Source organism: Quercus lobata, chromosome 3 (assembly GCF_001633185.2).
Source record: "Quercus lobata isolate SW786 chromosome 3, ValleyOak3.0 Primary Assembly, whole genome shotgun sequence".
Lineage (NCBI taxonomy): Eukaryota > Viridiplantae > Streptophyta > Magnoliopsida > Fagales > Fagaceae > Quercus > Quercus lobata.
In genome coordinates this window covers 61,048,040-61,120,128 of record NC_044906.1, presented here as the reverse complement: position 1 = coordinate 61,120,128, position 72,089 = coordinate 61,048,040, and the positions used below count along the sequence as shown (strand labels likewise).

The 72,089-nt window shown below is 34.2% G+C and overlaps 3 protein-coding genes and 2 long non-coding RNA genes across 13 annotated transcripts; 4 read left to right on the top strand and 1 right to left on the bottom strand.

Moving 5' to 3' along the window:
- Window positions 1-1,981: 1,981 nt before the first annotated feature.
- Window positions 1,982-3,411, bottom strand: LOC115979218. 2 transcript variants are annotated; one of them, XR_004088986.1, is made up of 4 exons: window positions 3,344-3,411; window positions 2,410-2,450; window positions 2,196-2,284; window positions 1,982-2,108 (listed from the first exon to the last, which is right to left on the bottom strand). It is a non-coding gene; the product is annotated as an uncharacterized LOC115979218 (long non-coding RNA). The 2 variants fall into 2 exon arrangements; XR_004088985.1 differs by having other exon boundaries at window positions 2,196-2,270.
- An 18,103-nt stretch (window positions 3,412-21,514) lies between these two features.
- LOC115981205 lies at window positions 21,515-22,174 on the top strand. The gene has a single exon (XM_031103371.1). It carries the CDS (start codon window positions 21,515-21,517, stop codon window positions 22,172-22,174), a length of 660 nt encoding a protein of 219 aa, XP_030959231.1.
- Window positions 22,175-33,903: 11,729 nt separating this feature from the next.
- Window positions 33,904-40,652, top strand: LOC115979580 (disease resistance protein TAO1-like). 2 transcript variants are annotated; one of them, XM_031101633.1, is made up of 6 exons: window positions 33,904-34,031; window positions 34,154-34,675; window positions 35,303-36,395; window positions 36,986-37,273; window positions 37,468-37,963; window positions 40,211-40,652. In XM_031101633.1, exons 2-6 carry the CDS (start codon window positions 34,173-34,175, stop codon window positions 40,231-40,233), a joined length of 2,403 nt encoding a protein of 800 aa, XP_030957493.1. In that variant the 5' UTR covers window positions 33,904-34,031; window positions 34,154-34,172; the 3' UTR covers window positions 40,234-40,652. The 2 variants fall into 2 exon arrangements, with proteins under 2 accessions (XP_030957493.1, XP_030957492.1); XM_031101632.1 differs by having other exon boundaries at window positions 40,193-40,652.
- Window positions 40,653-44,043: 3,391 nt separating this feature from the next.
- On the top strand, window positions 44,044-54,580 carry LOC115979745. Of its 7 annotated transcripts, XR_004089183.1 has the most exons (8): window positions 44,044-44,220; window positions 44,793-45,143; window positions 45,806-45,836; window positions 45,914-46,010; window positions 52,716-52,779; window positions 53,441-53,592; window positions 53,720-53,762; window positions 54,261-54,580. It is a non-coding gene; the product is annotated as an uncharacterized LOC115979745 (long non-coding RNA). The 7 variants fall into 7 exon arrangements; XR_004089188.1 differs by lacking the exons at window positions 53,441-53,592; window positions 53,720-53,762 and having other exon boundaries at window positions 44,793-44,870; window positions 44,990-45,143; XR_004089186.1 differs by lacking the exon at window positions 53,720-53,762.
- Window positions 54,581-58,166: 3,586 nt separating this feature from the next.
- Window positions 58,167-64,327, top strand: LOC115979589 (TMV resistance protein N-like). Its single transcript, XM_031101643.1, has 6 exons — window positions 58,167-58,409; window positions 58,533-59,069; window positions 60,076-61,168; window positions 61,745-62,032; window positions 62,204-62,935; window positions 63,018-64,327. The coding sequence occupies exons 2-6, from the start codon at window positions 58,549-58,551 to the stop codon at window positions 63,567-63,569; spliced, it is 3,186 nt and encodes a 1,061-aa protein (XP_030957503.1). The 5' UTR covers window positions 58,167-58,409; window positions 58,533-58,548; the 3' UTR covers window positions 63,570-64,327.
- The last annotated feature ends 7,762 nt before the right edge of the window (window positions 64,328-72,089 follow it).

The window sequence follows — 72,089 nt, the reverse complement described above, 5'->3', positions numbered from 1 at the left end:
CTGCAAAACCCAGAAGACATTATATTCTCATTTATTGGTCCAATATTCACTAAGAAGACCAAATAAAAATAAATAAATAACAACACTGAGAAAGATGAAAGAAAGGGAGGAGGGAGGGAAGGGGAGGGCTGCTCTAATGAAATTGAATGTGTTTACTTCAACCTCACCTCTACGAGCAGCAAGTAATGCAGCTTCATTGACGATGTTGGCAAGATCAGCACCTACAAAACCTGGAGTCAGGGAAGCAACTAGATCACAGATAAGATGTACGTCTTCCTCTCAAAAAACATTATTGCTCATCAGGAAAACCATTCAAGTCCTATGCCTATATCCTTTGAAGATTGAAAAGAAAAAATAATCTTGAATCTAGAGCTTTAAAATTCATTTTAAGCCAAAGGTGTACTATGGATTTAACTAAACCCCATTTACCATTTTTCAAGTAAAATTTTGAAGTTGACCATTTATGACCTTAACATATCCTTTTCCTATTTCGTTGTATTATTTTGTAGATGGGTTCAAATAAAAAATAAAAGAATCAGGAGCATTGTACACATTACACAAAAGGATCTATGTTAGCCTGGGCAATGTCGTTTGAAACAGTGAACTTGAAATTTTAGAGCATACTGAATTACTGCATTAAACAATTTGCTATGCGTTAGCACACACACACAGACAATGTAGCAATAAAATTAATACCAAAAACAAAAAAACAAAATGCAAGTTATAATACTTACCACTAACGAATATGACAGCATTTTGCTGGTTTAGATTACGTGGTTTCAGGCTGTCCAAAGTCAGCATGAAGTTTGACTAAGAATCTAGAATTTGATAAGGTGGTTGGTTAGGGCATGTATGGATATTAAAAGAGATCATCCCCATTGAAGATGATGATCTCTAGTTTAAAAAAAAAAACAAAAAAAGATGACAATCTCTACAAATTGTTTCATACTTAATTTAAGGAAAAAAAAATTACTTTGTAGTGAGCATCATCATTACTGGGGCATTGTGAAATTGGCAGCACAAAATTCAGAGTAAAGTTTTAAATGTCAGCGTTCCATAAACTGCTTATAAAACCAGTTTCAATGGTGTCTAAATGCCGAAAAAGATAATCAACTGAGCAACTATATGGGAGGGCAATTAAACCACACCTTTTGAAAGTAAAGCTTTTTTAAAGACTTAATTTTTCCAGGCATTGAGTCCACATCTACTAATCAGTGTTTTCCTTTGCAAAGACCATGATTATATGAGGAACCAATCCTATAAATACCCAGGTTCTTATTACAATTTTATGATCTGTTTTGCAATTTACAATTAAGAACTACCAGCCTAGTTCCTAGGAGACCAATTGCAGTAAAATAGTGTGACTATTGCAAAGAAGGGGGGGGGGGGGTGGAATTTCTGGAGTTTCCGATTGGTCCTTAAACTGGCTCTACTACCTTAACAAGCTAACTCTGCCTCCCTGATTCATTTTAATAACAGCCAGAGACATATTCAAATGCTAGAAGTTAATACATTAAATTTAAGAATAAAGTAAAAATAATGTACCAATATGGAACTGCATCTTTTCAGTTTGGACATGCATGAAAAACTGAATCTGAAGGATTGAAGTATTACATAATCAAAGTTTCTTATCTAAACTTCACAGTCAAAGAATATTCAGATATTTCATTCTGGTATCTACAATTTAATTATTTATATGAACAATGTCAAATAGAGTAAACTATCAGTACAGCAGTACTTTGGTAGAGCCTCACGTTAACTCTTTATACTTGTGAGCTTCTTTATTTATTTATTTTTTTCATTTTGGTATTAACTAATCTCAAAAGATACACGCACTTTTAAATACATATCAAATAATCTCTAAGATTCTAGAGGCCAAAAAGTGAATCATGAGTGGGAGCTTATATATTGGGGTTTTTTTTTTCTAGCTTTTTGGGAGCATATATTAGTTTCAACCACTAGCCCAAAGAGTGTAGAAAAGTTCAGAAAGTAACCTGCCAGCAACCCAGAAGCACACCAGTTGAGGTTAAAACCACCCTGTCTAAAACAATTTTTAAAGGACAGAGATCATCTGCAACAGCATGAACAGCACTTGCTTCCACTTCTATCTGAAAAACCAAACAAGGTCCAAGAATCAAATGATACTCAAACAAGAATTAAATAGAAACATAAGATCCCTCTAAAAGGAAGTTTACCTCATCTTCAGTAGCAGGAACAGGTGTAATATGATGTGAAGCATGAAACATGCTAAAATGGTACATGCTGGAGTTCTGAAACCAGCTTGCTAAACAAAATACAAATAAAAATGCCAAAAAAAAAATGCATAAAATATAATTTTATTTAAAAATGTAACCACAACTCAAATTCAAATAACACATATGTGAAGAGGTAAGCAATTTAAAAGCTTACCTTTATCAAAGTACGGATTAAAAATATGTTTCACAGCCTCCCTGTGGCAATCAAAGCATGTGTGAAATTAAAAAATAAACTACTATATAATTGCTCCCTGCTCAAATTTATATTTTTTCAGGACTGCAAACATTAATCTCATCAAACAATTTGAACCCATATTTCCACTATTCATTTTGTATTCTGAAGACATAGGTTCATTCTCTGATGAGTTTGGGATCAGTATGTAAAACGTTATCATGATTAATGGGTTTTAATGATCTAATTTGCATGTGTTTTATATAATCTTATAGATGAGAAAAAAAAATGTAAATCAAAAGCACAAAAATCTTAAAATAATGCTAGTTGTTTGCATAATTAATCCCATCAATGGCATCCATCATTATCAGGCCATAATGTATGCAATTACATAATAAATCCATTCAGTTATGTTTATTTTTCCAAGCAAAGATTGGAAGCTGGATGGAACCCTTTCTCTAAGTAACCCACAAAGGATGACAAGTGACTGCCCATTGCAATCACAAGGCTGCTGACAAAAAGAAAGCTGTTGATAAACAGCATTCCTACACCCAAGAAGCATGTGAATTCAATTAATCACAGGATAGAAAGCCATATAACAGTGGCCACCTTCTAATAAAAATTAACATGTTTGAATTAGTTTGGCCACCTCAACTTCTAAGAATATGAGACAAGTCCTAAGAATAGGGACTTGAACTTTATATGACTGCATCATTTCCCATTGTTTTCACTCTCACTAAATCACCTAAGTTTCAATCATTTCTAAAACTAAAAACTTCCTAAATTTTCTTAGCGATAAATCACAATAAAAACAATACACAAATTCATTAAAAATAAATGGCAATACATGGATCAAACATATAACAACATACAAAAAACTGTAACAGCATGAATTATGAGAAAAGGAAATGCTTACGAGATGCGCACTGAGTATTCGGTGCTCAGATACAAAACATTAGCCCGTACAGGAGGGTTTGCTGCCTACACACGCACACAAAAGAGGCAATCCATCATTTGCTCACTCAATTGAAACAAGAATTAACAATGTAGTACCATGTAATCCAAATTCTGCTCCAACACAACACAACCCAAGCTCTCTACTCTCTAGTGATAAATTCATAATAAACAATTCTGAGAAAAAAAATTAAGAAACTATGACAAGAATAATAGAAGAAGAAGAAATGCCAATGCTAAAATATTATGACTTTAGCACTTACTCAAGGTTCGCCAATTTTGCGTTTTTTAACCCTTGTGTAATGTTTGGGCGGGGGAGGAGGCTGCGGGGCATCATCCTTAGGCTCATCGTCATGCTGCAAATTCCATTAGAAGTTAAGCAATCAAGATTCTAATCAATGTTATCATTAGAAGAAAGTGAACTACAAAATATGTGCATTTCAATTGTAACTAGTGTTATCATACCATAGAGCTACCTCGGTGTCCTATTTTGTGTCCACCTGTCCCACAAGTGGGTGCTCTTCTAGTGCGCTGTGGTCTACCTCGGGGAGGTGAGGGCTGATGAGGGGGATGCTCGTTTGGTACATCAGTATGTGGCTGTACAGTGTCAATCCCAACCGGAGGTCCTAGAGGGTCAGATGAGGATGCGGTAGGTGGGTAATGATGCTCTAAGTACAGGCCAGGAGTGGGTGCAGTAGAGCTGGTAGGTGGGTAAGAGGGTGTCTCGGGGAGTATAGGAGGGGTCACAGTGTCATCAATACTGAGATCAAAATCCGGCTGCGAAGGTGGGCTGGGTGAACGGACCTCGGGCTGAATAGATGTAGTTGGGATGTGTGGAGGGACCTCAGGCTGAGGAGATGAGTGCGGGATGGGTGCAGGCATCTCAGGACTAGTTACAACCCGAGGGGTTGTTGCACGCCGACCACGGCCCCTACTTGCACTTGTGCTTGGGCTTGCTGTAGCAGGCATAGCACGGCCCCTGGTTGCACTTGTGCTTGGGCTTGCTGTAGCAGGCCGACCACGGCCCCTACCTGCGCTTGTGCTTGAGCTTGCAATAGCACGCTGAGCACGGGTCCGTGTACTTACGGGTGCTGCGCTTGTGCTTGGGATTTCAGTAGCTGTTGGTTCACTCTCATGGCCATTTTCTACCTCCTCATTAGCTACAGGATCACGACCAAGGCCAACCACACTATCTAGGACACGCCGAACATGGTTGTGAGCTTCACTACCTTCAGGAAGCATCGCCAACAGTGCTAAATGGCTTTGAATCTGAAACGGAGGAAGAACCAGTACAATCATATTTGAGACAGTTATGTATAAATTAATGAATGGATAATATAGTACTTACGAATCTACTCAAATACTCAACTAGAAACTAACAGTTTTATTAGAGTACTATATGTAACAGAAACTCTATAATCAAATATGTTTTTATAATTCATAGAAACGGATTCTACGTTCATACATGTACTCAAGTAAAATGAAATAGGTAATAAAGTATAATTAGAACACATTACCATTATATGTAATTTAGCGCTGTTGCGGTCGACATACTTTCGAGTGACCGGACGATACCAAACGTAATAGGCATGATCGCGGGGCATCTCACCAATCTGAGGAGGTGCGTGACAAAGTTGTTGTCGTCTCATTTCCCATGAAATGATATACGGTCCATGCTCCTCCCTCCAATTCTTTTCCACCTCCCCACGTAAGTCAATTTTATGTAGTCTATCTTCGTAGAAAACATCGTCAGGCTGTTGCTGCGCCAACCCAAACTGTCGAAGGACACGGTCCGGGTAGTGTCTCTCTACTTTGCAAAAACATAGAAGCGGCACCTTGGCTGTCCACGTATCCCTCCCTGCAACGCAGAACTCAGGAAGGTGGCCAAAGTCTGCCTCGTATGGCTGCCACACAATCTACAATAGAAACAAAAAACAATTATCATAACATCTTCAAAGGTGAAACAAGGGAGAATACATACATAAAAGGAAAAAACCAAAATTTTAACAAAACATATGTTAAAGGATGAATGTTATTACCTGGTCTGGCTGCATTGTCACTAATTGCTCGCGATAGCGGATCAAGGCCATGCCACCTGGCCTACTCTTCGGGCTTCGCACCCGCACCCATCTACAATTACGAGCAAATAACATAAGAACGATAATACAATTTAGTTATTAAGAAGAGTACATTGTATAACAAACTAAATATTAGGAAAACACTTACTTAGATGCAAGTGGAGCATATGGCCATGGGCCATAATCACATCCAGGTGGGGGCTCTATCCTCGGGCACAAGAATGGCAACCTTGCCCATGCCCAATACTGGATCAAGGTGCACGCCCCACCAATCTGCGATGTGCCTTTCTCACTTGCCCAACACAAGTCCCTGTACAACCAGGCCAAGCAACCACTACCCCAACTATACTGCCGCGGATCACGAAGGTTGCGCATAAACTCCAAGAACATAAGATGCACCCTATCTCCTGACTTGTCCATGAAAAGTTTATCCCCTACTAGCGCTAAGATATAGCAACGGGCATACCGGTGTATCTGAATCTCTGTTGCGTCCTCAGGCAGTGGTGCTGCAATGGCCTCAACAAGTCGGCTAATGAGAATTCTTTGGCCCACCAAAGTTTTATTGTCATTCGGCGGAGTAAATCCAAGCAACTCCTCACACACTCGCCTCCAAGTCCCATTCTCCACAAAGGTCGGTCCAACCAAGACCTCACCGTCTATAGGAAGTCCGAAAATCACCTCCACATCTTGTAGGGTGATTGTCATCTCACCATGTGGAAGATGAAACGTATGAGTCTCCGGCCGCCATCGCTCAACTAGGACCGTTATTAGGCAATTATCGATCTCTTTGGAAGGGGCTCTAAACAATCCTTCCAACCTTAGCAATTTGATAATGTCAATCACCCGATTATCTTCCATCTGAACGTTTGCCATCTCCTTAGTGCGACCACGGCACACAAGTGGGCCCGGGTCCTACAAATTCAATACAAATTTTAGCGGTTGTTAGAACTAGAAATATAACTTTCAAAGAACTTGCTAACTAAAAGTCAAAATCAACGTCAAAATTAAAGCAGTTGTTAGAACTAGAAATTTTACCTCGCCATTCCAAATGGCCTCTGATCGATGATATGGTTGTCGCGTCAACACTGAAGGCTGAAGCGGACCGGGGTGCAAGATCTCTAACTCCTGATCGATCTGAGGCTCCATACTGCAAAGAGTATAGACAATTAAAAAGGTTATGAAAACCCCAATTTCTCTGTGCCAATGTTTGATAAGAATTCATATATTTTCATTCCATCACCTTCAAAATTATATATATATATATATATATTTCTGATTCAAAGGGTTGACAGTTAAACATTACAAGTGCATACAAACTAGATAAGAACAGAATTTTTTTTTTCTAAATAACAATAAATATTATAAAATTTAGGTAGTTGTCACGTTTCAAAACAATGTTGAAAACTAGCATCTCGAGTGTTCGTCCACTCGAGTTCGAAGATAAAAGTCGAGTTTGTAAGTCTCAATTTATAAGAGGATGGGTTTAAAGTGAGCAAAAATTGACGTAAAAATCAAGTTGTAAAGACTCGATATCCATAAATTGCAGAAAACGCTGCTATAGGGCTTAAAAACGCCACTGTAGGGCTCCCTAAACCTGATACTTATAAAAAAAATTTGTAGAAAAACGCCGCTATAGGACTTTTAAATGTCACTGTAAGGCTTCAACAGAGGGTAAGTGAAGCACTTACAATTCGCCCAAACAGAGGATAACCTCATGTAATTTTCGAAGAATTTCAGTTTGTGAACTTACTTTTACTTCTATATACCTCTAATTATTCTTTACAGTACTTTTTAAGGCTAATTCAGTGGATCTCTCATCTCTTTTTTTTGAAATAGCATCAATTGATTCGTCAGCAGTACTAAACAGGTACAATTCTCTCTCTCACAGTGTGGTTTTTTACCTTAGGGTTCTAAACAAAAAGAGCTTCCATGTTTACCAAACCAATTCCTCCATCCAAAAAGTAAATCCCCAACTCTCTTTATTAATCAAAGTATTTCTACCGTATCATATCCCAAGTTTTAAAAATTTAATGTATTGCCACAGGTGGTCCTCATTTTTATCACTGAAATTTGATTAAAAGAACATGCCATTCAAGCTAGTCGAGTATGAATCATGATCTTGAAATATCTACAACTTGATTAGTTTCTATGTGAAATATCAGGGGACTTTCTTGCAATTACATTGTTGTTCCTATTGCACATAGGTATTGATTTCCAATTATATTTTGTAGGACTCAGTGTTTGCTTGGTGAGAGAAGTGAGGTTAGGAAATTTAGGAGAAAAAGTATTGTTAAATGAGTATTAAATGTGGCAGCACTCCAAAGCTAACCTGGTACTCCATCTATAATTGCACTTCCTACTTGATTTTTTTTTCCTAGATTTAATTAAATAGTCAAGGCCAGGTAGGAGTTTCACAAACTCTAGACTACATGTTGAAACTTTAGAGCAGGATTGCTGTGATCCACTTCTTGAATTATTATTATTTTTTTGGGGGGGGGGGGGGGTTGGGGGTGTTATGATGGAAAGGATGGGAATTGTTATGAATATAGGGATTGTGCATTTATAATATCTTTGGTAAATCTTGATAAAAGCTCTCTCAGAAACTTTGAGGCTTTTGACTATGATCTTCATAATGATCATAATTCATTGCTAATTATAATTGATCACAATAATGTGAAAATTGAGAAACTTCTCAGAATGTTGCTTATGTAGGGCTTGTCTCCATGATCTGTTTAATACAGTTTGAGTTTAGTAACTGACATGGTGATTCAAAGGAGTGTAGTTGGAAGAATTAATTAGCTGATTCTCTAAATGTAATAGAGATATATATTTATCCGGGTGCCCCATGACCAAAATATACATATTTTTTCACTTTGTATTGAATATTTCATAGATCTAATCATTTGTATTCTCATTATTTTTGCCTATGGCCATTGACCTCAACGTTTATTGTTGATATACTGCAGAACTGTGGCCAAATTCTGATCCAAGTTTCCTCAACAAATTAGGGCTTTGGACAATGATCTTATTGTTAGTTACTCCAACTCACTTCTTTATTATTGTTTTTTTAAACAATGAGAATCATGAACCCCATCTCCAATGAGGGAATTTTAGCAAAAGTAGCTTAAAAACTCAGCCTCTATATTGAAAAGCAAATATATTACTTATTGATTCACAGCATACAAAACATTAATATAAACTTCTATGGAAGAAATTGGCTCTGGTTGCTAAGTTATTAATGTCAGTCTCTTATAATCTTAAAACATTCAAATTTGATCTCAGCAGGACTGCTGTCCATCCAATTTTTCCATTCAATTTATCATGGGTTGACCATTGTGAATGCCGATTGACATTATTATTTTCAAATTAACACTGCGCCTATAATTTCAAAAGAATATACTAACTTAACAAGCTTTTAACAGGGCAGTTTTTTTATTAAAAAAATGTATAAGTAAGATATTCTATACGGCCAAACAAAAAATAAGAAGAGTTTTGCCACTAATTTTCTAAGCCCACATAATTGAATACATTGATATTAAGGCTGCCGATAAAATGCAACTGACAACAATAATTTTTCCTGTTGAGGAACCAGCACCCAGATTTCATCCTCAAATCAATCAACAACACTTTCCTTATTAACAGAAACTTCAGATTTTAACCTAGGTGAGAAATAATAGGAAGAAAAATAATGCATAATGAAATTGAGAAACGAAAAACCCTAGGTAACATTATGAAATTCCAAACTCTAAAATTGGAGAAACAGACACAGAGGGTACCAGCAACCCAAATCATGCAACAAGTAACAAAACAATAAAAACTAAAGCACTAACAAGGGAAATTATCAACCACAAACACTTGGGCTAAACACAGATGGAATAATTCTTTAAAAAGCTCAAATTTTTATAAGAAAAACATACCTTCAAACTTGAAAAAATTTGAACTTCCGTTAGAAGGGACAAGAGGGATTTTCACGGTATGGGTGAGGGGATCGTCTGAAGCCGATTGTGAGGAAAGAGGAGAGCATTTAAGGGTGAGGATGACGGTGATTTTTGTTGCACGCCGACGGGTTGAGGATGACAGATTTCGCCGTTTGAGTGAGAGTGTTTGAACTGAGAAAGAGTGTTTGAGAGACAGAGAAAGAGTGTTTGAACTGAAGCCGATTGTGAGGAAAGAGGAGAGCGTTTGAGGGTGAGGGTGAGGGTGATTGTTGTTGCACGCCGACGGGTTGAGGATGACTGCTGTCGCCGTTTGAGTGAGAGTGTTTTGAACTGAGACAGTGTTTGAGAGACAGAGAAAGAGTGTTTGAACTTAGAGAGAGACCGTATGAGTAGGCGTTTTGAAAGTTAATGTATTTTTCTCATAACTCGAGTCTTATACACTCGATTTCTACTTTATCCACCTGGCAAATTTGTCCATGTCAGTGTATTGAGAAACCGGGCAAAACGAGTTTTAAAAGATCGAGTTTTAATAGGATCTCGAGTTTTAAAAACTCGAGATGCTATTATCACAAATTCTTTCAAAACCGGCCAACTAACTATATTGTTAGATATCCTTTGCTATTTCGCAACGAAAATCCAGCAAACTGTCTTCACTCTTTACTTGGGCTAGTACATAGAAACAGAAATAAAGCGGGACTATCTATTCGCTAGTGGGGGAAAATGGGCATTTGCCCATAATTTACAAACTATGCAGCAAAATGTCATTATTTTGAAACTATTTGACAAAATACTTTTGTTTTTGAAATTCGATTTTAACAAAATCGAGTTTTATATAAAACTCAATATTCTCAAAATCAAGTCCAATGTATAGTTTTAAGTGGAACTCAATATTAGTAATGTCGGGTTCCATTTAAATTTTCAAAAAAATGTAAATGGCAAAATACACATAGAACTCGACATTGTTAATATTGAGTTCCACCTGTAACTCGATTTTATTAAAACCGAGTTTTAAAAACAGCAACATTTTGCTAAATAGTTTCAAAACATGAGCATTTTATTGCATAGTTTGTAAATTATGGACAAATGTCCATTTTTCCCTAGCTAGGCAGTCGCTAACTTTTCAAGGACGACTTGTTAGCATATTAAAAGTTTTACAATTGGAATACAACACCACAACCATTTAGCTAGCTTTAGAGTACTAGCATTTGGTTTGCTAAATACTAAATATTTGACATTTGACATTTGATATTTAACACAACAAACACCAAAAAACCTCTTACATCAGATGTTTTAAATATTAATAAATTTAGCATGAAAGAACAATATCATTCCAATTGGAATAGTACGGACACCTATGCTAAAAATAAAATAGTTTTTTTATTCTTTTTCTCTCTCCTCTCATTATTTATTCTAATTTTTCTCACTCCTCTCACTCACGTCTCTCTCTCTCTCTCTCTCTCTCTCTCTCTCATAAGTTGCCGATCTCCACCATAGTGATCTTCACCCTCAATTGATCTCGCCAAGCGCTAACCTCACCATAGTCTCTGCTTCGCCTAAAGCCACTCATCACGATGGTGGCTTTGTTCTCAAGGATTGTCTTCATTCCCATTTCTCTCTGATGGTAGTGATAGGTGGGTCAATGTTGGTTTTTGGTTGCTAGGGTCTATATATTGGCTTTATTGGTGGCGGGCCTAGAGGTGATAGGTTTTGTGGGTCATTTGATGGGTTGTGGGTTGCTGGGTTTTGTGGGTCATTAGAATTTCCAGTGGGTTAACATTTATTTTGGTAGTTTTGGGTTGATTTTTTATTTATCTCTTCTTCTTCTTTTTTTGGGAGTTTTGTGTTGATTTCAAGGTTTTTATTTTTTTATTTTCAAAGTAGTATTGGGTGGTGGTGGGTTGTAAGTGGTAGTGACGGGTTGTATCTTTGGGTAGGGGTGGCAATTTGTGTTTTCGGTCGGATTCATGTCGTGTCAAGCCATGAGTATTCGACTATATGGGTTGACTCGAACCTAACCTGTTTAGTAAATGTGTCAAGAATCCTCAACCCTAATACTAAGTTATGCTTTTTCACATAATATTTATGTTGGCTTATTTCATAACAAAAAGTGTTGTAATTACATTAATTTATTTCCTTGTATTTTATGGGATTTTATTGTATTGAGTTTAGAATAAAATCGGTGAAGATTGCTCAAAAAGTTGATCTCGTGACTTGTCTTGCGAGCGGTGCAACCCACGAAAGTCACATGAGAAACATATGCTGGAAACTAAAGAGTCAAGTGGCAGATTGTATTTTGCGAGTCACTTCACGACTCAAGCTAAGTCGTGAGTGACCCACGAAACTCCTCATTAACCACAATATTGAAAGGAGGTTGTTGAGGACTCTTTTTTCACCCCACATGGCCCTACTTCATTAGCAACTCACACCACATCAACATATTATTGATTATTTGGATAAATCTCTTTAAAACCCAAAATAAGCTCATATCTCATTCTACTACATAGATTGGGCTCACATGACCCACAAGATCCTTACTTGAAGAGGCAGATTCATGGTTTACATTTCCTCTTCATCAATTGGGATCATAACCCCACAACATCATCAACATCAACATATGGATCGATCTGAAGCAATGAATCAAAGCTCACGGCCCATATTACCTCTCTCACACTCATGAAAAATGGCTTCTCCAGCAAGAGCTCATATTTACACAAAAATGACAACAAAACCCAAAGTATGTCATCTCATCTTCGGCTTATGATCCAAGCTCGTGAGTCTCTTTAGGGAAACTTTAGGAGTCGTGGTTTGGAAGACTAAGAGGTATGTTCAGTAATGCTCCAGCGGTTTAAAGTTGATAAAAAAATACATGTTTCTTGGCATGTTTTTTCCAACTCTTTGAACTCTGACGAGTCTGTGTGTAGCGGGTAAACCTTTCTTATCACATAGCAGTTAACATGATAAAACTCTCCATTTCTTCTTTTCCTAAAACTTAATATTCATCATATGACAAATACTTAATAACTCTAGCCATCTAAATGTTGACAAAATAACTATTCATTCAACCTCTAGTTGTTCCTATGCAAATTTAGAAACTTAATTATATTATTCTTCATAAACTACATTACTACTTTCAGCTAAAATTCGACTCAAACACATGGCCTAATTTGATTAGCTATCTTTAATCTCCAAATACATAAAATATTCATGATATCTCTAATATCCTGCTGTTGTCTGCCACAATTAGACCAAATATTCCTCCGCCAGCTGCTAGTGCAGAGCATTAAATGCTCTTCTTGCTCACCAAGATTAAGTCACAACACAATGAGACCTTAACTAAATCTCTAAAACTCCATTAACTTTCAACCAATCCTTCTATTACTTACTAAAAATGAGTTGTAATAGAATCTTGGGCCAAAAACAAAAACACCCAAAAAAGGAAACATTTCCAACAGAACACCAACAGTGTGTTCAGCACTTGATACCTGGTTGAAAGTGATATCATCAGTCATTTAATACTCAAATCCCAGCAGCTTGACATCCGACCTCATTTGCTTTTGTCCCAAGCAATAACTGTCTTATGACAGCTGTAACAGCTGACCCAACAGTCTTAACATTACTGATTTTCCATATTTGGCTAAAAACCAAAACCAACTAAAGTAACTATCTTTTTCTTACCAAAATACTTTCTTTTTCTACTGCTCTATCCCCAGCAGCTCTTACCCAAAATAGCAAGAACACCTTAAAGCTAAACATACCATTCTTGGCCAAATCTTAGGATGGATTCTCTGAAAATTTATTACTAATTGGGATAGATTTTGGCTGATATTATTTGCTAAAAACCCCCTTAAACTCAACTATAAATAGCACCCCTCATCAACACACCAACAGATACCAATAGAGAAGAACAACTCTTTCATAAACTTCTCTATTCTCTCTCCCTTTAATAATCTTCTTAAGCTCTTAATGAAGTTCTAAGCTTTTAAGTTTTTAGTTTCCAAATTATGAACTAAACTCTTCAGCCCTTAGCTCATAAATGCCCTTCATAAGCTCTCATATATCTTCCAACAGAAAATCCTAGTAGCTCTGCTAAACACACTACAACACCATTACTTTCTTATACTCATTGTCACACTCTTCATATTCTGAAAATACATCTATCTTGCTGCCCATATCTCTAAATATCTCTTTCTCCACTTCTCTTACATAATCTCATAGACATTTACTACACCATTACATATAACACACTACAACTCTTCTAAACTCCACTCTTATACTCTCTCATTATGAAATTCTACTATTTTGCTGCCCATAAATACATCTCAATAATCTTCTCCACCTCTCTTATAAAAGCCCTTCTCATGGAAGACATAAATTTCTAATACTAAAGTCCTTCTCCTAGAAGGCACTAAGATCTTATATCAAAGCCCTTCTCATGGAAGGCACAAATATATCTTACATGAAGCCCTTTTCTTAGAAAACACACAAATACATCTTACAAAAGCCCTTCCCATGGAAGGCAATCCTATTCATAGTTTCACAACAACTAAAAGAGCATTGTCAAGGAGAAACTCGTTTAAGTGCATGATAAGAGGGGCAAGCTTAACCACCCTCTACACACAGCTGGATATACTCTCTTTCCCTCCAGTTGCACACATTTTTCCCCTTCAATATTGAAGTTATCATGGCAAACTGCCTCTCTACGGCGGGAGTCATTCTGCTGGAATACTATCATCTCATTGATGCTACACAGCTAGATCTACAAACCATACAAAGATAAGTGACTTTACTTCCATATCTTTAAACTTACATCATTGAGAACATGATTACTTCACATTTAAATACATATTATTTTATTACAACTACTAATCAAACACATATTATATATTTATTCAACCATTATCATGATTCTTAGACTTTGACTTTAATGGTTTTGTAGGCTTAAAGTATGCCGGTAGCCATTGGATCATGTGGCCCAATGTTGAGCTTCGGATGCAACTCCCCAAACACAACCTGGGCCTAGCAAGGTCACCCCTCTAGCGGACAACACATGGCCAAGCAACTGAAAAAGGCCCCAGAACAAAGGCTATTCAGAGAAAACCCCTAGAGAGGTTTCTACAATACACCCACCTTTTAGAGAGAGAGAGCTACTCATCTTTAAGTGAATTCCTTTGTAGTCTCTTCTCCTTTCCCTTTCCCATTGTTATACCTTAAGATAAGATTTGTACCCAAATACAACCCACACCTATTCAGAGTGTAGAGAGTATTTTGGAGCTTGGGAAGCATTTGAGATTTGCCAAAAGAAGCCAGTGAGGCTTGGCGAATGCAATCAGGTGGTATTGTGGGATATGGATAACAAGTGAAGACAAGACTCCGAGAAGTCCGTTGGTAGCAAGAGCTTGGAGGGCTCAAGTGCATTGGGTAGATTAGGCTTGAAGGGTCTTTTTGATATTCTTGTACTCTAACTTATTTACTAGTGGATTGATTTTGACTTAAAGGGTCGCAGAGAGGTTTTTAGTCGAGTTTTTCGGGTTCCTCTTTGATAACACGTTTCGGTATTATCTTGTGTTTGTATCTCTCTTCCCTTACTCTTTAAACCTTATATTTATTGTTGCTTACTTGTGGTTATGGCTTAGAGAGTAGTTTTGGTTATTGAGCTTCATTTACCCTTGTTTTGCACTTAGATAAGTTAGAGTAAAAGCAATTAAGCCGTGTTATTTAAAATTAGGGGTCTAAACAAGCATTAGTGTTTTCATGCTAATTGAGCTCTCACCTAACACGACTAGTTTATTAACAGGTTGACCTGACACGATACATTTAACCTATTTAATTAAAAAGTCATGTAAAGGTCAATACAAATGACTCATTTAATAATTTGTTTGACTAATAGGTCATACCTGACTTGAATAACTTGTTATTAATTCTCATATATCTAAAATTTAAATACAATTACAACCATGAATATAGTAATAAAAATATAATTAAAACCATAAATTAAGCAATAATAACAAAAACTAATTACCTTATAAGCTAAACAGGTTAAACGGGTTTGCATGCTGAACACAAACACGACCCATTTATTAAACGGGTAGCCGTGTTGACCCAAATATGACCCGAACTCATTTAGTCTCAACCTATTACCTATTTATAAATGAGTTAGTTATATCGGGTTTGCTGGTCGTGTCAAAAATTGATACCCCTTCCTGTGGGTGGTGGTGACGGGTTCTGCTTATGTATGGTGGTGTTGGTTTCATAATTTTTTTTAAAAAAAAAATTCTGTAGAAGTATTATTTATAATATTTTAATGTGCTGTGATATTAAAATAGAACATCTAATAAATGGCATATTGTAAAATGATGTGTTAAAATAGATAAAATAATTTTTTGGTGTGTGAAAATGACATTTGTTTAGCACAGTTGATATTGATACTCTTAGTCCCAAATTCTTTTGCATCAGTTATGAATCTTCAACAAATTAAAGTAGGGTTGACCATTTAAATTTATTTTTTTCCTCCGTTAATACGCATTTTATTTTACCACTTCTACTAATATTATCTAGAAATTATATGCTTTAAACCAACTGGATAGCACAATAAAAGTGGCAAGTTGATTAATTTTGTATATATAATATTAATGAAGAGTGTATTAATGTATGTAATTCACCAAATTGCAATCCACATACCATCAACTTATATAAAATATAAATACTCTTCTCATAATATTTTATAAAAATATTAAGAAATTCCAATCTCTCATTTATTGACATTTGGATATTTTTAAAAAAAAAAATTACTAAAAAGATCCCTACAGTGTGGATCAGCTAGTCGTAAACTGATCCCATATGTCATACTATTAATTTTGTTTTGTTGAGCATGAGGTTGTTAACTATAATTTATATATATATATATATATATATATAAATGAGCATATGCTATGCTTGTATTATTTGCAATAAATATATATATATATATATTTTTTTTTACAGTAAAGTGGTTACATGCACATCACTTGACCATTTTCTATGAGTTATATATTTAACAGAACTAATAAGATGGAGAGGCTAGTTTTTTGATAAAGATTCACATTATTTATTTCTCTGTCGCTAAGAGAGGTGGCTCCCATCTCCTCTTAGGCTGTAGAATTGTCATTCCTTCTTGTAAGGATTCATCTCCCCTCGCGTGACAACGTTACATGTAGGGCTAGTGGTTTTATCTTTTCTTTGGGGGATTGGGAAACAGCTTTTTCTTTATCTTTTTAGGCTCTTATCCATCCTTTTCTCTTTTCTTTTTTGAGATTTAGCTTATGGATGATCTCACGAAACATTGGAATTGCCTCTCCCTTTCTGAAAGTGAAGGTGATGACATATGCATAAAAAGAGATTGCTGTTCTACAGAGCACCTTATTGTAGCATTTTTTCTAACAAGGCGAGCTCTCAACATGGATGCAGTAGCGAGGACATTTAAGCCTCTATGGCGTGTTGATAATGGATTCACAGTTAGCAATGAAGGTGCACACAAGGTCTTGTTCAGTTTTGATAGTAGCGAGGATGTGGATCGTATCTTATCTGGGGAACCTTGGAGTTTTGACAAATCGTTGGTAGTACTTCAACGATACAACAGGCTCACTCCCCTTGAAGATCTGACTTTTGATAAGGTATCTTTTTGGGCTCAGGTCCATAATATTCCTATCGGTTATAGGTCTAAGTCAATAGCATAGGACATTTGCGAGTCGATTGTGGTGGTGGATCGCTTAACAGAAGCTTCAAAGTGTGAGGGTGGTAACTATGTGCGAGTCCGAGTCACTCCGGACGTCTACCAACCTCTGTGTAGGGGTTGAGTAATAAAGGTGGAGGGTGGTGAGAAAGTTTGGGTTAATTTCAGGTACAAGTGCCTTCCCAACATATGCTATTGGTGTGGCTGCTTCAATCACAGTGATAAGGACTATGATATCTGGATTGAAAGCAAGGGTTCTCTACAAATCTCATCTCAACAGTTTGGTTCTTGGTTACGTGCAAACCAAACCGGCCCATCCAAGAAGAATGTAGTACGTGTTTCAGGTTTTTACCAGGGCAGAGTAGAGAATATTTCCACAAGGCGGTGCCGGGAAAGGAAGCAATTCCATGCTCAGGCGAAGCCGTCGGAAACGATGAATAATTTTGAAATGGAAACCTCTACTGTGGAGGCGAATTTTACGGAATTTCCAAATCCCGAACCTTGTGATGCTACGTCTCAACTTGGTAAGTCAAATTCGTCTCTTTAGGAATGCGAAAATTTGGGAGAATTATTTTCACAAAAAATCGGGGAGATTGACAAGGATCTTGGTATTTATGTCAACCCCTCTAAATCAGCCCAAGCTGAGACAGCTGTCCCAAATAAGGAAACATCTCCACTGTTTGACTTGGAAAAACTAAGAAATGTTTTAGAAGAAAATCAGTGTTCACAACAGGCCCACAAACTGATACACGTCTCATGGGAGTCATGATACACCTCTCCAGGATGTAACAAACACTTCTCAGAGATTCGGGCATATTGATGCAACTCTTCAAGCAAAATGGAAGCACTTCCCCCAACCAGTTGATAATTCCCCTATTATTAACGCTGATATTCATGCTACCAATGACAAAAAGATCGGTTCAAAATGCTCCATCACCATGTTTACTAATCAGAGTGAGTACCAAGCAAAAAAATTCTGGTTTCTTTCAATGATAAAGAGAATTTTCCTATATTGGTGGAGGCTAGTTCCCAGCCCTGCCAGGAGCAATGAGTTGCATCTTTTGGAATTGCAGGGCGCTTGGGAACCAACTCGCAGTTCAAGAGGTTGTGGAATTGGTGTAGGCAAAAGCTCCCACTGTCGTGTTCTTGGTCGAAACATTGGCAGACGAAGTTAGGCTAGATTATGTGAAGGAAAGGATTCGGTTTGATCACAAACATGTTGTTCCAAGGATTACTAGAGGAGGTGGATTAGTATTGTTTTGGAGGAATGATACTGAAGTTGAAGTTGTTTCTTCGTCACTTAACCACATCGATGCTATCATCAAAAAAAGTTCAGATTTCGCTTGGTGCTTCACCAGATTCTATGGCAAGCCTGAAACACATAAGTGGCATGAATCTTGGGATCTCCTACGTCGATTGAATAGGCAGAATTCATTACCCTGGTTATGTGCGGGAGATTTCAACGAGGTGATAAAACATTCAGAGAAGTCAGGGGGGAGGTTGCGACCACGTGCTCAGATGTAGCTCTTTAGAGAGGTGTTGGACGAGTGCAACTTCATGGACTTGGGTTTCAAAGGTTTCCCATTTACGTGGAGTAAACATTATCATACCGGTGTGTCAATTTGGGAGAGACTAGATAGGGCTATAGCCATGGCTGAATGGTTTTCGCATTTTCCGGGTACTTGGGTACATCATGTGGATAGTACAACTTTGGATCATAAACTCTATGGATTGAACAAGCTGGTCTGGAGTTTCAATAGAAGAAGAAGCCGTTTAGATTTGAGTAAATGTGGTTGGCGGATAAAGGGTGTGGGGAAACTGTAGAAGGCATTTGGGAAGCAAGCTACGATGAAGGTGACAATCACCGTGTGCTTAGGAAAATAGAAAACTGTGGTAAAGAACTCACTTGATGGAGCCAAAAATGCTTTGGTAGTGTTAGAAAAGAGTTGGAAAAGAAGAGAAAAGAGTTGGCTTGGGCAGAGAAGTTGGCATTACAGACTGGAAACTCACTCCGGGTTGTTCAAATTCAGAAAGAGATTAATGTGCTTATGGGGAAAGAGGAGAGGATGTGGAGACAAAGGTCTCAGACCTTATATCTGAAAGATGGTGATCGAAACACACGTTTCTTTCACTGTAAAGCCACCCAAAGGAAGAGACGGAACCACATAGCAGCTATCTGGAATCACATGGATGAATGGTGTACTAAACAAAGCCAGATTTCAGACATGTTCTTGGATTACTACAAACAGTTGTTCGCTTCATCTAATCCGATTGAATTGACTGCTAAGATAGACTCCATTCCAAGAGTGGTGACCAAGGAAATGAATGGGATTCTAACTAGTCAGTTCCAAACTTGGGAAATTGACAATGCATTGAAGCAAATGGCTCCTTTAAAAGCACCGGGTCCGGATGGAATGCCCCCATTATTCTACCAGAATTTTTGGGATTTGGTAAGAGGTGATGTAAGTGGTTCTATTCTCAATTTTTTGAATTCTGGCTCCCTTCCTAGTCCTTTAAATCATACTTTTGTGACATTGATCTCAAAAACAAAGAATCCAGAGAGGGTAACGGAGTTTAGACCAATTTCTCTATGTAATGTGTTGTATAAAATATTCTCTAAGGTGCTCGCTAATAGGTTGAAGAAGGTGCTGCCTTATATAATATCCGAACATTAAAGTGCCTTTATTAAAGGCCGTCTCATTACGGATAATATTCTAGTAGCATATGAGACCTTACACTACATGAAGAACCACAATTCTGGGAAGTCTGGCTACATGGCGCTTAAACTCAACATAAGCAAAGCTTATGATTGTGTTGAGTGGTCCTTTTTAAAAGATGTCATGGTGCAAATGGGCTTTCATGAGCGGTGGGTTGCTCTAATTATGGAATGTGTTACTTCGGTAACTTATTCTTTTTTGGTTAATGGAGAGCCATGTGGAAACATAAAGCCTAGTAGGGGGATTCGTCAAGGTGACTCGTTATCGCCCTATCTTTTTTGGTTATGTTCGGAGGGCCTTCATAGAATGATCCACAAGGCAGCAAGCAATGGAGACATCCAAGGGGTATCTATTTGTAGAAATGGTCCGAAACTAACACACTTATTTTTTGCAGACGATAGCCTCTTGTTTTGTTGGGCTACTTCTAATGATTGTCAAAAAGTGTTGGAGATTCTATCCTCTTATGAAAGAGTTTCGGGGCAAAAATTAAATCGAGATAAAACGACGCTCCTTTTTAGTAAGTCCACTCCCATTGACATGCAACAAAAAATCATGGATGATTTGGGAGTGTCCACTTTGAAAAATTATGAAGAGTATCTTGGTTTGCCATCCATGGTAGGGAGAAACAAGTGAGAAAGCTTTGAGCACTTGAAGCAAAGAGTTTGGAAGCGCCTACAAGGTTGGGAAGGAAAGTTGTTATCACAAGCTAGAAGGGTGGTGTCAATAAAATCCGTCATTCAAGCCATACCCACATATACAATGAGCTGTTTTAAACTCCCGGTTACTTTGTGTCATGAGTTAGAGACTCTTGTTCGGAAGTTTTGGTGGGGTCAAAGGGGAGATCGAAGAAAAGTCCATTGGGTGAAGTGGAATGAGTTGTGCCAACATAAAAATCAAGGGGGTATGGGATTTAAGGATCTCACGACGTTCAATGAGGCTATGTTAGCTAAATTGGCGTGGCGACTCCTCAATGATGAAAACTCTCTTTTCCATAGAGTTTTTAAGGCAAGATTCTTCCCTAGAGGATCTATCTTAGAGGCCAAAGACTCCCCTTCAGCTTCATATGCATGGAGAAGTGTCCTTGTAGGCAAGGATGTGATAGCAAAAGGAGCATTGTGGAGAGTAGGGGATGGCAAACAGATCAAGATTTGGTCTGACAACTGGCTTCCTACGAGACATAATGCCAGAATCACTACCCCAGTGATATTTGGACAAGAGCATTCATGTGTTGAGATACTGATTGATCCGGTCCAGAGGAAGTGGCAAGATGAAGTAGTTGATCATGTCTTTGAGAGAGCTGAAGCTGAAATCATCAAGAGCATTCCCTTGAGTTCCACCAGCCAACCCGATGCAATTGTGTGGCCATTTACCCCATTAGGCTGGTACTCAGTTCAATTGGGATATAGAATGTTACAAGACAGTTCTAATGCACAACAAACACCAGCTACTAATTTGGAGTTTTGGAGAAATCTATGGGGGATGGAGATGCCGAGTAAAGTGAAAAACTTTGTTTAGCGAGCATGCAAAGAAGCTCTACTAACGAAGTGGAACTTGTTTCGCAGAAAAATCACCACGTCTGCCCTCTGTGAGAATTGTGGGGTGTACGATGAAGATTGTGCACATGCTATTTTTTATTGTTCTAACTTGCAGGTGGCTTAGAGCTCGGATCCTCAATGGAGTTGGCTAGCGTCTATGCAGGGATGCAATATCAAGGAAATCTTCCAGAAGGCTTTCTCGGAAAGGAAGGATGCTGAACTCCTAGTGTTCACGGGTTGGACCATCTGGAATCGACGAAATCAAATCAGATTCAAGGAGGCCGTGTGTCCTATAAACCACATACTCCCTCTGTCTAAGGAAAGGAAAGCAGAGTTTCAGAGCCTCCATCAGGCAACAAGGATGGTACAACACAGGAATCATACGAGATGGAAGCCGCCGGAACTAGAGGTGTACAAGGTTAATTATGATGGCGCGACCTTTGCGGATCAAAGACGAGCTGGTATAGGAGTGGTCATTCATAATGCAGAAGGTGCGGTCATGGCTGCACTATCACAATTGATCCCTCTTCCAACAACGGTGGCCCAAGTGGAAGCAATGGCAGCCACGAAAGCAGTTGAATTGGCTCTAGAGACTGGCTTTACAAGAGTTGTCATTAAAGGTGATTCAGATACTATCTACAGAGAGTTAAGTAGCACTGATCCATCCTTAGCCTTACACGGGCATGTGATTCAAGACACTACATGTTTAGCTTCCTCTTTCGTTAATCACAATTTTTCAAATGTTCGTTGTCAAGGAAATAATGTAGCTCATGCTTTAGCAAGATGGACAATAAACTCACCCAATTTAATAGTCTAGATGGAAGATGTACCACCAGACATTCAGTGTATTGTTCAGGTTGATTTGGCCTATGTTGGTTAATGATAATGAAGCAGGTTTCTCAAAAAAAAAAAAAAAAAAGGATGGAGAGGCCAATTTTGTCTGAGCTATTGACTTATATTGTGTAATTTACGGATAATTTCTGGAGTTGCCTTTGTCTCTAGTTTTCTTTGAATTGAACTTATCTATTGAGCCAAATAATAATAATAATCAACAAAAGTTAATGTCACCACAAGGACATATGAATGCTGCCATTTTTGACTAGGTGTGAATGGTATTTTAGCTGTTTTTTTTATAAAAAAAAATGCATCAAAAATACTAATCTTGGGCTCCAAGCAAGGACAGAGCTAAGCTAGGACTTGGAGGGCAATGAACCCCATTTTTTTTTTTAATATTATTTTATATATAGGTATTAATTTTAGCATTTGTTTTATAAAAATTATACTTTGCCCCCCTAACAATACCATTGATTCTTTTAAGAGTAATAATATAGTCACAAATTTTTCTATAATATTTTTACAAACTATTGAGGTAGCAAATTCTTATTAGTTTGTATTTGAACCCACAACTTATATCATTTTTTTACTTACCAATAACCATTTACCACATCATTAATTTATAAAAGGTTTGTATCTTTAACATTTTTCCCCTTTTAAAGGCAATAAAAAATTTATAGATCTAAAATCTAAAACAAAATATACAAGCCCAAAAATTTAGCACAACAACAAAAAATACCAAAAGCAAAACTAAAAAACATTAATCCCAACCAACAAATTTTATCCAAAAGAAACAATTCGACCTTTTAAAAAAATTTATACAAAGTAATTTTGTCCTTACCTAGCAGCAAACACACACATAAAAAAAAATAAAAAAAATAAAAAAGAGAAGAAAAAGAAGAAACCCTCAACATCTATGAAGCAAAGTTGGAGGCCAAAGTTGCCGCACGCAACCAACAGTAGAGCCACCTCCTTAACTCCAACTCCAAGTCCTGACTCCAACTGATAAAATTTTTGACATCCAAAGATGATTTAGATCTTTGCAACTACATTAAAAATAAAGCTTTATTGTGTTAGTATGATTATAAAACTGACATCATAAATTCAAGTACTATCTTATCAATAAAAGAGAACGCACCAATATGGCTAGAAAGCTAAGATAAACAAGGACCACGTCTTGCATGTGTCGCCACTAAATTTCAGTCAACAAAGCTCCATGCCACCAACACCAAACCTTTATCCATTGTACAACCCAGAACCGTTGATTTAACCAAACTTTCCAAACAATTAAAATTAGGGCATTTATTAATGAATTATTTTTAAAAAGTTTTGATATTATTTTTATAAGGAATATAAAAAAATTGTCAAAAAAATTAATTTTTTTTTTTCATAAATTTTTTTAAAAAACACTATTTAAACCAATGTCCTTAGTATTCAGTTAACTTTTCCCTTAAAACTAATAGACTTTGAAAAAAATAATCACCTTTGGGAAATTGTGGGTTGGAGCCAAAACTACAAAAATATTCATATAGACAGTCAATGACTTTTGCCCGCGTATACAAGAAATAGCCTTTGACTGGCCTTTAGCGATGCATGCACGTATGGCGCGTAACAATTCATATATGTAACTAAGGTCTCCTTTTCCCTTAGGCATTGTTCTTAGTTCTTACACCAATGATTTTATGTTATAGCCATCCGAAAAGTCAAAGTATTCTTTTTAGGTGGGTTGAAAATTTGAGATCTACATCTACACAGAAAATTATATACATTTGTGTCACGTTTAAAATGGCAATACCACTTACCACATACCTTTTGAAATCACGTTTTTAAACATGATTTTTTATAAAATTTTATTGTTTACTAAGGAGATATATGTACAATGCCAATGAGTGTATAATAAAAAGCATGGGACTATTATTACTCTTTGCATTTTTTTTTTTTTTTTTTTTTTTTTTGCTTTCACGTTCAATAAATAGCTAACAGTTGGGATCGTTTCATAAATAGACCAATATGGCCATTCCATCTTAAAATTTTCCATCTTTTGTAAACAAAAAACAGAAAAAGAGGTTCAACTTATCCTTCTTCTCAAAAAAAAAAAAAAAGTTCAACTTATCCTGCTTTTACTTTTTTTTTTTTTTGAAATTTAGGATATTTCTTTTTTTTTATTATTATTAAATTATTCATACATCCATTGAGTCTTAAGAGTCCATTTATTGTTGCTATTCAAGGGTTATATATATATTGTAGGGACACGTTTAGTAGCCCAAGCCCAAGATGTATGGGATCTTGGCCCAGTGAGCCTGGTACAATAAATTTATAGAGAGTGGGTTGAAGAAGTATGCTCTAATAAATTTGACAACAGCCAGTATGGATTTAAAAGATGATCAAGCAAGAACAAGGAAAATAGAGCAGCATGAATTCATTGTCTAAGGAGGTATTTTTCTCATACAGATCAATAATAGTTGGGTATAAGTACAATTTTGATTGCTACAGTATTCTTTCTCTATTTTTCTGATCCCTTCCTCATGGAGAGTCTCTTACATTATATAGCTCTCTTTGGACCATCTTGATCCTACACTTGTTGGTCATCTAAGCCCTTATTTGAGTACCTATCCCATCAAACACCCTCTTTAACTTTTTGTGAGTTGTGGTAGCCAAGACAACACTGTTCAGAGGTCTTCTCCACATAAATGTGGCCAAAAAAGTAGCTGCAGTGCATTCAATGCGGTGGTAGCAGCTTTCCCTTAGATATTTTTGGGTTCCCCTCCTTCTCATATGTTCATGATGCACGTCCTTATCATTGGAGCTTCTGGAAGGTCACCTTGATTGTTGGATTACAGATTTGAGTTATGTTATCATGTCCGAGGAGATATTCCTCCTCAAACCACCCTTCCATTCATATTTTGCTCATTAAGTCCTGGGTCTGAACCATTTATTACCATTCGTTTGCCCTCAGACTACTCATGCTCTCGGCCAAGGCCAAAGGCCCAATATATGATTTGGGCCCTTAACCCTACATATATATATATTTATATATATAATTTAATTATTGCAATAACTAGAGATAAGGAATTTGAACTCTAATTCTTTTTATAAATAATTAGACCACACAATGTTACTAAGCTACAAGACTTTAAGTGTTTTTCAATGGATGTTAAAATACTTAAGAGCCTTAAAGCTCTAAGCAGAAATTGCCAAAATATCGCCAAAGTGCTTTCAACTTTAAGGTTAATAATAAAATTTAGAACTTTTAGGAGAGAAATCTAGGATTCATTATTCGTGCTTAGAACATTCTTATCAAGGATTGCAAATCCTAAAAGATGCTTTTTTTAGCATTTATAACCCAAAAATTTGCCCCATCAGAGATTGTAAATGCTAAAAAATTTACAATACTGCTACAGTGCGCACTCATTTTTGAGACCACACTGTAGCACAATGCTATCAATTTTTTTATTAATTTCTCTCTCTCTCTTCCGTGCGCTCCCATTTTTTTTTTCTTTCTTCCTTTTCACTCTCTCTCGTGCTCTCCATCCCTCTCTCCTTCTGGTGCTTTTCGTCACATGCCCACGCCGATCTCGTGCTCTCCATCACATGCCGCTGCCGATATCGTGCTCTCTGTCCACTCCTTACTCTTTCTTTCATTTTCTCTCCACCTCTCTGTTTCCCTTTCTCTCTGAATCTCGAGTTTGTGGGTCTTGGGTGTGGCCGGGATGCGATGCTGGGTGTGGTTGGGCTGCGGTGGTTTTTCGTGGATTGTGGATCTCTACGGTGGTTCATGGTGGGTCTCTGCGGTGGTTCGGTGAGTGGGTTTTGCAATTTGATATTGGTGAGTTTTAATTTTAGTGGTTTTGATTGATTTTGGTGGGTTCTTGATTTCGGTGGCTGGGTTCATGGGTTGATCGGGGTGGCTTTGGGTGCTGGGTGTGGGTTGATCGGGGTTGTTTTGGGTCTTTTGTTGTGATTTTGTGATTCTTTGATTTGGATGATTCTTTGATTTTGTGGCTTTGGATGTGGAGGTTTTTTTTTTTTTTTTTTTTTTTTTTGTGTGGTTGCGGCGATGGTGGGTGGATGTGGCAGTTGTGAAATGGGTGGGTGGATATGGTGGCCGGTAGTGCTGGGTTGTGAAAGAGAGACATAGAGGAGAGAGTCAGAGAAAGAGAGGAAAAATAAAAAAGAATAAAAAATGATAAAGAAAGAATATTTAAATGAAGTGTTAAAAAAATAGAAGTTTTGATGGCAGTAAAGTGGTGTGTTATATGTTATAAAATTGGGTTTTGAGATGGTAAATACTAAATTTTTTAGAATCCTTGATAAGAATGCTCTTATAAATCAAAAACTTTCAAGCATTATTCTTTGTAATTTTACCAAACACTCAAAACGCTATATAACTTTTTAGTTAAGAGTATATATCACAAAAACTCTACAATTAAAATCTACTTCTTACAATACCAAATGAACACTTAAATTCTCCACCTCACCTTCCACCCCATTCATGTGGAAATTCATATGAGAGGTCTATGTGGACCTTGCCTCATCAAAAATTGAACTAGACGACTTAACCTCTCAATTCTCATACTTTTGGAATCAAGGCCAAGTATGACAATTGGATTAAAATGGTGGCCATGCAACTTATGAAAAGAAAAATTGTAGCATAATAACCTTTTATTTTCTTTTCTCTTTTCCCAAGATTTATTCAATAGATTTTTTTCCACTTCAAAGTTTTGATACCAAATTTGTAAATTTCCTTCACAATTAAATCATTCAAGCCAAATTATAGGGACGTGAGAAACTATTATAATCCTAGTGTTCCACATGGAGTAAGAGTAAGCTTAATCAAGTATATATAAACTCTTGGGCACCCTCCTTTTATAAGTCGGTTTTCAAGGATGAGTTCTACTCATAGATTTGTATTATTTGGTATCAGAGCCAACTAACAGATCAAGTAATCGAACTTAACTCATTAAGTATGAGATCAAATGAGTTGTGGGTTTGTGGTCAGATCTCGAATAGGGCGACCTAGAGGCTAAATTAAAATAACTAATAGGTGAGTGGAACCGCCAAAAAGAGAAAAGGCTACTATTAGGTCAATGTCAATAAAATGAACCGTCCTAGACTTCAATTTAACCATAATGGTGCCAACTAAGAACAGACTTAGGGTTGGGGCAAAGAGCATTGATAATAGCCTTTTTCTTTTTAACTAAGTAAGGATATTAATCATTTTCCAATATTAGAAAAAGGAAAAACTAATGGGAAATCTGAAAGTTCAATTTTTTTTTTTTTTTTTTTTGGGTGAAAAAACTGGTAATAAAAGAGTTTTTCTGTAGACTCTTGCCACTAAAAAATTTTGATACCGAATTCGTAAATTTTTATAAAATTAGACAATTCAATCAAAATTATAGGGAGACTCAAGATACTGGTCAGTTAACCTTTGGCTGTAACGGTAACAACTAGGAAGTAAGAACATACTTGGGGTTAGGGCAAAGTGCATTAATATTATCTTCTTTTTTTCTTTTTTTTCCTTTTTGTCTCATAAAGATATCAATTAGTTTCAATAATATATATATATATATATATAAAAGGAAAGACTAATGAGAAAATTGAAAGTTCCAAATTTTTGGTGAAAAAATAGTAATGGAAGTCATTCTATAGATTTTTAATACAGCAAAATTCTAATACCAATTTCGTAAATTTCCTTCAAAAATTAGATAATTCAAACCAAATTATAGGGACTAGTCAGTCAACCTTTGGTCGTAATGGTCACAACTAAGAATAGACTTAGGGTTGGGGGCAAAGGAGAAAAGGCTACTATTAGGTCAATGTCAATAAAATGAATCGTCGTGGACGTCAATTTAACCATAATGGTGCCAACTAAGAACAAACTTAGGGTTGGGGACAAGGAGCATTGATAATAGCCTTTTTCTTTTTAACTAAGTAAGGATATTAATCATTTTCCAATATTAGAAAAAGGAAAAACTAATGGGAAATCTAAAAGTTCAATTTTTTTTTTTTGGGTGAAAAAACTGGTAATAAAAGATTTTTTTTATAAACTCTTGCCACTAAAAAATTTTGATACCAAATTCGTAAATTTTTATAAAATTAGACAATTCAATCAAAATTATAGGGAGACTCAAGATACTGGTCAGTCAACCTTTGGCTGTATCGGTAACAACTAGGAAGTAAGAACATACTTGGGGTTAGGGGCAAAGTGCATTAATATTATCTTCTTCTTTTTCTTTTTTTCTTTTTCCATTTTGTCTCATAAAGATATCGATTAGTTTCAGTAAAAAATATATATATATATATATATAAGGGACTAATGAGAAAATTGAAAGTTCCAAATTTTTGGTGAAAAAATGGTAATGGAAGTCATTCTATAGATTTTTAATACAGCAAAATTCTAATACCAATTTCGTAAATTTCCTTCAAAAATTAGATAATTCAAACCAAATTATAGGGACTGGTCAGTCAACCTTTGGTTGTAATGGTCACAACTAAGAATAGACTTAGGGTTAGGGGCAAAGGAGAAAAGGCTACTATTAGGTCAATGTCAATAAAATGAACTGTCGTGGACGTCAATTTAACCATAATGGTGCCAACTAAGAACAGACTTAGGTTTGGGGGCAAAGAGCATTGATAATAGCCTTTTTTCTTTTTAACTAAGTAAGGATATTAATCATTTTCCAATATTAGAAAAAGGAAAAACTAATGGGAAATCTGAAAGTTCAATTTTTTTTTTTTTGGGTGAAAATCTGGTGATAAAAGATTTTTTCTATAGACTCTTGCCACTAAAAAATTTTGATACCAAATTCGTAATTTTTTATAAAATTAGACAATTCAATCAAAATTATAGGGAGACTCAAGATACTGGTTAGTCAACCTTTGGCTGTATCGGTAACAACTAGGAAGTAAGAACATACTTGGGGTTAGGGGCAAAGTGCATTAATATTATCTTCTTTTTTTTCTTTTTCTTTTTTCCATTTTGTCTCATAAAGATATCAATTAGTTTCAATAAAATATATATATATATATATAAGGAAAGACTAATGAGAAAATTGAAAGTTCCAAATTTTTGGTGAAAAAATGGTAATGGAAGTCATTCTATAGACTTTTAATACAGCAAAATTCTAATACCAATTTCGTAAATTTCCTTCAAAAATTAGATAATTCAAACCAAATTATAGGGACTAGTTAGTCAACCTTTGGTCGTAATGGTCACAACTAAGAATAGACTTAGGGTTGGGGGCAAAGGTTGTCGATATTAGCCTCTCTTTTCTTTTTTTTTTTGGCTAATTAAGTTGAGATATTAATCAATTAATTATTAATATTAAAAAAATAATAATAATGGGAAAATTGTAATTTCCAATTTTTTGGTGAATAAAATGATAATAAAAGAACCACATGGGTAGTACATCCCCCTTCAACAAGACATGCATTTGGTCCAACATGTTTCAATAATTCAACATTTTGAGTGAATTAGTACTACAAGCTTGCAATTGCTTACTTGGAACCATGACATAATCCACTACTTGAAATTTCATGTAATCTGAATTAGAATGGATTTTATAGGGATTATCACTTGCTGGAAATTGTTTACTTAACTTACCTCATGGCTTATATGTTCCTATTGACTAAGTGTTCTATAAAGGGGTGAGAATGGGAGAGTATCTAAAGGCTTCCTAGGCTGGACTTCAAGTGGACTCATGCTTTCAGTGATGGGACTCTCACATGCAAGTTGGGTGACATGGAAATGGAATCCTCACTCTGTCTTTTCTTGACTACTCTCGTGGGGTTTGTTGTGACGTGGTATTATTTGAATGCAACCAAGTTTAAGATTTTCCTCACATTCATCATCTATGAGATTGATTTCATCCATGTTGGTTTCATACACTTCTTCTTCTATATCATCCTCTTCATTCTCTTCATGAATGATAAGGGCCATAGCGGGCATTTAGCAGCAATGTCACCAAAGCCTTGACATTTAAAGCATTGTAGTCCCTTACAGTTCTTAAAGTCCAATTTGAGAACAATTTATTTAGTTAAAACTGGAATTTTTTTTACTGAAAGTACTGTAAATAAAGGTAAAAGTTAGCTGAAATAGTACAATGAAACCCATGAATAGTATTAAAAAGTGCAGTGAGACCCATGAATAGTAACAAAAATAAATTGAATAGTAAAATAAGGCAAAAATAATCAATGTCAAACGCACATTTAATCTTGATGGTTGCTCAAAATTTAGTTCGTTTCTGAAATTTATTGGAATTATGAAAAGCCTATTAGAACTAAAACTCCTATATATTTTTGTTGGATATGAATTTTAAAAATCTAACTATTAAATTGCATGTTCTTTATGTTCTTAGTACACATGTCAAATTTCTTTTAAATCAGATGACATTTACTAATCATCAATAAACTTATTTTTTATGTATAATTTTAGACCACAAAAATCTAAATAAACTTATTTTTTATGTATAATTTTAGATTACAAAAATTTAAAATTTAAATATTTGATTGATGAAATTGCTATTAATTTTTTATTTTCTTGAAATTTTTTTGTAAGTATAGAGAATATAATAAGAACTTACAATCTAACTGTTACATTTTTTAAATTTATATCTAATAAAAAGCGTAAGAAGGGTTTATGCTTTTTCATCTTTTTATATATGAATTAAAATAAAATAACACCAAAAACAAAAAACTGGCTGACTCCACGCGTTACTACCCACCCCAAAATGTAATCTGTATAAACTAAAATATATGCATACGAACATCACTTCATAGCTGGTCACCGGCAAGCTACTATGTCCTTATCTGATGTTAAAAAAACACTAAAACAGATAAGCTCATTAAAAAAAGACTGGGAATTAATTATTATTATTATTATTTATATAAGATATAATTTCTACTCTAGCCTAATTTCAGTGCATATATGAATGAAGTTTCTTTTTGAAGACTTGAACTTCAATCCTTACCTCCCATACTCATATCCCACAACCCTTCAAGCATTTATACTTGTGGAGTGACCACCATACTAAGGGTGCGCGATGATATTAGGAATCAATTATTGACATTGCATTTAGCGCATAATTTTTTGACAAGAGTTGATGATTATTGTCCCTTGTTAAAGGAATGGTGCCAAAAAGATTGCTCACCTTCCCAGCATATTAATCCATTATGAACTGAAAGTGAAGACCGAGTCCTCATCCCCTGTTTTCTTCATTCACAGGGCCACAATATTATATTATAGTCAGGTTGTTCTACAGATACCATCTAAGTTAAATTGATTTAATAACATTTTCTTCTATTGGATGAATAAATTTTTGGAGAGGACAATAAAAATGACTTACTACTCATCCCAATGGCCAATACACACCACAAAATCTCAACTGAGTAAACTAAAATATATGTATATGTAAACATAACTCATAACATCGCCCCAAAATGTGCCATTTGGAAATTATGGAATCTTGCTTGGTCTAAAGACTCTAAACTAAGCGATATCTCTCCTTTGGAACTCCCTGCCAAGGAACTGCAGTAAATTGAGAGTTTGGCTCAGTCAATACAAGAACAACAGCAAGCACTTGTACATAAAGTGGCAGAAACCCTCTTTTAAATACATTCAAAATAAATTGTGATGCAGCCCTGTTGGCAGATAAGGCTTGTATAGCAGCTGTTTTGATAGATTGGGAAGGCTCAGTTGTGGAAAGATGGGCTAAGAAAATTCCAGTCTGCACTCTGCAGACCTAAGGTTTTTGAAGCACAGGCAACGATATGGAGTAAAAGCATCCACAGCTAAAAATGAGTTATTTGGCATCACAAAAAGTTATTTTTATCTATTTTACCTACACATGCTGTAGCAGTGGATTTATTTTAGCTTTCAACACAATAAAATAATATAAATATTACAATAAAATAAGATATCTACTACAATAAAATAATATATTCACTACACACAATCATCATAGTCACACACACAACCGGATAGAGAATAAAAAATTATTATTATTTTTTAACTCTAAGCTACAGTACACATCCATAGATAGATGTGCATTGTAGCAATGAAGCTAAAAAAAATAGGTTTAGCTCCACTGCTGTATGGTTTTTTTTTTTTTTTTTGGTATTTTGTATTTTGGTAGAGCTAAAATAACTATATAGTTTTTTAGCTCCACTGCTACAAGTGCTCGAAGGAGTCAAACAACTAATTGTGGAATAATATTTGAAGATATGATTTTGATGCTTTGATATATTGAAATAAATCAATAGAATTGATACCATTAAATATTTTAATTTTACATTGTAAAGAAATTTCTTATATATACCCAAAAAAAAAAAAAAAAAAACCCTCCACAAATCGCAACGATTTGCTGACTAACCCCAATGTATGTCATTTTTAAAGACTTGTGAAATCCAATTTTTAATAGAAGGGTGTCTAACAAGCTTATTACATGAGTCCTAATAATATGCGGGCTGTACAAGGTGGGGTGCAATCAACATATGGTAATCTTAAATCTTAATAATACGTGGATTCTCGATTTTTAATATCTGTTTTGATACCACTTATTGCTGAAAATTGAAAATATTGTAACAAAATAATTTTAAAATGTGTAAATAGTGTCATGGGATCCAGTTTTAAAGAAAAATTTGCTGAAATCCGTGCTTACGGGTCTTGTGAACAGTGCACGGGACCCACAGAAAAAATGTCGACTCGCATTTTTTTCCTTTTCATCGCAATCCAAACCCAGCCTTAATTAACTCAATTGATAAAGTATCTTATTGTCGAATAAGATATTTGAGATTCAAACTCTTACTTATACTAAAAATCTATTAATATTTTAGTTTGATAATAAAAGCAATTATCATAGAGTGAACGCATAAATTGAGTAAAGACTATATTAAATATGGATGATAATAGGATGGGATGTGGCTAACCCTTTGCCCTCATAGGACCTTACCTCACAAAACTCTACTACGTGTTAATCTACCTGTCCCACACTTATTATAATTTTGACATATAAAACATACTTTATTAATAAAAATATACTTGAAATAACAAATAATCTATCACATAAAATCAAACTAATCTTTAGTAAGAATTAAATAATATTATCTAAGGTTTTTAATAAAAAAATCACAACAAAAAAAAGTCTTTATATTCATGCATTAAAAGGTAATGTCATAGTGCATTTTTTTGCAAGAAGAGCAATGTCGTCTCCTGTTCTGCTGGAATGGATAGAAAATGTGCCACAAGACCATTTTTAATAGTTGGTTAGGACGATTTGGCCTCTCATGATTAATGAAGTTCTGCTTTCTTCCCAAAACAAACAAAAACCCCTCCCTCATTATAATTATATTAAAGGTCTGTTTAATAAAAAAATTTTAGCGACGTTATTTATGTGTTGTGAAATATATATAAATAAAAAAAGTACCGTAGAAATACTTGTTAGGATATTTAAATAACAAAAAAGTTTCGCAAACCGTAGTAAATTACCAAAAATACTAGTATTACAGTGGCAATTATTTGTATGAGATTAAAGATAAGAAAATATAAAAGAATTTTAAAAGGTGCTTTATAGCTGGTCACCACTATCTCGAAAATCAGTAAAAGACTAAAAGTTACTGTCCACTTGCCTTTGTTGACTAGGTCTGTTCTTTGTTTGACTTAATAAATAACAGGCCGTGAAATTGTGGATGAATTCCTCCGATCTGCTATTCCTCTACCCTTTTTGTCCCTCTTTAATACACAGAGAAAGAACACTAAACTATCCATTCATTTGCTAAAAGGCAATTACTATTTAATAGGAACTGAACCCGGCATTGTTTCAGGAGACCAAGGTTTTCGATCTGTAAGTTCTCTTTTTTCACTCTTTTATTTATTTCCTTTCACTTCGTCCTTGAATTGAAAAATCTACATATCAAATCGTCTCCAGTTTCTATTGAATTTTAATACAAGCTTAAGATTTACCAGTATATTTCCAACGGAATCCATGAGCACTCAAGGACCGTCAACGTCATCACCGTCTTCTCCTTTTTCAACCCCTCGATGGAAATTCGATGTCTCTCTCTGTTTTAGAGGCGAGGACACCCGCAATAATTTCGCGAACCTTCTACGTACTGCTTTGAAACAGAAGGGCGTTTTGGTCTTTAATGATGAAAAAATTGGGAGAGGAAAACGTATTTTTCGAGAGATCTTCGAAGCAATAGAAGGATCGAGGTTTGCGATTGTCATTTTGTCAAGAAACTATGCATCTTCAACATTCTGCTTGGAAGAGCTTTTACATGTCTTCAGTTGCAGAGGAGAGACGGGAATGAAAGTTCTGCCGGTTTTTTATTACGTGGATCCATCTGATGTGCGGAGGCAAAGAGGAACTTTTGCAGAAGCTTTTTGTAAGCACGAAGAACGGTTTAATGGGGATAAGGAGAAGGTTCAAAGGTGGAGAGCTGCTTTGACAGAAATAGCGAATCTGCCTGGTTGGCATATAGAACATGGGTAATTTCCTAACAAATTTATTTTATGATGATATTTAAAAGAAAATTTTCTTTTTTAAATATCATGAGCTATATAAATAGTTAATAGAATGTATCATGATATGAATGCATGGAAAAATATTACAACAATTACATTAGTTTTTATTGGCTGAAATATTGTTTTCGGTTAGATAAAATACATAAAGTGCATTTGGACAATTTTTTTTACAAACCAATCGTTTAAAGAATTAAAATGTTTACATAATTTTAAGAGGTAGTCAGGTAGAGCTGAACTTCAAGGACTTTTGAACTGAAATTTTTGCAGCTGCTCTGCTTCTCTCCCTATTTTGCCTCCTTTTTTTTTTTTTTTTTCTTCTTTGAGCTCTATAATTGGGAAGGCCACATATTTCGGGAAAGAATGGAAATTGTCCACATGATAAGTAATTAACAAAATTTGATGGATTTGTTTCAGTAAATATAATCATACAATTCTTATATGAATAGTTGAGTAGTTGTATCCACGTTGCCTGAGCTAGTGAGTTCATATTTGTTTGGCCAAGGAATATTTTAACCTAATATTTTTCTTCATCCCAAAGATTTTATGACTGGTTCGGACCATCATTTAATTATTGTTCTATCATCTTCACAGGAATTTGTCAGAATCAATCAAAAGCATTGTAGAAATGATATCACAACATCTGAGTTCAAGTTTCACAAGCATTACTTGTAACTTCATTGGAATAGATTCTTCAATGACAGAATTGTTCACTTTCTATTCAAATTTTAAAGACAATGTTTGCATGATAGGGATTTGTGGTATGGGGGGATCTGGAAAGACAACTCTTGCTAGAGTTTTCTATGAAAAGTTTCACAGTTATTTTGAAGGTTCTTCTTTCATTGCTAATGTTAGGGAATATTCAGAAAAATTTGATTTGCTTCAATTACAGCAGCTGCTTCTGGCAGATATTTTGGAGGACAAAGATGCAGATATAAGGAATGTTTATCACGGAGTTAACATGATCAAGAAAAGGCTATGTCAAAAAAAAGTTCTAATTGTTCTGGATGATGTTAACAAATTGGACCAACTAGAAAATTTAGCTGGAGAGCATGGTTGGTTTGGATTGGGGAGTTTGATCATCATAACAACTAGAGATAAACATTTGTTGGACCATCATGGAGTGCATAAAATATATAAGCCTAATCCATTAAACAGTGGTGATGCTTTAAAACTTTTTTGTTTGAAAGCCTTCAAAAGAGAGCAACCCGATGAAGGTTATATGCAACTATCCCAGGATGTTGTTTGCTATGCTAATGGGTATCCATTAGCTCTAATAACTTTCAGTTCCTTTTTGCTTGGAAGAACGATGGATACATGGAAAAGTGCATTAGACATATTTAAAAAATTTCCTAAAAAGGAAATATTTGACACACTTAAAGTAAGTTATGATGGCCTGGAGGATATGTGGAAGGAAATATTTCTAGATGTTGCATGTTTCTTTAGAGGAAAGATGAAAGATCAAGTAATAGAGATATTAGAGACCTGTGGTTTTGACGCAAAAATCGGAATACAAGTACTCATGGATAAATCTCTCCTAACCATAGAAAACGACACATTGCAGATGCATGATCTACTACAAGAAATGGGCAAGGAAATTGTACGTCAAGAATCACGTGAAGAGCCTGGGAAGCGCAGTAGGTTGTGGTTTCGTAAGGATTTGTTTCATGTATTGATGAACAAAACGGTAAGAACATTGGCAAGACAACATTTTATTTTAAGGGAAATAATGAATAAATACAGAACACAATTTCATTCAAGAAATTAGTTCTTTAAGGAAAAAAAATGCAAGCCAATATGTATGTAGTTACATAAGTACTTTATTCATGATATACAAAATACAAAATTTCATCTATTTTCATGTTAATATGCTTACTATTTCTTGATTTTTGAAAATATATTGTGATTGTCACTTTAAAAAAAGAATTCATCTTTCCTAAATCCTAATTTCTTACATTTTAAAAACATAATGTGATTGTGACATTGTTTATCTATTTGAATTGTAAAATTGCATGGTTTCTAGTTGCAATGTATAATTTTCAAATGAAAATAACACTTTTAGTATATTAATAATAAAAAAAATTAAATTGTTTCCAAGTGCTCAATTTGGCATTTTTTTCATCCTTCACCTTCTTGAATTTACCAATGGTCAAGAGGAGGTTATATATGTGAAAAACTCAGTATAGATATTATTTGCCTCTAACACTATAAAACTGAAAATTTCAAGTGTTCTTAACTTTTGCTGTGCAATTCACTAATCTTTGCTTTGATTCTTAGGCATCAAAAACAATTCAAGCCATAGTCCTAGACAGACCTGGAGGGGATGAGGCATATCAGCACATTGAATCCTATTCTAAAGTTTTTTCAAAGATGTGTAATCTTAGATTGCTTATAATTGATAATGTGCACATCTTAAAAGGCCTCAATCATCTTTCTAACAAATTAAGACTTCTTGATTGGCATGGGTATTCTTCAAAATGTTTGCCTTCCAGATTCCAATCAAAAGAGCTTGTTGAACTTGAACTGCAGTTTAGCAAAATTGAATATCTTTGGAGAGGTGTAAAGGTGATTTTGTTCTTCTGACTGTCTTTTTATCACTTATTATTTATCTTTTCTTTGGTAGTTTCTTCAAATACACTCCCTTTGTAATTGAGCTTCATCCTTTTGTTAAGAAAAATTGTTATTATTTAAAAATTTTCTAATTAAAAAAGTTCAATGTTTAATGGAAGCTAATTATCCCTTCTTTTTTGGTTGAACAGTATTTAGACAAGTTAAAACTCATCAATCTTGGACATTCCTTAAACCTTATTGAGACACCCGACTTCACAGGGGTTCCAAGACTTGAGACACTATGTCTTAGTGGATGCATAAATTTGGTTGAGATCAACCCATCCATTGGACAACTCAGTAAGCTTACTGTTTTAAATTTGGAATTCTGCCAATCTCTTATCAATCTTCCAAGCAGCATGGATGGTTTAAGTTCTCTTGAAAACCTCATTCTTTCTGGATGCTCAAAACTTTCCAACCTGCCAGAAAACTTGGGGAAAATCAAATGCTTGAAGGAACTGATTTTAACTGGAACTGCTATTCGAGAAGTTCCCTCTTCCATTAGTTTCTTGATATGTCATGGATGTGAAAAGGAAATTTTTAAGTCAGGGCTTGATAGTGTTCATCATGAATTTGAAAATTCAGCAGTAGTAAAAGCTACCAAAATTATGAGAACATATGATGACAGTAACATGGCAACTGAACAAGGTAACAACTATCTCACACATCCTTTTGGTTACAATTATTATCTTATTTTACTATATTTTCTTCGTAGCTGCAATATCTCATATTGCTTGTCTAGCATTTTGTGTAGATTTGGATTGTTTAGCTGTTGCATTGGAATTTACTGGGTAGATTTTGTCTTGAAAGAGTTTAGTCATGATCCTCTTGAAAATAGAAAAGCTTTATTTAGTCTTTGTCACTTTTCCTTGTGAATTACCACTGAGGGAGGTTTTGATGGTTTGAATAAACTGCTTTGTTTATTGGATGCAGGGGTGGAGGGAAGGAGGGGCAATTACCCCCCTGCCTTCTCAAAAATTCTCAAATAGTAGTAATACTGTATTGTAGTGAACGGTTATTTGCCCTTTGAGACGAAGGACAATCAACTTTTTATTTTGTTATATGTATTAGCTTGTCAACAAGAAGCCAATTCTTACATTCACATGGGAACACTTTTATTAAATAGTCAATCCCACCTATTTCTGCACATTACTTTGCCAAATAGGACTGGAAAAAATATATATTGAATAGGACTCTGAAATTAAAAATCAGGCAGTTGGCCTCCTATTTACAACTTTTTCTCTCGTTATCAAGCTTTTCAATCTCAAACAGAGTTTTTGCTATGAACCCAAATTTTAACAACTTAAAAGAGGAAGATAAAATGTTTACATAACATTTGTTTGGGAATCTATGGATTTGGTTGATCTTGTTAAATTGGGCTAAAGTTTGTTAGGGGTTTTACGTATGACTTCATTGGGGCAAGGATTTGAATAAATTGTTGGCTGCCTTGTTAATAATTTAGGGGATAATTGTTTAAGTTGGACTTGAGGCCTCCATTGAAGTTTAGGTTAACTCTTTAATTATTATAGTGTTATCTCATTTACAGTACTATTCTTACTTTGTTTACAATTGAGAAAGCTTAAGGATACCACTCTTTTTTTTTTTTTGAGCAAACTTAAGGATACCACTATTGTGCCCCAATTTTTTCCACAACTTTGATGTGGTCATCTATGAGTGGTGGAGAAAAATCCATACAAAAGTGATTGTTTAAATTATTGTAAATAATCAGTATTTACGAGTAATGCTGTTCTATTTACTGCAAATTTATAGAAATAAAAAAAGGAATTCTGTTCCTTTATCATCGTGATAAATACCATTTGAAAGAGTTTAATCATGATCCTCCTGAAAATGAAATAGAAATATTTAGTCTTATGTTATTTTTCCTTGGAAACCACCAGTGACAGAGGTTTTGAAGAAAAGTTTGTATGTATTGGATGCAGATCCATATTGGTCATTCAAAACACAAGTAGATGTAGTCCTAGCATGTTGTCATTTTAAATCACATAATAAGGGTTGACCCCATATGCTCAATTTTGGAATATGTAAACTCTGATATATAAATTGAAAATTACAAATTATAGTCCAATAATCACAAAGTGAAGTTTAGGAATAAAAAAAAAAATGGATAATGAAACACTGAGACATGCCAACATGTGCGAAGATTAGAATGTTATGGAGAACGAATAAATTTTCTTATTGTCTATGTAATTTGACTTTCTATCACTTCAATGATTAAAGACTGTTATGTCTGGATTTTTCACAATTGATTACATAAAGCACGTTTGAATTTGAACTTTCATTTTGATAATAAAATTTTTTAGTGGACATGTAATATTTCCTCGTGTCATTTTCTGTGTTTATGTGCTCAATTTTGTGTACTCTTCTTGTTCTTGTAACTCTAACAATAGACAAAACAAAGGATGAGGATAAGGAAAGTATAGGTGAGCAATTTAGGCGGTCAAATCAAATGCAATGTTTGTTACTTAGATACTTGCTAATGAGGCTACTACCGGAAATAAGCCATCCAATACATTTATCCCTGGATCATTAGCTCTAGCTGCCAAAGAAATTAGTGAGAAATTTGAGGTTAAATGCCAACCTGATCATGTGGAAAATTGTCTCCAAACTATTAAAAGCATTTGGAATACCATTACACAACTTTGTGACAGAAAAAATTGTTTTTGATGGGATGATAATTTGAAAATGATTACTTGTGAAAAAAAGTGTATGACTAAGAAGTAATGGTATGAAGCATATTTTCATCATTTTGTAGGTGATATATTAGTGATTGATCTTTCCTAACTATTTGTGTGTGTGGTTTTTTTTTTTTTTTTTTTTTTTTTTTTTTTTTTTTTTTTTTTTTTTTTTTTTTTTAAGTTGATTCTTCAAATGCAGCTCTCTCAAGCAAGTTCTCATAGGAAACGGAGTCGTGCTGAAGTCAACTAAGATGATAATTATGATAAATTTTCCGAACAACTTGGAAAGATTGAATTAGCGATAAAAACACTAAAAAAGCTCAACTTGATGTGAATGAGCTTTATGAAGAAGTTATGAGAATAGAAAGGTTTGACAAAGTTATGCTTGCATCCGCTCTTGACTATTTGGTAATTAATGAAAGGTTAGGAAGGGCATTCATGGCCAATAACACTAGACTTTGAACATTGTGGCTAGAGAGCTTTTTTAACAAAATTGGTGGAGATGGAAATTAGATAGTCATAGTTTAAATTTGTACAAAGATCTGAACTAATACACATTATTAGGAATGATATATGTGTACGATGGTTGAACATTGATAATTGATATTGGCTATTTTGTATGTTGAAGCAACTATCACTTCAAAATTTTTTTTTTTTTTGGTCTTTTACTCTCCTAACAGAAGTTGACAGAAAAGGGATTTGGAAAAATATCTATATTTCTGAATTAATGGTCTCTCTCTCTCTCTCTCTCTCTCTCTCTCTCTCTATATATATATATATAATGAGAAACTATTACATATTTTAGAAATGTATGGTTTAAAAAAAGTGTAAACTAATATTATGTATAATTTAAATTATATATATGATTTAAAAGTTAATTGGATTTAGGTTCTTCGGTTCTTTCACCTAATAATTCAATTACCACACAAAAAAAAAGATACGTGATGGAAAATTAAACTCCAATTGAAATCCAATTTAGAGTTTAATTGGATTTGGATTTTTCGATTTTTACATCCAACTAGTCGTAACTAGTGCAATGCACGGGTTTATCTCTTCTTTGAGTAGTTTTTGTTATAAAACAGGTGAGTTCAAACTTATTGAGCATGTTCTTAGCGTGCATAAAGTTGCCAATAAGAAACATTATGTACAAACCTCTACACCAAAATAGCCGTTGTTGCTAATTCTACATTACAACATCGGATAAGTAATATGATTCTAACTAATACAAAGTTAGCTAATGAAAGTTGTGTGAGATATTTATATGTTTATAGATTGAAAGAAAAGAATAAGAAGAAAGTTGATGATAAATTAGTGGGATGCGTGGGGGGTGTCTTCAAGAACATAAATTTGTTACTAATTTTTTTTATTTTTCGGAGAGAGCTCAACTTACGACATCTGCTCCTGATGATAACTTATTATTATCAAATCAAGATACCAATCAGTTTTTTGTGTAAGCGAGGATTGAATCTCAAGTCTTTTATTCAACCATCAGAGACTTTACTAGTTGAGCTAATTAGAACCCATCTGTTAGTTATTAGTAATAGTTTAAAAAATAAAAAAAAAAAGACTTTCTTATATAAAAGCCATGGTCAGATATTTCCCGTAGTCTGATATAAATCTCATTAAAGTAGTCTTAGGCTTTAACTGATATTTCTAATTTGTTGTGGCTTAAATTAATAGTAAAATCTAGTATTTCCTTTTTGATTTTGCATAGTAAATATATATATATATATATATGTGGAAAAATGTGAGCTCCAATCCTATGTGGCAAGCTATAAAGAAGTCAAATATTGGTAAGAGGACAAATCACTTGGAACAAAACTAAACATTAAATAGGACACATGATGCAAAATTGAGAATCCAATTAAAATCAAATTGGATTTTCTATGAGTTTTGGTTATTAATATATATATATATACACACACACATATACATAGATTTTTTAAATTGCAGTATGTTGTAATAAATTTGTATGTGGTTTTAGTTGTAATGGTTTTAAAACTTATCTGAGTGACATATCCATTTATATTGTTTCATAATGATACTGGTGTTAAGAAAAAATTGATTGGATGATTTCTTATTATAAAATGACATAGCAATCAACTTAGGATTCAAAATAGCTAAACAAAGCCCTATAATCAATTGAAAACAAACTAAGTATTTCTATAAAATAAAATAAAATAAAGACCTGTGTATTAAAAATAAGGTTGAAATGTAAATTACACTGTCTAACTTTGACTAAAATTAAATTTAGGTCTTTAATTTTACTTTTATTCAATTGAGTCTTCTAATTTTCAAATTTATTCAATCCAAGCATTACATTAATCTCTATTAAAAATACACCGTTAAAGATCCTTAAATTACTCTTTTACCTGGATAAAGGGAAAACACACTTGGTCACTAATCCTAATTCCTAAATTCCTAATTACTAAGAAGGAAGTTGGTTTGGGGATCTTCAAAACAAGAGCTCGAAATTTAGATGCTATTTGGTTTGTGTTGGGTGTGTATTCATTTTCACTTTTCATTCTCTTTTTCAAATCTTGTATTCATTTTCTATTTTCAACTCATTTTATGTTTGGCACAAATTTTATGATCTACATTTTTTTTTTTTTGGGGTTTTCACTTTGTATTTTTCAATAAAAATTGAATAATTAATCTTACAGCAATTTAGTTCAACTTGTCTTACACACTTAAGACACATCAACACATCCATTAGAAGTCTTCACTTCCATAATCAAGACAAACCATCCTAGTTGACATGTAATAGTCTTTGTGGATGAACGTCCAATTTTATTACTAACTACGAACTATGTTTTTGAGTTTACGAGGAATTTTTGATTTATAACTTATGTAACTAAATCACATACAATGCATTTCAAGGATTATATGATAATATCTAATTAGTTCATCTACCAATAGTCTCATATAATTAAAAATTTTAATTATTAATAACATGCCAATAAATTGGACTTTTTTGTTTGTTAGATCATTATGTATTTTGGTATTATGACTTCGTTCAATGTATTCTAAATACATCAATATATCAATCAGAAATCTTCCACTTTTATGATCAAAACAAATCATCATGATTGATAATTTGATATGTTATAATCTTTTTAGATGAAGCACCCAATTTCATTATCGATTATGAACTAATAATTTTTGAATTTACAAGGAACTTGTTATTTACTTCAGTATGCAAATCTCATTCCCAATACACCTAAATCATATACAATACATCTCAAGAACGACAACTCATAATGTCTAATATTTTATAAACATACATGTTCATAAAATAAAACACTTTTATTATTAAAAGAGAAATCATTCAATTGGGTTTTTAGGGCGTTAGTCCAAACCTATCTTGTGCCCATAGAGAACAAAAGAAAGTTTTTCTCCAAACCGATTTGGATGAATCCTTTCCAACCCATTATGTGCCAAGTCAAAAAATCATTCTCACATATTATTTAGACGAATTACATGACTCATTAAATATGTCATGTGGTCAAAATTACACATGGATAGTTTTATGAAACACTATATAGTGAGTTGGAGAAATTTTCCTCTAAACAAGCCAAAAAAAGAGAGTCAACAATCATAGTCTAAATGGCAGGCCATTTAAAAGTGATCTTACATCAATTATAATTTAGCACTTAAAAAAATTATGAAATCTTTTGTGTCTTTGTTGCTTTGGGAGAAAAGTGGTAGATACATGCGCTAAATTTATTTATTTATTTATTCATTTTTTTTAGAAGAAGATACATGCAGTAATCTATATCTATATTTTTGTATATAATATCAGAAATTGAGAGAGAATGTAGATTCCTACAATTAAAGAGGTGCTGACAAATAAAATAAGTATATATCTAAAATTCAGATACGTTTAACTTAAAAAAGAGATACATTATATCGTTTTACAAAGACAACACCGTTTGACAGATTTTTATTTAAAATACCGTACGGTGCACCGTTTTGGGAGAGTCTTATAAAAACCCAGCCCGCTTATTAAAAATAAATAAAAAACCATTAAAACCCAAAACAGACATACGCTGCAGAAAGAAAAAGAGAACCAACAAAGAGAACGATAGAGAAAGAACATCGGTCTGCGTAGATGGTGGAGAGAGAAAAATCTGAGAAGAAAGTCAGGATTTGCCACCATCAGACCACCGTACCCTCCGCTGGTATGGTCTCTGCCTTTTTGTACCGAAGGTCAGCGTACTCCCTTCATCTTCAAATACTGTTTTTGTAGTTTGAAAGATTGAAACTCCTTACCATTGCTTTTCCTATTCGAATTAGAATCTTAAATCTTCAATATTTCTATGTTTTTGAACTCAAAACCGGCAGTTCCCCTTACTTAATTTTCTAGGGTTCTTCTTTTACCCTTTCTTAAAAAAAAAAAAAAAATAGATGGGTTGATTCTCTTTCTTTGGATGCTTTGGTTCCAAATTATCCCTCTATATCTTTTTTGGTGGTAACATTAGGGATTTTGCCCTTGATTTACTGTGGTTAAAAGTCAAAAATTCATCTTGGATTATTTAAAATCTGAATGTATTAGGCGAACAACTTAATTTTTAATATGCTATTTGTTTGATAAAATTACTGATCGGTCTTTTGTTTTGGGTTTAGATTTGATTCGTTTTTGTTTTTGGGTTTTTGGGTTTTCTATCAAAATGTTTGTTTCCTCAATTTTAGATATTTGCTTTTGTTTTGTTTTGTGTAAGATTGAAATCATTGGGTATTTCCGTTTCTAACATTTATTTTCCTTCTTCAATCTTCTTTAGGCTTTTCTTGCCAGAACAGCACACACCAGATAGAGTCCGTAAGGCATACAGAGATAAGCGTATACCGTAACGGTTAAAGTTATTGTTTTTCTTTTTTTTCGTTTTCAAATTTGGGCATCAACACCGTTAGGCTACATATCTGCCACCATCAGATTGTCGGAACCGGCTCCAGTACGTTTTCTTCCATTTTTTTGCAGACCCAAAACCTAGGCAAAACGGTAAACAGAGAAGGCATGGAGTGGGGACTGGGGAGAGAGAAAAATCTGAGACCGTAGAAGAAGAATAATAGAGATTGAAAGAGAGATAAATCTCAGGGCAGCCACCACCATCACGCAGCCGGAACCGTTACAGGTAAAGGTTTTCTTTATTTTATTTTTAAAATTTCGCGATAACTATGATTTATGTTTGGGTGTTTGGTAGTTTGGTTCAATTTAGGCATTTGGGTTACATTTGATTTTGATTAAGGTTATTAAATTAGATTTGGTGTATGGTTGGGGTATTTGTGGTGTTCGTTTGGTTTTCGTTAATTTTTCAATCAAGGTAGAAAGCAGAGAGTATTTTTGGTCTCTTCAATTTCTTTACACTTCTCGAATGAGTATTTAGGTTTTTGTTTTTAACTCTCTCTCTTGGATTCAGTTGTAGATTTCATTTGTCATTGATTGATTTCAATTCCAATTTGTGTAATAAAAAATTGATGGGTTTTTCTTTAGCTTTTCTTTTTTTGGGTTTGTAGGTGGAAAGGCAAATCATTGGAATTTGTGTTCTTAATTTTAATTTCTTGGGTTTTGTTTTGTTGATTATTGTTTTTTGGTTAGAATTTTTTTCCCTGTTTGGTAGATTTTTGTTAGATTTAGTACCTGTTTCTGTTCTTAATTTTAATTTCTTGGGTTTTGTTTTGTTGATTATTGTTTTTTGGTTAGAATTTTTTTTCCCTGTTTGGTAGATTTTTGTTAGATTTTTAGAAAGTATCAAATGTTATTGCGTTATAATCAATCTTCTGGTCTCTTTTGCAGGTAGTATGTACTGCTCCTAGTCATTTAAGGGGTAATTTAATCACTGATCTCTATCTTAAGCACATATATGGTTTTGATCAAGGGCTAATTCATTTGAAATGTTCGTAGGGAACATTAATACATGCAAGCATCAGGAAGCAGGCACTTTTACCAATGCTTCAAGCTCTAGCCCCAGTTTACGCAGTTGAGATGCTCTTAAGATCATGTGTGTCCAATCTTTCTCCTCTCTTTCTAAGTAGCATTTTATATTCAGTTCTACTTTTGTTATGTTTTTTCTTCTTCTTTTTTTGATTTAATTTTGTGAATTCTTATTTGGGTTCCTGTGGCTAACACTTAGAAACTTGATTTTAGTGTATAGTTTCTCTGTAGGCATTGATTCGTGTGCTTTTAAATTCTGGATATAATTTCGAAATTCATAAGGAATTTTAGATTCCAATTCTTATTGGATTCCATTTGAGATTTATAGATTTTAATTTGAACCAAGATGGAATCACAATGGACATTGAGATTGTGTATTTGAAATTTTAGGGGAAACTAAGCTATGGGTTTGAATTTTAGAGTTTGGTCTCAGGTTCTGTCCAAACAAAAAAATTTATACCAGACAACAACAGTGGCTGCCACTGCTGCATAAGATTGGTTTAACTATCAATCTAGGCTTGCGTAACACAACCATTTGGACAAAATAATATTCTATCCAGAATAATTTGTGCATCATGAATTGTATTCTCTCAATTGTAGAGGATGAATAAGCCTTTGATTTAATATGTTGTATTGCTTGCTTCTGAAATGATGGATGGTCATTGACTTGCTATGCATGTTGCCTATGTGGAGTTTTATTTACAATCTCTCTCTCTCTCTCTCTAAAATCAAATTCTCAATATTTAAGTAGTCAAAAAAAATTTATAAAGAAATGTTTGTTGTTGCAAAGTAAACCAGCAAAACATGAAAAGGTTTTCAAATTGGTTTTAGTTGAGTTAATAATTTTGTTTTGGTGAAATAATTTGATCATAGTTCTTTTTTGGCTTTTTTTTTTTTTTTTTTCCAATTAATCATGTGTATTCCTCATGTATTGTATACTATTTTGTATTAACAATATGAAAACAACACAGTTATATAGAAGCCTCAACACTAGGAAAAGAAAATGTATTTAATCCTATGCAACACTTAAATCAAATGAAACCATGTTGAGTTCAAGCGTAAAAGCAGGGTTGTCAATGTAATAGTGTATGAAAATTGGGAAATGTCTTCATTTCATTGGATGAAAGTTAAGTTCAAAACTAAACTATCTGGCTAGCTTTTTTTTTTTTTTTTTTTTTTTTTTGGCTTACAAAGTAATATTTTTATAATCATTTGATGATTTTATGGCTATTTAATAAAATGATATGATATTTTCTTTTGTTTTGTTTAATTGAGGATTTCATGGTTTGGTAGATTGGAGTCACATATATTCCCCAAATTTCAGGTGCTTTTTTAGATAGTATGTTACTCTACTATTTTCTCTGCCTGGTTAATGGGAAATTGTGAAAAAAAGCAAAGGAGAGGATTGGGCTTTTGGGGTTTTTAAGGTTATTCGTGAGTCAATCATTTATGCAATTTACACTTCATTTGGCTAGATTTAGTCCTTACTTCTCAAATTTCAAGAACCTTTTTTTCTTTCTCCTTGGTTGGCTGGAAGTTCAAGATTGTAAAAGAATAGAATATTTCTAATATTGTTAATGTTAACGTCAAATTTGGCATAATTGATGTTATTTTGGGTTAGCATTAGGCACTATCCTTTGCCCAGCCAGTAGGCACAAAACCAACAATATAGATCATTAGATGATTGTATGAGATTAAAAGGAATAAAAGGAATTATTTGTTGAAGAAGAAGCAAATGAAGAAGAATAATGCACTTGCAATAATGGTTTTGTAATATGAATGTATATAATGAAACATTCAAATACATGTTAAAAAAACAAATTTGTTAAACATTGTGCTCTTTTAAAGTACTCTCTGCAATAATTACAATATATGTTGGATAGTACACTTTCAAAGTTTCTTATTGAATTTTATTTTCTACCATATTTAGAAGCAAAGAAATGTTGCCAATGATCAAAGCAAGGTTAAAATAAAGGAAGACATTATGAAATTGATTAGGTGGGAAATCTAGAATAAAATTTAATTTAATGGTAAATTCTAATTCTATTGAACTATCTTAGCAAAATAGAAAAACACCATTGATCTAGATAGTTTGCATTCTACCAGGAATCTCTAATGCTGTTTTAAGAGTGGAACAAATTCAGTTTTCAAGAGAATAAGTGGGGTGTATTTTGTTGACGTGTTTAGTGTCGTGTCGTTTAGGTCCTCTAAGGGACTATTTTTACGTATAGCTTTAGTTTTGAAAAAGTTGTGTTTCTGTTGTACAATTTTATTTTATTTTTTTTCTGGCATCTAGATTTGCTGTCTAAAATGCACAACACTCTCTGTTTGGGGTCGCTTCTACATCTATCTATTGACTATTAATACTTGCAATTTAAATCCCTCATGTATTGCACCCACCGCATCATTGTGCCCCTTCTGTCAATATCTGTTAGAATCTTTGAATTGTGTCTGTGTCCTAATTAAGAGATACTTTAGATCACAAGTATTTTCCTTGAGATTATTTATATACACACTGATTTTTGAGTTTATAATGTTTACATGCTAAGTTTAATTCTTTAATGCATGTATGAATTTAGTTAGTTTGAAAGTAACTAACTGATATTAGTTGATTAGTGGCATTGCTAAAAATAATTTCAAAGAAATCAAGATTGGGTTCCCCTTTGAAACAGTTAACTGATATTAGTTGATTAGTGGCATTGCTAAAAATAATTTAAAAGAAATCAAGATTGGGTTCCCCTTTGAAACAGTTGTTGGTGGTGGCAAATTAGTTGATGATGTCTGTGATCAACTTAAATTAGAATCAGTATAGACAAAGATTGGGGAAGTAAGGGAATGTCTATTGCTCTTTTATTCTATTAGTGTTTTAATTTTTTTGGTTTCCTCTCTATTTTGTGTGTGTGTGTTTTTTAAAAAAAAGTAGCATTGGGACTTCGCAATTATTGTTGTATGAAAATATGTGATTTTATTTAAGCTGCATTTTTATTTGCAAGTATAGAGAGTTGAATGCAAGAAAATTCCCAACAAATCACTTTGTAATATATGCCCACCACAACATTTAGTTTAGTCCCTTGAAAACAACAGTTTCTTGCATCTATTATTTTATTTTCTGTATGTTTGCTGGAAATTTATTTTATTTTATATTAAGGACATTGTAATATATAACTAGATTTTGTGAGAATAGTTTCATATTTTCCATCTAAAATCTTATTAGTGGTTTTGTTTATTTATTGATTGATTCTATCTCTGTCCATTGCATTTGGATCCAGAATTCAATTAACAATTTGAAGTTGTTTTGATAAGCTTGACATATTAACATGGGAAATTAACAGAGCAATTGTCATTGGAAATTGAAGAGGGAAAAAACAAAATGTGAGTTAAGGCTATGTTTTATCTCTATAAACCCAAAACTTATTATAAAAATAAAAAAAGAAATCATCCCAACATAAAAGGGCTTTAGTTTGTGGTTAATTTGCTTTGGGTTGGTGCCTTTGTGTGTTTTCAATGACATATGACACTAAAAAAAAACAACATATGATGCTCACTATGTGCTTGATATTTTGTTTCTAGATGGACACCGTTGTAACATATGATATGTATTTTTTAAATTCTATAAAAGATAATTGGTGTTGATTTTAAGTGGAGTGATATTGTATTTTATAGATAGCATTCTTGCAAGTAGGACAAATGGGACAAATGAGGCCCTTGACGAATTTTGAATTTTAATGTATTCTTATATTAAGTTGATTGTTTTTTAATTCTTTTTTTTTTTTGGATAGGTAATCAGAAATTTATTAATAAAGAGAAAAGAGAAAAGAAAAGTACAAGTTGTTCATGATGATGAACAACAAGAAAAAAAGAACAAACAACACAGCAAAACAAGAAATCAGGAAACTAAGCTAAGGGAAGACATAAACTCAGAGAGAGAAGAACAATCAGTAAAACCCCAACACCGAGACCACTCTCAAAGACTACGTTGGCATAAAATGATCTTGCGCATTGCGCGGGTTAAACGCTAGTATATATATAAAATTGAAGATTTTGAAGCTTCCACAATTTTCCACTTCAGCATAACTTAAATTAAAAAAAAATTATAATTTTACTATAAAATCGGGAAAAAAATTCTCTGCCACTTAAAACAAAACCCGATAATACTTCTTCTATAACTCTCTCTTCTCACGTCTCTTCCTTCCTAACCATTTGACGATTCCTCCTCTGTCTCTTCATTCTCATCTAAACATAGACCTTCCCCTTTCACCTCTCACTAATTCGTTTCTCTCATAAGTTTCTAATGGTGGATTCCACTGAACCAAACCTTTCGCACAACCTGGGTTTCATCCTTAGTACTTTTTTTTTTTTTTTTTCTTTCCTTCTTCAGACCAGATTCTCTCCGCAAACATTAGTGGTAAGTTTTTTATTTTGTTCTATAATTTTGGTTGTTAAATATGATTTAGCGTTTTGTTTTTGGTTGTTAAATATGATTTAGGGATTCATTTTTGATTGTTAAATTTGATTTAGGGTTTCGTTTGGGAGTGTTTCTTTTGAATGATTAGTTTAGATTGATGGGTTTGGAGCCCGTAGTGGGTTTTATTAATTTCAATTATTGGCAGCGAGAAAATCCATCTGGGATTTTAGAGTTGTTATTCTGTTTCATTGTTAATAATTTTGTTATGTTTTGTGTAATGATATTTCCTCTCCTTTTATTAGACGAGCATCCTTGGCATACCCTTGATGTTTTTGTGAGTCATCTGTTTGTGTTTGGATTTAATTTAAGTTTCTAGGTTTATATACAAATGCAAGTATATTAATTTAATTATTGAATAATTAACTTTCTGTTATAGATTATTGAATTACTTTAGCCTCATGTGGATTTGTGGTTAATTATATATACTTGGTGGTAGTATTCAGTTTTGATCTTAGCCTTCCAATTCTATAGGTTTTGCTTTCATGTGTTTCAGTTTCATGGCTTTTTTTTTTTTTTTTTTTTTGCCTATCTGGGATTTTTGGTTTCATGATTGGGCTATATTTTATACTACCTCATGTATTGTTTTCATAAACGGCTAATTCATGGTCAACTAGAATGTTTTCATTGTGAAGTGAATGTGACAGTGGTTTTGGGTTTTGAAAGTTTTCTGTTTTACTATGATATGGACATTAGCAAAAGATTTTTAAGTTTATTTTGAGAGTGATGTTATGGTTAGCTCAAAAACCCTTTAATGTTTGTACTGCCCTAAATTTATGTGGGTTATGCATTGTCTCCATTGTGAATGATTAATTTCATTAAATGTCTTTCTTATATTTGGAGGTTTTTGAAATTAAAAAAATTAACAGTTTGGAGAGTTGACCCTTTTTTTTTTTACTTGAATGAATTGATAGCAGATATCAATGTGGTAGTTATAATACACTATTTGATGTGCAATATGCATTTTTTGGCAAAAATGTTGTTGTGTTGGGGGGTTGCCATTCTTCATTACTAGGAGTTTTAAAATCTGTTATCAATTCATCATAGCTTTCATGATGTTGAATAATAATTGGTATTTGGTAGTTGATTTCATGCTTTGAATTTCTAATTTGTTAATGCACTATTTTTTTATTATAAAATGTTTAGTTGTCTTTTCTTTTCTATTTTTTTTTTTTTTGTAATCTTGATGAGTTTTTGTAATTGAAACCCTCATTGGAGAATGTTATTCATGCTGTTCATTCTGTTTTCTTTTTAAGGTAGAGAGTTGCAAATAAGATGCTTAGTGAAGTGCAAAATAGGAATTCTAGGAAGACCTCCATGAACAGTGAGCATATGTGGAATAGGTGAGGCCCTATCATTGTTGGTGGGGCATCACACCATCACTATAAATATATATAAAGGGCATTTTGTAAATTTAGTTATTGTTTAAATACTTTGAACCAGATTCTCATGTTGTAGTTGCTTTATGGTTAGAATTATTAGATACATATGTTTGATCGTTAGATATTCCCCTTTTTTTTGGTAAACAATTTCCACACCCTGCTGTTGTTGATTAGTCATAAATTTAAATAAGCTATTTGTATGTTAGTGAGGAGAACATATATTTTCATGTTCTATGGTTCCATTAGATGCTTTGTACTTTGGAGATATGTTTGCATACAAAAGAAGGCGTTACTCTACAATTCTACCAAATTACTCTCAGTTCTTGATCTGCATAACTTTTTGTCTTCCTCACTCATTTTTAAGGGTTTTAATCATTCAATATAATGTTGTGAAATAAATATCATTGTTCTTTAAATTTAAGGTAGTTGTGAATTTCCAAGGTCTTCATCATGATAATATTTGACATCATTTTCACTGTCCTCACATATGTGCAATTCTATTTTTTGGTTCAATTTCAAAGAAATAAAAACTAATTCTTTACCCGTGCATGTTTTATGTTTAGTTTAATTATTATTTCATCTCAAGTTTACCATTGTTTTTATTACTTCTTTATCTAATTTTTATGGGTATGTAGAATTTGTACTTTATCAAAGAATCATGCTATTTTTTTTTTTTTAATAAATTTGATAAGAATCTTCTTTAAGAGCAGCATCTAGATTTTTTAGGGGTTTTGTTTGATTCTTTGTTTGGTTGCAAACCCCAGCTTCTTTTCCAGTGTCCTTCTTCTGCAACCTTGGTTTCGTTGTTTATCTACAACTTTTATTTGTTAGTTATGGTAAGGTTTGTATTTTAAATTTTGGTATAACCATGGAAGCTAAGATTCGTTCCTACTACTGATTTTAATTTTCTGCTTTCTGCCATGCACAGCGAAGGACTGAACCTATAAAGTTTAGAAGCTGTCTACAAATTCCAGCAATAGCAAATTGAAAAGGTAGAGCTGTGTTATTTTTTCTTCCATATCTATTTTTGAAGCATATTTTGAGAGACTTCACTGTGATCCAAAATGATATATTGATTATTAAATCTAATAGGCAAATAGTGGTTTAAACTTCGTGTTTTTGATGAATTTGGGGATACCCAAATTATGTTTTCTTAAATTTGATGATTTGTCTACACAAATCCAATGGACTATTCTGTGCATTGTTATAGATCTTGACTCAATATTGTTCAAAATCTTAAATTCCTTGATGTGTGCTTTAGCAAATTTTCATTTGAGAGTCAGATTACTTTGAAACTTTCATAGGATTTATCAAGATGTTCAAATTTATTATCTATTACCCTTCCCATTTTGCATTTTTTTTTCTTTTTTTTTTGGGTGAATGATCTTAATCTATGTAGCAGATTGCATTGCATTGTTATTGACTACAAGTATTTTTTACGTGGGCTACTGGTGGACTCTGATTATCACAATTGGGTATTATCTGAGTTTTCTTATAAACACTCTCTCTCTTTTTGTATCATTATGTGCATGTTTGTATTTTTTGTTTTAATAATAATTTTGGTTTGGTTAATAAGAAAGTGTAGGGATAAGTTTTGGATTTTTATTTAGTATGTTTGGGATTCAAGAATCTTTATATAGTTGTTTGGGATAGAGTTTAATAGGGATGGTGAAAGCTCAGCATGCTAGGATAATGCCTTTGAGAAGAGTTGATGGATTCCTAAAAAAGATGAGAAGCTGACAGTTTACAACTTTACATTAAGCAACATGGCATTTGGAATTGGAGTCAGAATCCAAAACCTTATGGTAGGAAACATGTAAATGTTCAATTTCAATGAATAAAAACTCAAGTCATAAATTTTTCATGGTTGTCTGCAGTTGTTCCTCTGAATGATTATTTGATTTAAAGTTTTCTTTCATTCTTTTCTTCTAGGTTTGGTAAGGTCTGGGAAGAGTCGTTCACTTTTCCAAAAAAGGTCTGGGAAGAGTTGTAGACTTTGTTGGATTAATTATGTGGAAACTTTTGGAAATAAGAGGAAATTATACTTGAGCTTTATAAAGCTTTATTCATATGAAAACTATTTTATCAAATTTAGTTTGTTAAATTCTGATTAAGAGGAATGCATAATTCAAAACAATTACACTTATTTTTTATTTGTTCCTTTTAAATGTTGTTACACACAATATATTTATATATTGATTGCTACATCATTATTATGTGATAAAAGTCTTTCCATGTATCATTTGGCAACCACATCTATAAAACCCTAAAACTTAATACCACATGCAGAACATGTATAAGCTCCAACATTAATGATGTGCCAGCGGTGATTAAAGCTTGCAAGGTGTTCCATAATTATTATTAAATGAGAAAAAACTTGGTAAAATTGTTGATGTCTATGTAGGTTTTGTGCAAATGTGATTTTTACTTGATATCACTTGCTGAAAACTCACTTCAAATTGCTGATGTATAGGATTAAAATAAAGGAGGAGCATACTATGGTCAAAACTATTCGATGGAATGCCCTTATGATAGCTCTTGCAGTTGCTATTGGCTTGCAAGAATGAATGGGAGGACTGCCTTTGTTATTGCAGTGGTTCATCTTGAATTGGCTTGAGTTTTCACTTTTTATTTTATTTTTCACATATTATTAAAACTATTATAGTTCATGTAAAATTAAAATGTTTTAATGTATAAACTATACTTTCATAAGATTTTCCCGTGCATCGCACGGATTAGCGACTAGTTAACTATCAAAAATTGAATAGCTGGTTTACTTTTTAACTTTTTGTCTAAAGGGTTTTTTTTTTGGGATAATCATCCCATCTATGTTTTGGTACTTTTGTTTTTGGATAATCATCCCATTCCCATCTATCAATAATTGGTGATTTCTTTCGTTATTAAAATATTCTCTTTTTTTTACCTTGGTGCAAGTTATGGTATTGGGAATCTACTGTTTGTTCTAATAATTCCTTGCATCTCCATCAGTTCAGCCTTTTCCCACTAGAGATAAGGAAATTATATCGATTATCATTTGATTAATTTTAGGACCATGCTTTTTACCACTTTTTTTTTTTGCATAATTATTTTATGTGGAAAATTATAATTAATTACTTTTTGCTTTCACTTAAATCTACTCTTTTTTTACTATTTACATTTTACAGCCTACCACATTAAAATTGTAACAAAATTATGACACAATGTGATGTGCTCTTAATTTTTAATTTTTAATTTAATTTTATTTATTTTTATTTTAAATAATTTACCACTTCATATAAAAGCGGAAGATTCGTGAGCCCATTGACTATCAATAATTGAAGGAAAAAAAAAACTATTTTGATCCTTATATTTTAGGGTTACTTTCAATTTGGTTCTTATATTTTTGTAGCAGTCAATTTGGTTGTTGTTATTTTCAATTTACAATCAATTTGGTCTCTACTATCAAACACATATTTTCTTGCACTTTCTTGTTAACCAAACACAAATCAAATTTACCGAATTCCAACTCTAGTAGACACACGTATCAACTCAGCAAATAAAACAAATCCATATTTAAATCTATAATAACAGGAACCAAACTAATTGTAAATTGAAAATAACAGTGACTAATTTGGCTGCTATCAAAATGTACTGACCAAATTAACAAGAAGTTAGAAATAATATGGATCAAATTAATAATTAATGACCCCAAAATATAAGGAAGTATATTTTTGCTTGCTTACTTTTTAACTTTATTTTTTCTATTGTTCAATAGCTTTCTATCCCATCTATGTTTCGGTAAGTATGCAGGTATGCTTTACCAAACATTTGATTAAATTGGTGATTTCTTTTGTTATTAAAATATTCTCTTTTGACCTTCGGGTTCGGGGCAAGCCATGGTATTGAAAATATACTATTTGTTCTAATAAATCTTTGCATCTCCATCAAATGAGTCTTTTCCCACTACCAGTGATAAGGAAATGAAGATAAAATACCAGGTTATTATTGTAAGAACAAAGTTTAATTATAAACTAGTTTGTAGCCAATGGTTACAACTTCTATTCAATATCTTTTTGTCGGATATAAATTTTGACATATACACCATTAAATTACATTTTTTCTTATATTTTCTGCAAGAGTGAGATAAACCCAAGGCCCAACTCACTAAGGGTCCGTTTGGGATCCGTTCATTTTGCTAAAACTGAAAACTTTTTGCTGAAAATACTATAAATAAAGGTAAAAGTTAGTTAAAATAGTACAGAGGAACCCATGAATAGTATCAAAAAGTGCAGTGAGACCCATGAATAGTAGCAAAAATAAGTTGAATAGTAAAATAAGTTGGCAAAAATTATTTTTGCCAAACAAACACTTAGAATGGGTTAGGATAGGAACCCAATACAATTAATTTATAAAGATGGAAATGCAGACCAACACTTAGACTCCTTGAACAACGCTACTTGATGATTAAAGAAGTGGGAATAACTATAGGGATAGCTTAACATTGATGGAAATTGAACAAGGAGAAGTTAAATCTTATTTCCCACTCTCCTCAGGCAAGCCAAGAATCACTTGTGCCTAAAGGAAATTATAGCTTTTAGTATGATTCTTCTCTCTTTCTCTCTCTAAATTTTCTAATGCCCTCTCAAGTAGGATCTTCTATCCTTTTATAGCCATTTTGAAAGTTCAATTTATGTATAAAACACCAATGAAAGTTAAGATCCCCAAATTTAAAATTATCAACATAAGCTTATACACAAACAATATAATAATATGTTTAAGTTTAATAACATATTTTCAGTTTTTAAATAATATTACACGTATTTTTATACATTTTTTTACTTACACATATTTCAAAAAAATACAAACTACATTACTAGAACAATATTAACAAACAGCCCCTCAATTACCAAAAATACTAGTATTAATAGTAAATAAAAAAATGGAAATGCTAATGAGTGCCTTGGGGGCATTAGTTAACAATTTTTTTATGAAAGTTTTGACATTATTTTTATGGGAAATGAAAAAACTATCAAAATATTAATTTCTTTTTTTTCTTTTCCCATAATTTTTTTTTTAATTGGATTGTTAACTAATGCTCTTAGGGCATTAGTTAGCATGACCGTCAAAAAAATACAAGTATTAGAGCATAAGCATTGAAGAATGCTAATGCCATATCTAAGGCCTTTTTGGCATTTTATGGCTCAAAGTGTTCTGCATCAAGGAATGTTACACAAGTATTGCAAATTTTTTTGCAATACTGCTACAGTACAATTCTATCTTTAGAATTGTACTATAGTAGTATTGTAAAAAAAAATATATTTTAATCAACTTTCCCGACATTTATCTCTCCTCTCCCATAATTTCTGTTCTCTTCTCTCTCCTCTCTTTAGACCCAAACATCATCTACCTCCCAACATCTCACAGTGGTTCATTTTCTCTGGTGGGTTGCGATATGGCGGGTTCTGTGGTTGTTTTTTTTTTTTTTGGGGGCTGTGAGTGGTGCTTAAAGGAAGTGGGGGGTATGGTTGAGGTGAGTTGTGGGTCATGGAGATTGGAGTGGGTCACGAAGATCAGAGATTGGAGTGGGCTGAAGTGGGTTGTGGGTATGGCTGAAGTGGGTCACGGCATGGGTCGCGAAGATCGGACATCGGAGTGGGCTGAAGTGGGTTGTGGGTATGGCTAAAGTGGGTCACGTCATGAGTCACGGAGATTGGAGTGGGTTGTGGGTATGGCTAAAGTGGGTCACGGCATGGGTCACGAAGATCGGAGATCGGAGATCGGAGTGGGCTGAAGTGGGTCACAACGAGGTCAATGTTTTTGGGTTTCTGTTGTGAGGCTGGGTTTCTGTTGGCGAGTTCGTTGGTGCTGGGTTTCTGTTGTGACGCTGGTTTTTTTATTTTTATTTTTTATTTTAAGATGAGATTTTTGTTCCGATGGGATTTTAGAGGAACTTCTTTGTACATGTTGCCGGAATCAGTTAATCACAATGAGTACGAATCACCGGCGGATAATTGGATTGTGTGTGTGTGTGGCTCTGTTTAAGGTTTGATGGTTTGTGTTTGTGTTTGTGTGTGTGTGTGTGGTGATGGGTTTGGAAAAGCCCAGGAAAACCAAAAGTTACGGTTAAAAAAAATAATAAAGAAAGATTAAAAATAATATTTTAATAAAAATAGAGTTCTGAGATGTGAGAGGTATTATAAAATGATATGGTATAAATAATAAAGTGGTTTTTTGAGATAGTAAATTAGAATAGGATAACATTCTTTGATGCTGATGTTCTTACGGGTAATTATTTGTACGAGCTAAAAATAAGAAAATAAAAAAGAATTTTAAAAGGTGCTTTATAGCTGGTCACCACCATCACGAAAATCAGTAAAAATTACTGTCCACTTGCCTTTGTTAGTTTGTTGAGTAGGTCTTTTTTTGTTTGGTCTTGCTGATGAGATGAGCGATGACTTGACTAATAAATAACAGGCCGTGAAATTGTGGATGAATTCCTCCGATCTGCTATTCCTCTACCCTTTCATTCTCTCTCCAATACACGGAGAAAGAACACTAACTATCCTTTCATTTACTAAAAAGCAATTACTATTTAATAGGAACTGAATCCGGCATTGTTTCAGGACATCAAGCCTTTCGATCTGTAAGTACCCTTTTTTCACTCTTATTCGTCTTCTTTATTTCTTTTCTTTCCCCTCATCCTTGAAATGAAAAATCTAAATATCAAATCGTCTGTACTTTTTTGTTTTGTTTATCTGTATTATAGTTCAAGATTTACAAGTATGTGTCCAATGGATTCCATGAGCACTGAAGGAGGGTCAACCTCATCATCTTCTACTTCTTCTTCAACAACTCGGTGGAAATTCGATGTCTTTATTAGTTTTAGAGGTAAGGACACCCGTTCTGATTTTACGGACCATCTATATGCAGCTTTGGAACAGAAGGGCATTTTGACCTTTAAGGATGATAATAGACTTGAGCGGGGAAAAGCTTTTTCAACAGTCTTGAAAGCAGTGGAAGAATCGAGGTTTGCTATCGTCGTTTTCTCAAGAAACTATGCATCTTCAACATGGTGCTTGGATGAGCTTGTAAAAATCAACGGATGTATTAATGACACGGGAATGACAGTTCTGCCGGTTTTTTATGACGTGGATCCATATGAAGTGCGGAGGCAAAGAGGAAATTTTGCAGAAGCTTTTGATGAACACGAACGATTTAAGGAGAATATTGAGAAGCTTGAAGTTTGGAGAGACGCTTTGAGAGAAGTGGGGAGTCTGTCTGGTTGGGTTGCTACTGGAGATAGGTAATTTCCTAAGAAATGTATTTTATGTTGATATTTAAATGAAAATTTTCTTGAAGTATATAGAGTAGCATAATATGAATGCATGGATTGAAATATTAAAGCAAATACTTTAGTGTTTATTGGTTGAGATATTGTTTTAGGTTAGATAAAATCCTTAAAGATGGGTGTTTAAGTGGAAATACACAGAAAGATAGAATTCAAAATGAGGAAATTCACAGAGGTGCAGGTAGCCCCTATTGATCAGAGGGAGAGTCACTTAAGATGAGGGAATATTGCCCAAGATGGTTTGGTTATGTTCAAAGGAGTGTGACCCATGCACTAGTAAGAAAGAGTGGGTTGATGCATCATACAAGTTGAGGGAATAAGAAAAGGTAGAGAAAGACCAAAAATCACATTTGTTGAACTAATAAAGAAGGACATGTCAATTAAGTGTTTGTTTCGCATCAACTTATTAGCTTTCTGCTGAAAATGTACTAAAGTATACTTATATTTTGAAATTGCGAGAAAAAATGAGTTTTTAAATAGCTGTACATAAAAGCCAAAGCTAAAAATTGAACGAAAAAGCTAATGCCAGACACATGAAGTAACAGAGAGTATGGCTTTAGATAAAATAGAATGGAAGAAAAGAATACATATGGCTGACCCTAATTAATTTGTTGACGATACATAGCTGATCCCGAAATTTTGGGTCTAAGGCTTTGTTTGTTGCTGTTATTATTAAATAAAATCCTTTAAGTGCATTTTGACAATTTTATTCACAAACCACTTATTTACAGAACTAAAATGTTTACATAATTTTAAGAGGTAGAGCTTTACGGAGTTTATAATTGATATTAGTCCTCAAATGAAAATTCAAAGAACACTTCTTATATTGGTAGTTGACAAAATTTGATGGATTTGTTTCAGTAAATATAATCATACAGTTACAGTTCTTATATGGGTAGTTGAGTATTTCTATCCATGTTTCTGAGCCAATTAGTTCATTTTTGTTCTATCATCTTTGCAGTAATGTGTCAGAATTAATCAAAAGCATTGTGGAACAGATATCGCAAAATCTGAGTTCAAGTTTCTCAAGCATTACCAATGACTTGGTAGGAATAGATTCTTCAGTGCAAAAATTGATCACTTCATATTTAAACAATAGGAACAATGTTTTCATGATAGGGATTTGTGGTATGGGGGGATCCGGAAAGACAACTCTTGCTAGAGTGTTCTATGAAAAGCTTCGTAGTTCTTTTGAAGGTTCTTCCTTTATTGCTAACGTTAGGGAATATTCAGAAAAATTTGATTTGCTTCAGTTACAACAGCTGCTTCTAGCAGATATTTTGGAGGAAAGGAATATAGAGATAAGGACTGTTTATCATGGAATTGACATGATCAAGAGAAGGCTATGTCATAAAAAAGTTCTAATTGTTCTTGATGATGTTAATAAACTGGACCAACTAGAAAATTTGGCTGGAGAGCATGGCTGGTTTGGATTGGGGAGTTTGATCATCATAACAACTAGAGATGAACTTCTATTGTTCCAACATGGAGTGCGTGAAATACATAAGCCTAATGCATTATCTAGTGATGATGCTTTAAAACTTTTTTGTTTGAAAGCCTTCAAAGATGAAAAACCCAAAGAAGATTATATGCAACTCTCCCTGGATGTTGTACGCTATGCTAATGGCCATCCATTAGCTCTTGTAACTTTTGGTTCCTTTTTGTTTGGAAGAACAGTGGATGCATGGCAAAGTGCATTGGACACGTATAAAAAAAATCCTAAAAGAGAAATATTTGACTCACTAAGAGTAAGTTATGACGGGTTAGAGGAAATATGGAAGGATATATTTCTAGATGTTGCATGTTTCTTTAGAGGGAAGATGAGAGATCAAGTAATAGAGATATTAGAGGCCTGTGGTTTTCATGCAAGACTCGGAATACAAGTTCTCAAGGAAAAATCTCTCCTAACCATAGAAAACGATGCATTGCAGATGCATGATCTAGTGCAAGAAATGGGTATGGAAATTGTCCGTCAGGAATCACCTGAAGAGCCTGGGGAGCGCAGTAGGTTGTGGCTTCGTGAGGATTTGTTTCATGTATTGATGAACAATACGGTAAGAAAATTGGCAAAACAAAATTTTATTTCAACAGTAATATTGAATAGATACACAACACAATTTCATTCAAGAAATTAGTTCTTTAAGGAAAAAAAAAATCCAATATATATGTAGTTACCTAAGTACTTAATTTTTAAAATATAGAATACAAAATTTTATTTAATTTCATGTTAATATGCTGATTATTTCTTGTGTTAATGTGATTGTCACTTAAAAAAATGTCATCGTTTATGATTTCTTACATTTTGAAAACACAATGTGATTGTGACATTGTTTATTTATTTGAATTGTAGAATTGCATCCTTTCTAGTTGCAATGTATGATTCTTAAATGAAAATATCAATTTTAATATATGAATAAAACTTAAATAAAAATTAAATTGTTTCTAAGGGCTCAATTTGGCAATTTCTCATCCTTCACCATGTTGGATTTACCAATGGTCGAGGAGATTATATATGTGGAAAACTTAGTATGGATATTATTTGCCTCCTCTAACACTGTATAAAACTGAAAATTTATAGTATTCTTAACTTTTGTTGTGCAATTCACTGGTCCTTTGTTTTTGTTTCTCAGGCAAAAACAGCAATTCAAGCCATAGTCCTAGACTTATCTGGAGGGGATGAGGCATATCAGCACATTGAATCGTATTCTCAAGGTTTTTCAAAGATGTGTAATCTTAGATTGCTCATAATTAATAATGTGCACATCCCGAATGGTCTCAATCTTCGTTCTACTGAATTAAAACTTCTTGAATGGTGTGGGTATTCTTCAAAATGTTTGCCATCCAGATTCCAATCAAAAGAGCTTGTTGAACTTAGACTGCGGTTTAGCAAAATTAAATATCTTTGGAGAGGTGTAAAGGTGATTTTGTTTTTCTAGCCGTCTTTTATTACTTATTATTTCTCTTTTCTTTAGGAGTCTCTTCAAATACACTTTCTTTGTGTTGGTTCATCCTTTCTTCAATAAAAATTGTTTTAATATTTTTTAAAAAATCAATAATGGAAGCTAATTATCCTTTTTTTTGGTTGACAGTATTTAGACAAGTTAAAAGTCATCAATCTTGAATATTCCATAGACCTTATTAGGACACCTGACTTCACAGGGGTTCCAAGACTTGAGAAAATATGTCTTCGAGGTTGCAAAAGTTTGGTTAAGATCCACCCATCTATTGGACAGCTTAGTAAGCTTACTGTTTTAAATTTGGAATTCTGCCAATCTCTTATCAATCTTCCAAGCAGCACAGATAGTCTAAGGTCTCTTGAAATACTCATTCTTTTGGGATGCTCAAAACTTGCCAACCTGCCAGAGAACTTGGGGAAAATCAAAAGTTTGAAGGAACTTTATTTCACTGGAACTGCTATTAGAGAAGTCCCATCTTCCATTAGTTTCTTGATATGTCATGGATGTGAAAAGCAATTTTTTAAGTCAAGGCTTGATAGTGTTTTCTGCGTTCACTCGTTAAAATCTATATCACTATCTACAAACAAGCTTGTCTTTGCCCTACCCACAAACATCAGTCAACTTCAGAAATTGGAATCTCTTGATTTGAGCAACTGCATTCAACTTCAATCATTGCCAGAGTTTCCGTCAAATTTGATATATATAAATGCTAAAGGTTGTTCTTCCCTGGAACCGTCACCAGCACTGCTCAGTGCGAGCAATTTGTCACAACCATCAATTTCATTTTTTAATTGCTGCAAGTTGGTTAAGTATAATGAGGGTGGTGATGGTCTGGCATTTGCAATGTTGAAACATTACCTACAGGTAATCTGCCCTCCCTCTCTCTCTCTCTCTCTCTCTCTCTCTCATTGTTGAACAATATGTTTTTTTTTCTTTTTTTATACAGAGACTCATTTATCCAAAAACTGGATTGTATGAAACTTCTACCAAAAGGAAAGATAGGTCTAGAGCTGCGTTCCAGATAAGTATTCCTGGATTGGATGTTCCAGAGTGGTTAACTCATCGAAGTATTGGGCATTCAATATTGTTAGAGCGGCCTCTGAATTGGTCTAATAGCAGGTGGATGGGAATTTCTTTGTGTGCTCTTTTCAGAATAAATTGCTGCGGGTGTTCGAGCGAAAGATATAGTCTTAAAGGTCATGTGAAAGCCTATGGTGATATGCCTCACGATACTTATAAAGTTATTAAAGAGACATCCTCTGAAGTTGTTATTTGGGAGACATCCTTTGAAGTTGCTATTAGGGAAACATCCTTTGATTATAATGTGCGTCACCTTTGGCTATTGTATTGGTCTCGTGATGATTTGCTAGGTGAAGATTGGAATGATCATGAATGCAGTCAGATTAATGTTGTATTTGACAGCAATAGCCCAAGTGTGGAGGTGATCAAATGTGCAGTCCGTTTGATATACGAGCAAGATGTGGAAGAGTTCATTTAAAAAATTGCACAATGCAGCAGTAGGTGCGTTATCGCTTCCAAGGGTTTGAATTGTGTCCATAAATTTGAAAATTCAACCGTAGTAAAAGCTACCAAAATTATGAGAACCTATGAAGACAATAATGAGGCAGGACGTAGTGCAAGATGAGCTTTCCTGAGGAAACTGAAAAGCGGTAACAACCATCTCATACATCCTTCCTGTTACAAGTATTTTTTCTTTATAGCTGTAATTTCCCAGATTGCTTGTCTAGATTTTTGTGTAGATTTGGATTGTTTAGGTGTTGCATAGGCATGTACTGGGTAGGTTTTTTCTTCATAAACAAATACGAGAAATCTCAATTGTGATTGGTTATAATAGGGTATTGCATAATTGTGGCCAACACTCTCCTCAAGTCATGACAAATTGAATCACAGTTAACCTGGTAACATTATGGACCAAGCAATCCAAATCACCCTTTACTTCTGTATTCTTGAAAATTAACCTTAGATTTTGTCGCGAGTTCAATGCCAGTTGTCTAAAGAACTTGATTTTTCAGCCTCCACGTCATCATTTGTTACAAGAAGCCTACTAACTAGTGAAAGCTTAGGTAATTAATGCCTATGGATTACACAAGTCTTGACAAGTATGTTAAGAGATTTAAATGAGTAAATAGTGTGGATTTGTGTGTACCGCTGGTTTTGTCATCAGCAATCAAATTCCAATATTTTCTATTTTTTGGCCTGACCTCAAGCGAACTCATAGACCAAAACAAATCAAAGGTAATTAAGAGGAAAGAGGATCAAATATAGTTCAGTTTCTTTCAAAATCCTTCCCAAGATATGCAACACTAGCAACAAATGTGGGTTCAGCACACCTAGGACCTACGAATTCCAAGAGTCCAACCTAAGTATCACTACTCGTTGACGTTGGGCTCGTGTGGCTTGTATTGCCAAGCCCAAGTCAACATAAGATGATAGAATTCCAATTGTAATAGGAATCTCATCTAGCCGACTTAACGTATATATCCATATATATATGTGATTAGGTGCGGCAAAGTAAATTGATAAGAGATGAATTCCAAAAGACCTAGTACCGTATAAGAAGAAAAATAAGAAGAGAAGGATAGCTGTATCAGAGAAAAAGTTGTGAGTTATTTAGTCTTGTGTTTTTCTTGTGAGAGAGATAGTTAGAGTATTTGGGTTTCTTGAGAGTGTTTTTGTGCACTATTGTATCACCCTAATTTTATAGTGAAATTTCTCTGTTGTTGTCGTGAAGGTAGGCAGTTTGTCAAACCACGTAAATTCTTGTATTCTGTGTGTGCTTGTTATATAATTTCCACGTATTTACTGTTATTGATTTGAGTCTTGGGGTGCTATTTGCACAACAAGTGGTATCGAAGCCAGGTTAGGATTCAATCCTTTGAATACAGTAAAGATGTTAAGCACAAAGTATGATGTAGAGAAGTTTTGTGGTAAGAGAAATTTTTCCCTTTGGCAAAGGTAGATGAAGGATCTCTTAATTCAACAAGGAATTCATATGGCCTTGCTTGGGAAGGAGAAGAAATTGGAAACGATGAAGCATGTGGAATGGGTAGACTTTTGTTCAAAACAAGCAGCAATGTAATACGCATGTCCACTACAAAAAGTTCATTTACGTATCCATCACTATGTACAAAATGATCATTTATGAATCCATCACTATCACCAAAAGCTTTTACAGTTGATCATGTACGAATAAAATATCTATATTAATCTTGTTACTTCTCTTGTTTAGAATTATCATGAAACCAATTTGTTTTACTTTGCTCAGGGTGAGTCTCCACTTGACTAAACTCTTAAGGATTGTGGAGTAACTCCTTAAGAATATTTACTCTAAAGCCTTGTGGGAGTAATATCTCAAGTGTTAATCCAATTACTTTATACGTTTTATACCGTTTAGACTCCAAACAGCTTTTGTTCTTACTTTCCATGATGTCTATTAAAGATAATAATGGACTGTTTTCAAAGGCCATGACTCAAAGCCACCTAAAAAATCAAACACTATTGGTTTAAGAATAATTTTTCAAATTACCACACAACAATCTATACTCCCACTTTCTCATCTTCATGTTTTACAACAAAATCATCAATCTAAACCTCATCTTCTTCTCTATTTTCACATTCCACAACCCCAAAATTGGTATCTTTCCACAAGGCTTCCACCGCTGGGGCTCAGTGGTTTCTCCCTATGGAATGGTTTAAAGCATTTGGGTATCTCACAAAACCCCTCTCACTAAATTGACACAATTTTTCAATTAAAAGTATAAAGAAGGAAAACAACAAACTTGTTACAAAAACCCATTAACAACCAAGGTCAAAGTGTTCTTCAAACCTGGATTTGTAGCAAGCTCGTGGGTTTTCGATGGTGAAGTGGGACCTTCTTCCCCTAGCTTTGGTGGTGAGCAAACCCTTGGTTGTTGCTAGGACGTGGACTGTTGATAGTGGAGACTAGATTTGAAATAAAGTGAAGCCCAGCTGTGGATTGTCATTTGCATCAATGGAGATGGGGAATGCGAAGGTGTGGGGTTGGTTGAAGATGAAGGAATGAGAAACTTCAGAGGCACAAAAGGAAAAAGAAGGTCTGCGAAACTTCAGGCAATTTTCTTCTCTCCTGAACATTACAGATTTAAAATTTGTACCCGTTGTCAGCTTTTTAAAAATTAAACACACACATACCAAACACATAATTATTTTTCAAACAATGAAATTTTTTATTTGAAATATGGTACCAAACACATTTTTTGCTTTATGAATACTATAAATACATGTTTTTCACAACACTTTTTAAACCACATTTTTCACTTCATTTTAAACAACGTTACTCAAACATCTTTACCAAACGGACCCTTAATTTTGGAGAAAAGATACGAATGAGAAGATAGAAAGTGGTGGGGGTTTGAAAATTTTTCAAGGTAAAATTGTCATTTGTGTTGGTAGAGTGAATTGCAGTGGCTTATTTTTTAATAGTTGTCAATTGTCTTTTGGATACAAAATACCAAATAAGGTGCTGACTTGGTAATACCGAAACACTATATACTTTCTCGTTTATGGGAGGTTTTTTGCTGAATTGTCTATAGGAGGTTGATGGAGGATATTTTTGGTTTTGATGAACTTTACAGATTTTATAGGTCTTAAGTTTAAGATAAAGTTTAGTTACAAAATTAGCTATAGCCTAACACTATGTTTGGATGGGTGGATTTTAGGGAGGATGGAAAAATTTGGAGAGAAAATGAGAAAGGGTGTAGTTTGGTAAGGAGGGAGGGTGAGGAAAATTTTTAGTGGGGCCAAGGCATTTTCCACCCGGGCTCACCTAAAACTTGTCTCTCCAAAATTGAGAGAAAATAGTGTGGGAGGAGTTTTATGGGTAAATGACAAAATTGCCCACTGCACTAATTTCGTCCCATTTTTTTTTCTTTCCTACCTGCTTTCCTGGGCGTTTACTCCTTTTAAGGCATTATTTATTATTATTATTATTATTATTATTATTATTATTATTTTCACTTTCTGAGAACGATGCCTACTCTTTTTTTTTTTTTTTAAATCCTTTTTTCTTTTGATTTTCTGGGCTGTACGTAGTGTTATGTTTTTTTTTTTTTTAATTAGACATGATTTTTTTTCCTGGATATAATTTTTATTGTTTATTAAATTTAGGTGATTTTTTTTTTAATTGCTTGTCATTTTTTAACAAGGGTATATGAGTAAATTTATACAAACTCACTTTTTCCATCCCTCTACTTTTTCACACCCAACCAAACAAAAAGGAGGGAAATTAAAATATTTTCTATCCTCCCACTTTTCTATCCTCCCACCATTTTTTATCCTCCCACTTTTCCACCCCTCCAACCAAACACACCCTAAGTCTACAACCTTTCTCAATATCTTTTTATTGGAGGTAAATTTTTAGAAATTTACAATTGGATTACATCTTTTTTTTATATCCTCCAAGCTTAAAAATTTCTAAAAAATTAAAAATCAATAGCTATGTTATCAATAAATTGTTTAAATTACAAGTTTTTGTAGTTTAAAATTATGTATAATATATAAACTTATAAATTATATAGTAAATAATATCTGATTGACACAAAATTTGGCATGTGTATTAAGAGCATGTAGAATATGCAATTCAACAGTTAGATTTTCAAAATATGTAGTAACATTTATTTTATTGAGTAAAGTTATAGCCTTAGGTTATAACCAATTTTTAACTAAACTTTGTCCTTAAGTTTTTACTTTTTTTGTCACAAAATTTGCTTGGCAATTGATTAGTGGTTAATACTTAATAGTGTAGCAAGTATTTAGTTTTGGGTTTTATATATCTTTTTTTGAATTTATTAGAATAGTATTTTAACAATAGTTTTTAAAATTTGATAGTTTAATTCATCTTGTTTGGAATCTTTGGATACTATTTTCCCAATGCATTTTCATCTTGTAGGTTGTCTTTGTTTTCATTAATTAGCTAGACTTGTTGACTTTAAATATCTTTAGAGTATTTGTTAATGAACCATTTGAGAAAAAAAAATTTAATACTGCTTTTATGGGAAATATAAAAACTGTCAAAATAATTAATTACTTTTTTCTTTTCCTATATAAAAAAAATATATAAATATTTCCTAAACCAATGCACATCCCTTAACTTTCCCTTTTAAATATTCATCTAAAATCAAAAACCTAAATCTAGGTTGTTTTAAACAGTCAAATCGAGATTTTGATGATTTAGGGATTTTGATTTGATCCCAATTCCCAAGCACTTGAGGTTTTCATTTAGCAGCTGTATGGGTTATTTTGTTTTTGTTTTTGTTTTTTTATATTTCTTTATAGGAAAATAATAAAATTACTAACTTTTTTATAACTTTTTTTATAAACTGCAAGTGTGGTGTGATATTAGTGGTGGTTCTAGATGAGAACCAGTAAAAGTTTGACACATCAACAATTTGTAAAAATATTATAATATAGTATGTGCCTATACGTCTATATCATTACTCTTCTTTTATTTTTTATTTTTTTATTTAAGTTTAATCCTAGTTAGCATTAAATGTGGGAAGAGTTGGCATTTTTTTTTACACTAGAGACCATTTTGATACAATATCAAAAAATTGTGAATTAAATTGTCCAAATTGACACACAAATACAACCTAAAAAGTTATGACCAAATGGGAAATGTACCTAAAAAAACCTGGTAGCGATGCACTTTGATGGCTTGTCCAGGTTTATATGCCTTTACTTTTGTCCAAGCATGGCAAATAATGGGATCAGAACTTAGCGCTACATGTGAATCATTGATTGATTATTCAATTTTTAAAAAAAATTTTTAGGAAAGTTTTGACACCCATTGTTATCAAAATCGAGATCTGGATTGTAAGATTGGCACAATGATCGTAAGATCCTACTTTTCGATTAAATAAATACTAAAAAAATACTTATAATTCATAATATATATTAAAGAAATATTGAAAAAAAAATTTTGATACACATTAGTGAAATTACTAATAAAATGCAAAATACCAAATTACAAATTGTGGGGCCAGAGAATCTGTGATCCCGACTCACTTTACATTAGGGCCCAAGGCCCGAGCCGAGGAAAGACGTTACCGAGGACATGCAACAAAAGTCCATGTGGCCTAGAGGTGTAGCCGAGGACGATCCTGTCCTCGGCATCCCAAAACTTAGAAGGAAAGAATGGCACGCCATCAAAGGCGGCCCCCAGAGCACTCCTAGAAGAAAGGGCGAGTACAATGTAAGAGCGGTTCAAGTGAAAGGCTGCCAATACTGCAATTAAGTACTCTGCGCTTGACAGGGTCATGCTCTTCAGCTTTTACAACCACCCTCAACCACTTTGAGTATGGGCTGAAAAGACAAATATCAGCCCTATAAAGCGGAACCTACAAGTGGACGCATGAGAGAGGGGAAAATCTAGTATAAAAGGAGGAGGAAGCAGCCAAAAGAGTGGGGGACATATCGTCTCCAAGGCCATTGAACCCTAAAAAAGGGAAAATAATAAGAGCATGAAGCACATCGGACGAGGTCTAAGGACCGGAGGCACTCAGGCCGTGCCGGGGAAAAAGTCTTATTAGATATGCTAAGTTAACCCCTGTGTAAACATCATGAACACCATGACTAACGGTTGTCCGTTCACCAAGACCTAACCTTTTAGCCCACTCTCTACAAATTTTATTGTTAGAGCTTTTAACGTTCGAACCCAACACACCAATTTGGGGTCATTACAAATTGAGTCCTTACAATTGACGTCGTCTGTGGGGAGGTTTGTGCGTTGGCACAAGCGGTGGTTAGTTATGGTAGGATCAATCTCCTGTCAAACAAGGGTCTGCGAAAGCTCTTCCATCATTTCTAGCAGCACGGGGTTGTCGTTCTAACTCAGCTCCCACTTAAGGCTGCACTTCGAAGTGCTAGTCGCACAGGTAGTTCTAGGGGCTTTCACCATCAAGTTTATGCCCCACACACCTTTGTCAAGGGGCTAATCCTCGCGGGTAGCCTGATTTACCGAATTCATATAAGTCTTGGACAGAACCAAGGTATTACATGGTCCTCGGACTCAAACCTATGGTGAAACCAACTACTTGAAGAAAATATAAGTTTTGGACAGAATCAAGGTCTTGCATGGTCCTTGAACTCAAACCTATGGTGAAACCAACTACTTCAAGAAAATATAAGTTTTGGACAGAATCAAGGTCTTGCATGGTCCTCGAACTCAAACCTATGGTGAAACCAACTACTTCAAGAAAATATAAGTTTTGGACAGAACCAAGGTCTTGCATGGTCCTCAGACTCAAATCTATGGTAAAACCAACTATTTCAAGAAAATATAAGTTTTGGACAGAATCAAGGTCTTGCATGGTCCTCGGACTCAAACCTATGGTGAAACCAACTATTTCAAGAAAATATAAGTTTTGGACAGAACCAAGGTCTTGTATGGTCCTCGAACTCAAATTTATGGGGAAACTAACCACTAGAAAATGGCTTAAATCCTAGGCAGAATGGAAATCCTGCGCGGTCCTCGGACCCCCAGCTCTAAGGAAACTAACGCAACTGAGTGTTTAGATCTGGTATAGTTATACCTCGGTCCTCGGACTAGATGCCCAAAACAACTTAAAACTATGAATATCATCTGAAACATGGCAAAGTACCCCAGTGCCTGGTGACCCGCTCGGACAGTTCATTTTAGGTTACACGTTCTCGGGCGATCATCCCATATACGATGCAGAACATTCAGCTTTTATCCCGATTAATCTCATATAGTTAACCCACTTGAAGTTGGCATTATTGTGCCCGTCAGTTTTAATAAGTTCAAAGTGATAATACTTTGTTAACAACGGCATCAGCCCTAAGTACTGTTCGAAAGAAAAGGGGCATCAGCACATTCATTCACAAAATAATTATTGCAGAAAAGAAAAAACATGCAAAATGGGATAAAGTCATCTTTTATTAGACAAAGAAGTAGTACAACGTACAATAAGGGGCTTAAACAAGCCTATGCTAGAAGCTAACTACAGAAGCAAAAAGAAAAAAAAAAAAAAAAACATGGGAACGATAAATCCTTCAATTTTGCTCTAGTAGCCATTGAGCACGTCCGGATGGTACCAGTGATGGAAGAGAAAAAGAAGCGGAGTCACCTAAGTGGCACTAGTGATGGAAGAGAAGAAGAAGCAGAGGCGCCGGGATGGCACCAGTGACGGAAGAGAGGAAGAAGCGGGGGTGCCAAATCCCCGTACCAGCTTTGACTGCAATCGAGCAGGCATCATATTAGCAGCGCTCGAGAGAGAGCGGATGATACCGACGATGAGAAACCTTAGTGCTGTCGCACCAAAAGTCTGATGCGACCTCCACCTACTTCGGATTTTGGCTGAAGGAAGAAGAGGCTCCTTTCTTGCCTTATCAAGGGGAAAAAGTGTCTTGAGTCTTTGTCTCCCTTGCCCTGACCGGGCCATCTTGAATCTCGGGGAAACCCAATGCTTTTGGAGAGGGTGTGGTCCCTTTGCCCTCATTCTGGACGTGACCATATCACTCCCTTGGGCTTAGTCACACTGGTAGTGGGGACTTTGAGCACAGCTGGAGGTTTAGGGATTTGAAAAGATTGAGGGGTCTGTACGTAAAGGAAATGACCTCCCACCGTGCTTCTTATATGGAGGGCAAACCTGGTGGCATTTAATCTGTACAAATCTCCAAGAAAAACTACAAACGAGATAAGTCCCGCTCAATTTCCAAAACCGTCTTCAGCCGTTGGATTTGCATCTCCTCGTAAAGAAACCTTATTAAAGACGCGCTTTGTGCATCGAAACGACAAGAGCGCTGCGTGGGTAAAGCTAAAAGAATGTCTCATAACCAGGAGCATGTCCCAGGTAAACGAAGAGGCTTCGGTATTGATGAAGGATAAGACTTGGCAAGCCATGACATAGGCTCGATGTCACCAAAACCCTCCTCTTTGTCCGAGGGGCCGGACAGCAAGATTTTGAGGGGCTATTGTGGGGCCAGAGAATCTGTGATCCTG

What these genes read in the sequence shown, in the direction of transcription:
- LOC115981205 (XM_031103371.1), top strand. Translation starts at nt 21,515, where the DNA reads ATGCAGGGATGCAATATCAAGGAAATCTTCCAGAAGGCTTTCTCGGAA.
- LOC115979589 (XM_031101643.1), top strand. Translation starts at nt 58,549, where the DNA reads ATGTGTCCAATGGATTCCATGAGCACTGAAGGAGGGTCAACCTCATCA. An exon ending in ATGTATTGATGAACAATACG is followed by an intron (nt 61,169 to 61,744) that starts GTAAGAAAATTG and finishes TTTGTTTCTCAG; the next exon opens with GCAAAAACAGCAATTCAAGC. An exon ending in TGTTGAAACATTACCTACAG is followed by an intron (nt 62,936 to 63,017) that starts GTAATCTGCCCT and finishes TTTTTTATACAG; the next exon opens with AGACTCATTTATCCAAAAAC.
- LOC115979580 (XM_031101632.1), top strand. Translation starts at nt 34,173, where the DNA reads ATGAGCACTCAAGGACCGTCAACGTCATCACCGTCTTCTCCTTTTTCA. An exon ending in ATGTATTGATGAACAAAACG is followed by an intron (nt 36,396 to 36,985) that starts GTAAGAACATTG and finishes TTTGATTCTTAG; the next exon opens with GCATCAAAAACAATTCAAGC. An exon ending in TAACATGGCAACTGAACAAG is followed by an intron (nt 37,964 to 40,192) that starts GTAACAACTATC and finishes TTTTTTTTTAAG; the next exon opens with TTGATTCTTCAAATGCAGCT.